Below are 72,089 nucleotides of genomic sequence, written 5' to 3'. Positions count from 1 at the left end.
TTCCACTAAACTTAGGCAAATATTTTTTGAGATCATAAGGCATAATATTTGGAAAACCATGAATACCATTAAAATTCAATGGCATATACCTCCTGGTAGAGATGGATCTAGGAACTTCACTAACAGGCTGCATACTAGATGAGATGAAACTCGACATTCTTCAACTCAAGATTCATTCATCATTAAATACTTTTAGAATTTATAACTTGCAGCAGATCTTTACAACCCTCTACCAAATAAATGCTTCAAATACACTTCACAACTTTAAAAAAACAATTGAAACCAAATCCAGTGAAATGTATAAAACACAAAACTATTCTCCTCTTTTTAGTGCTCGAACTTCACTTGATGGAGAATACATATGTAGAACTCACTTTCATGGGAAAGAAAATTGCATGAAAGTATAAAATACCTCAAGTGTTGCTGTATGAAACCACTGATCTACTGATTGGCCTGGTGCTAACATGAATTCCTCACACCACTGATCATAACCTTATAGAGTCGCCATCTCCTTGAAGAGAGAAATGAAATCACAGCTGTGATTCATCTTTATCATTACAAATTCTCGTGACAATAGATCAAACAACACTTCCAGACTTATTTGTCAGAAACTTATAATAGATCTCTCTTCTTGCTTGCAAATTCATCTAACTTTCAGATCTGCTTGATTCCACTAAAAACTCTTGAAAACAATTTATACATCACTGATCTACAATGATTCAGAGATCCTTTAGATAGAGTCACCACTCACTATTGTGAGAAAGATTTTAAACATGATTCATAACACTACAGATTTGAATTGAAAATTCAACTTGAAAACTTTGCAAAACTTTGCAAAACATTTAAAAGAGAGAAAACATCTTTCACCAATTCTGACTCTGAATTACAATAGTATTATGAAAATAACAACCGGTTAACATGACTGAAGATGAACACTCTTAGCAACACAATATGTATTCAACCTTGAAAAATACTATTGTAAATGGATAAAACTTACTGGGGTGCATGATTTGGAGTAAGAAAACTGGAAAGAACATCAGAGAACTTACTATTGAAACTTTTTAATGCACTTCTCCTGATGTATTGAATCTCTTCTTTTCAAATTCTCAAGATTTGTCTTAAATCTGATTCAATACATTCCCCAACAGAGTTGCCATTTTTTTGGTGTTTGAAAACATTACCCGTTTTCAATTATCCCAATGAGAAACTAATGCATCTAGGGGCAGCTAACTCCCATTATCAACACATCCATTCAGACACCAGGCCAACTGTAAGGCATGACCCTTCTTCTTCTTCAGGCTCTGCAAAACCTAGGTGGGTGAACCTCTTTAGATCTAACTATGTGACCCGTGCAATAACCATATCCAGGATCTATAAAAGTAGATGAAACCCCTAATTCTTCTATGCTTAACCAGGAGATCACAAGCATGAAATAGCTAAGGACATGACTCATGAAACTTGAAAGCTAAGTGTAGGTTATACTTTGAATACCTTTCAACAATAAAAGAGAAAATTGATTTAATATGTTGATATCAACAAGACCCAAATATGAGCAACAAAATCTAGTGATCCTATTTCTGATCAATGCCTTATCTATTGGGAAATTAAATGAATTATAACCATACATCTTTTGGAAATTTGAGACACATTACTAAATCCAGATCCCTGATCTATCCTTCACCTTGTGAATAGACATCTGCTTCAGATTTGAATCTCATACTCAAAATATCCCACCATGAAATCTGCAAACCATGTGGCAAATACCAAGCAATTACATGGCTCTTTGATCCATATGCAAGACATTTTAACCACATACATTCCAAAATGAGATGCAACCTAATCTATGATCCTTGATCACAAACTAGAAAGATTACAGATCCATAGACAGGAGACAAGACTCAAATTGAATTTGGAAACCCTTTGCTGCACTTTATTTGTTTTCCTTGAAATCAAATAGATGAAAGATGTATAGAAAATAACTCATAGATAACCTAACAGAATAGAACTATCTGCATAAAACTTAATTTTCTATTCATACAGAAAAGAAATTGATGAAGAAATATGTGGTATCATAGTATGGGAACATATCAAAACTGGATCCAAAATCTAGTATCTCAGTAGTGACTAGTTTTTCTCCAAAGACTGGAACCCCTACAAAGAATGAAAGATAGAAAGATATAGAAGAGAAATAATTCCCGGATCTATTTTGAAGACGACAAGTGTCCACTTGAAATTCAATAATGTGCAACTGAGTAACCTCTTTTTTTCTTTCATCCCATCTGATCTAATTTTGTTTCATCATTATCTGCAACTGATTTACAAAATATCTCTGCTTAATGATGAAAGCTTTTTGAATCACCAAAATATCTGATTGCCCCATGAAAAAGCCAGTGAAAATGAGTTTTTACTGAGTAAATCTGAAAAAATTTGACCCTAACTACATTTCCATTTCCTTCTACTGATATTCAGGTCATTATCTTGACAAAAAATCAAAACTGAACTTCCTGGTTTGAATATGGTTGCAATTAAGGTACCTAATAGAAAACCTCGTGTAGCTCAAATTGACTGATACTTTTGCAAAAACCAACTCCAGAACTAGAAAGTTCATCTTCTCCCGATTCCAGCGATATATAACATTGCCTATCTGGCCTCTCGAAAACCTCCAGAATCTTATTTCAAAAAATAGTCCTTTGCTAGAAGGCTCAAGCTTGCAACTTTGATTTTTTTATAAAATTAAAAAAATTCCAAAGTATAAAATTTAGAAAATGTTTCTCTTTGAAATTTTTGAACGTGCATACCCACTGCCCAGAAAAAATAAAAAAATATTTTTTATTTTCTTCAAATTTTTCCTTGCCCTTTGAATCCGGGGTCAAACTGACTTTGACCAACTGCCACGTGTTTGCATTTGATTGGCCCACATGGTCTGCATCATCTACCACATCACACTCACTACTTCACTATATTAATCAGTGAGCAAGTTCACCTTAGTGACGTAGCGAGAATCGTCAGAAAACAACAAATTGGGTTCGGATTTGGCTTGGAAAATAGGGCAAATGAGCACATGGGGAAATGAAAATTGAGGCGTTAAAATTCTATCATGAGGTGAGTATGACTTGTTGGAAAATGAGAATGGAGTGACTGAGAGGGGAGGGGTGAATCAGTTACTCCAATAACTTTTCTCACAAGTCCCTTAAGATGTCAAAGGAAATACTTATTGCTGATATTCATATGATCAAACTGAAAACACAAGAAACAAGAAACAAGAGACACCAGTTTTAACATGGAAACCCAATATGGGAAAAACCACCAATGTAACTAGTTACTGTTTTTCACTCTTCTGAAGTGAGCCCTGTTAGGAGCCAACCTTGTTAAAGGTTACAAAACACACTGTTAGGTGCGACCTTGTTAGAGGATTTGATCACCCTGCTAGGAGTGGCCTTGCTAGAGGTCTTTTAGATCAATTCAACTGAATTGCCACCTTGTTAGAGGATTTTACAAAAGGCTGTTAAACCCACTCTGTTAAGAGATTTGAAAACACTGTTACAATTGTTAGAAAGTAACAATGAGTGATCTGAAATAAATACAACTTATCTTTGCTAATACAGATCTCTGTTCTGTTCCTCTGGATCTTCTCTGATCAAATGCAACTCTGCATCTCTGATCCTTCAAAAATTTGCTCTGATCTTCCTTATAATTCGCATATTAGATATTCAATCATATCTGCTAGCTTTTTTTCATTCATTCTTTCATACTTGAATTTGCAACTTGATCCTTCATATATACCTTTCAGATTATCAAGTCGGCTCAAATACAAGTTACAATTATAAATAATTGTGCTATAAGTCGGCTTTATACATTACATAAAGTAATTAATTTTAATTACTTAACCTTCGAGAAATCCTTCGCTGGCCGACTTAACTCGGTAAATACTGCACAGAAATAATTCTTGTGTTAACCGACTGAGCTCGGTTAATACAGAGAATTTCGTGAAATCCTTCAGTCGCCGAGTGAACTCGGTAAACACCGATTTCTCCGACTTTCCTTTGATGACCGAGTGAGCTCGGTTAACACTGTCTGTTACTTTTCTTCGATGACTGAGTGATCTCGGTTAACACTGTCTGCTACTTTTCGTTGTCTGCTACTTTTCTTTGATGACCGAGTCAACTCGGTAAATATTGACAACCTATCTCATATCCTTTGTTTACCGAGTGAGTTCGGTAAACACTGAACTTCCTTTGTTTACCTTGCAAGCTCGGTAAACTCTGTCAACAGCTGTACTTACCTTCAGAGCTCGGTAGACTCTGTCTGATGACTGATATGACATTTTGTGTAACATCAAAGACAATCATGCAATTTTCAATTGTATCCAACAATCTCCCTCTTTGGCATTGATGGCAACACAACATGTCATAGCAGAATGAAATTTGAAATCAAGTCCTTATCAGCACAATGTGTCAACAAAACAATTTTCCTTCTAAGATGATAGACTCTCCCTCTTTCAGTAATCTCCCTCTGTGAAGGAATTTCATAAGAACTTTCTTTTTCACACAAATTTCAGAAAGATATGACAGTAAATCTCTCCCTCTTTGATAACAAATGCCAAAGACAATAGAACTTAAATGAATTGTAATGTACCTATAGTACTGATTCATATGCAAGGCTTCCAGATTTGACTGCATCAATAGATAGATTTTCATTTTGGTATGCGTTGATGCATCACTAAAACTTGTTTTTAGTGAATTTCGGATAGGGGTGTAACCCCTAACTTACCTCTGAGATACAAGAATGCATCCTTAGGTAGTGGCTTTGTGAATATGTCAGCAATTTGTTCCTTTGAATTGACATATTCCAATCTGATCTCCTTGTCTTGTACCAATTCTCTGACAAAATGATATTTGATTGCAATATGCTTGGTCTTAGAATGCATTACTGGATTCTTTGATATATTGATTGCACTAGTATTGTCACAGAACATAACAACTGGTTCTTTGATTTCCATCCTCATTCCTTGCAATAACTGCTTAAACCAAACAATATTTGAACAATTTACTGCTGCAGCAACATACTCTGCCTCTGCTGTAGATTGGGATGTACAATTCTGCTTTTTGCTTGTCCAAGAAACCAATCTCTTTTCAAGAAAGAATGCTCCTCCACTTGTGCTTTTCCTGTCATCAAGGTTTCCTACCCAATCAGCATTAGTAAATACTTTTAAATCCAAATTACCTCCAAATTTATACCATAGCCCATAATCTTCAGTTCCTTTCAAATATCTCATTATTCTTTTGATTGCCATTATATGAGTTTCTCTTGGTTTTGCTGAAAATCTTGCTACAATACCGACTGCAAGGGCAATATCTGGCCTAGTATGTACTACATACTGCAACTTTCCAATCATAGATCTATACAGTGTTTGATCCACTTCTTTGGATTCATCTTCCTTGGTAAGTTTCAATCCAGTACACATAGGGGTTCCAACTGGTTTACAATCCTCCATGCCAAATTTTTTTAATATCTCCTTGATGTATTTTGACTGTGTGACGAAGATGCCATTCTTACTTTGTTGGATTTGAAGACCTACAAAGAATTTAATCTCACCAAACATAGACATCTCAAACTCCTTGTTCATTTGTTCTAAAAATTCTTTGCATAGATCATCATTGCCTGTGAAAACAGTGTCATCTACAAATATTTCTGCCAAAACAATCTTATTATCTGGACCTTCTTTTATATACAAGCTACTGTTATCATTAGTCCTTTGAAAACCAATCTGAGTAAGATAGTTATGCAATCTTTCATACCATGCTCTAGGAGCTTGTTTTAGACCATACAGCGCCTTGTGTAATTTGCAAACCATGTTCTTTTTATCTGGATCAACAAAACCTTCAGGTTGTTCAATGTAAACTTCTTTATCCAGTATTCCATTGAGAAATGCTGACTTGACATCCATCTGATAAACTTTGAATCCTTTGTGAGCAGCATATGCAAGTAAGGTTCTTACACCTTCCAATCTTGCAACAGGAGCAAAGGTTTCTCCATAGTCTATACCTTCTTCTTGAGCATATCCTTTGCATACTAGTCTAGCTTTGTTTCTTGATACCTTGCCATCTTCATTTAGTTTATTTCTAAATACCCATTTTGTTCCAATCACATTCTTATCTTTGGGTCTAGATACAAGAGTCCATGTTTTATTCTTCTCTATCTGTTCTATTTCTTCATTCATAGCCTCAATCCAACTATCATTTGCCAATGCATCTTTGATATTTCTGGGTTCAAAATCAGCAAGTAAACAAGTGCCTTTTAACTTACTTCTTGTCAGAGTTCCTTCAGATTTGTCACCAATGATCTGATCTGGAGCATGACGCCTTCTGACATATTTAGCTAACATAGGTTCTTTACTTCTTGAATGAGTTTCATTGTTGTCCCTTTGTATTTCAGATTCTTGTTGTTCTGGCTCGGTAGATTCAGACTCGGTAGATACTTGCTTGGTAGAGTCTGAAAGTGACTCGGATTCTTTTGGCTTGGTAAAAACTTCCTATGTCTCGGTTTGAACTTCCTGCAACTCGGTCATTGATGACTCGGGAGTTGAGGATTCCTGATAAACTGGAGTACTTGGTATAGTATCAGGTTCAATGTAAATAAATCTTCTGTAGTCTTCAGGAACCTTCTTGCTTTCTTCTTCTGATTTCTCTGCAAACTCGTCAACTTTCACATGTGCACTTTCTATGACCTTGTGAGTAGATAGATTTAAACATCTATATGCTTTGCTTTTACAAGAGTAACCTAGAAATATTCCTTCATCTCCTTTTACATCAAATTTACCTTTTCTAGATTCTTTCAGAATATAACATTTGCTTCCAAATACTTTCAGATAACTTACATTGGGTTTGTAGCCATACCATAATTCATAGGGAGTTTTGAATGAGTCTTTTTTTAGTTGTACTCGGTTCAAGGTATGAACTGCAGTGCTGATAGCTTCCTTCCAGTATTTGATAGCAATGTTCTTTTCAATCATTAGGGTCCTTGCACAATCCATAATGGATCTATTTCTTCTTTCAGCTATCCCATTTTGTTCTAGAGTTCCTGGTGCTGAAACTTGTCTTTTAATTCCTCTTTCAACGCAGAAGTTATTGAACTCATGTGAAATGAATTCACCACCTCTGTCTGACCTTAAGCATTTCAATCTTTTCCCTGTTTCTTTTTCTACTCTTGCCAAGTACCATTTGAATTTCTCAAAAGCTTCTGATTTATTCCTTAGGTACATAACAGTCATCATTCTTGAGTAATCATCAACAAAAAGAATGAAGAACTTTTCTCCAGTATAACTTTCAATTCCAATGGGTCCACATAAATCAGTATGCACAATTTCTAATATATCTTCAGACTGATAGCTTTTACTTTTAAAACTAGTCTTTCCCATTTTTCCAATCTGACAATTCTTGCATAAGTCGACCTCAGGTTTCTTTATATTAGGAATGCCTCTTACCTTTTTGAATTTGCTTATCTTCACCAGATTATCAAAATTGACATGACACAACCTCTTATGCCATAACCAACTTTCTTCTATTTGAGCAATAAAACATGAGCATTCACCAAGTTCTAGGTAGAACAAGTTACCTTTAGTTTGTGTGCCAGATCCTATCAGCTTTCCTTGCTCATTCAACAGTCTTGCCTTTCCATGCATGAATTCCACCTTAAATCCAGTATTGAGTAACTGTGCCACACTTAGCAAGTTATGTTTAAGACCTTCAACCCAATAGGCATTGTTGCATATAAGTTCTTTGGTTAGAGAGATTCTTCCTCTTCCTTTTATGAAATGAGGTTCATTATTACCAAACCTTACACTGCCACCATCATAATCTTCAAACTGATCAAACTTAGTTTTATCACCAGTCATATGATGAGAGCAACCACTGTCTATAATCCATGTATCATTCATACTTATATGAGAGATAAGAGCCACTTTATCTTCCTCATTACTATCAAAATCATCTTTCACAGCAATATAAACAATTTCATCTTCACTGTTATCAGAATCCTTAGAATTTTCAGCCATGAAACATGATTTCTTACCTTTGTTCTTGAATGATTTGTAATCTTTCTTTCTATTCCATTTATGACCCTTCTTTTCATCATTGTTCTGCTTGTTTGGGCACCTAGCTGCAATATGACCAATTTCTTCACATGAAAAACAGATTAGAGGAACTTTACCTTTATATTTTCCTCTGCTTCTGGAGTATTTCTTTGCCACTAGAGCTTCAATTACTTCAAGATCACTGTCTGAACTTTGGTCTGATTCATCATTGCTTTCTGACTCTGATTTCTTTTTGCCTTTATCTTTGAGTGAAAGTTTGGCCTCAAATGCTGATTCAGTGTTTTTGGAAGCTGGAACATAGTTGTCAAAATTGTCTAATTCAAATGCGGTTAGTCTTCCAACTATAGCCTCCAAATTGATATTATGATTTGCTTCACACCTTCTTTCTTGAATTGCAGAAACTCTGATTGCATAGATGGGAAGCAAGGTTCTGAGAACTTTGCTTATAACCATCTCTTCTTTGATATCACCTCCAGATGCCCTGATTGCACTGACACATGCTTTGATTCTATCAACATATTTTGCAATGTTTTCATCCTCTCTCATTCTCATTTGGTCAAATTGTCCTCTTAGACTTTCTGCTTTTGCTCTTTTCACATTGTCATCTCCTCCATAGATTTCTTTCAGCTTGTTCCACATGTCAAAAGTGGTTTGGCAATCCTTGATATCATCAAATTCTTCATAGCTTAGTGCAGATGCAATGTCTATCATCATATTGTTATGAGTCTTCTTTTCAGCAATATCATTGACAGATAATGTGTCGGAAGGTTCTTTGTATTTTTCATCAAGATATTTCAGTCCTGTATCACCAATAGTAGCCAAGTGAAGTTTCATCAATCCTTGCCATGCAGAGAAGTTATTTTTGTTGAGTCTTGGAATTTCTCTCTTGTAAGACATCTTGATCTTTGGCTTAGATCCTTGAAATCTTTTCCTGCAAGCACCAATATGCTCTGATACCAATTGTTGGAAAATGAGAATGGAGTGACTGAGAGGGGAGGGGTGAATCAGTTACTCCAATAACTTTTCTCACAAGTCCCTTAAGATGTCAAAGGAAATACTTATTGCTGATATTCATATGATCAAACTGAAAACACAAGAAACAAGAAACAAGAGACACCAGTTTTAACGTGGAAACCCAATATGGGAAAAACCACCAATGTAACTAGTTACTATTTTTCACTCTTCTGAAGTGAGCCCTGTTAGGAGCCAACCTTGTTAAAGGTTACAAAACACACTATTAGGTGCGACCTTGTTAGAGGATTTGATCACCCTGCTAGGAGTGGCCTTGCTAGAGGTCTTTTAGATCAATTCAACTGAATTGCCACCTTGTTAGAGGATTTTACAAAAGGCTGTTAAACCCACTCTGTTAAGAGATTTGAAAACACTGTTACAATTGTTAGAAAGTAACAATGAGTGATCTGAAATAAATACAACTTATCTTTGCTAATACAGATCTCTGTTCTGTTCCTCTGGATCTTCTCTGATCAAATGCAACTCTGCATCTCTGATCCTTCAAAAATTTGCTCTGATCTTCCTTATAATTCGCATATTAGATATTCAATCATATCTGCTAGCTTTTTTTCATTCATTCTTTCATACTTGAATTCGCAACTTGATCCTTCATATATACCTTTCAGATTATCAAGTCGGCTCAAATACAAGTTACAATTATAAATAATTGTGCTATAAGTCGGCTTTATACATTACATAAAGTAATTAATTTTAATTACTTAACCTTCAAGAAATCCTTCGCTGGCCGACTTAACTCGGTAAATACTGCACAGAAATAATTCTTGTGTTAACCGACTGAGCTCGGTTAATACAGAGAATTTCGTGAAATCCTTCAGTCGCCGAGTGAACTCGGTAAACACTGATTTCTCCGACTTTCCTTTGATGATCGAGTGAGCTCGGTTAACACTGTCTGTTACTTTTCTTCGATGATCGAGTGATCTCGGTTAACACTGTCTGCTACTTTTCGTTGTCTGCTACTTTTCTTTGATGACCAAGTCAACTCGGTAAATATTGACAACCTATCTCATATCCTTTGTTTACCGAGTGAGTTCGGTAAACACTGAACTTCCTTTGTTTACCTTGCAAGCTCGGTAAACTCTGTCAACAGCTGTACTTACCTTCAGAGCTCGGTAGACTATGTCTGATGACTGATATGACATTTTGTGTAACATCAAAGACAATCATGCAATTTTCAATTGTATCCAACATGACTATGCAATTTAGGCTCATGATGAATAACTAGGCGCAAATGGCGAATGTTCAAAGTAGGCTACTTAGAATTTTGCAACTGGACATGTTGATAGAAAGCAGTTTTTGTGAATGGAATTGACCTGGAAAAGCATGCATATGGATTCATCAAGTTCTAAAAACTGGCACACTTGTAGTATTTTCAGTGGACAATACAAGGGAACAAACTGTTCGATCTTTCCAATCACAAATTTCAAGTTATAATGTCACAAACAGGGGTATTGATAAATTTGCAAGTGCCAACACCAGTAAAAATTCATAAATTGCGTTTGGAATCGCGTTTGAAAACTGATCAAACAGATTTTTCAGGACTTAAAAATTTAAACATAGGAAGTCTTTGACGTCTACCATGCAACGCAAAAGGAAATTCAGCATTTTATTCAACTGAGTCAAAGTTATAGCACGTCAAACAAGGCTTCTCAGAATTAGGTGCAAAGTGCAAAAGCATGAAAACATTAACTGACCAACTTTGAGGGATTCAAAACCTAGTTAGATGAACTCAAAACTACTCAAAATATGAAACGTAGGTTCTTTGGTATGGACACTAGATAATCTCAAAGTGGCAAGTCATGACACATTTCTGGGTGCAAGATATTCAATGGAAAACACAGCCTAACGTCGTTGTTTGACACTAGGGCAGAATTGCAAATTTGACAAATGCTTGAAATAGGACTTCGTCAAATGACTCAGAAACTCAATTTAACTTCATGAAACACTTAGATAGGCTGAATATAGGGTGTTAGAAATATTAAACACCTTTTAGGCTTCAGACTGGCAGTCGGGTACATAGGCACCAAAAAGCTTTCATAGGGCTTAATTTCTCAATAGTGCTCAAAATCAAGGCTGCAATTTTGAGCGCCAACAAAACCCTTGGAATTCACCCATTGGCTGCATGCAGTCTCCAATTTTCTGATTGGCTGCATGGGAATTGCATAGGTGGTTGTGAGGATTTGATCTTATCCTTTTATCCTATCATGAGTCATGCATAACTGTTTCACATCATGGTTTGTATTAACATAAACTCTTATGCTAATCCTACATTGCTTGGCATGTGAAGTAATACTGATGCTCGACACCATCTATTCTGGATTGCTCAGCATTCTCTATGTTTCCTACGTTACTCGACACCTGTTAGTTTTCTGCATTGCTCAGCTTTTGCTGATTCTTGAATCACTCAGCTCCTATTAACTTTGCAATGCTTAGCTCCTGTTGGATCCTAAGTTACTTGGTACATATTGATCTCATCTACTCGGCACCTACTCTGACTGGCTTAGCACATACTATCTTTTGGTCTACTCGGCACTATCTGTAACTCGACATGTGTAGTGAAAATGGTTAAGTGTGTTGACACTCATTTGTCAATCTTATTTTATCAACAATAGGGTCAAAAACATTTCTTACATTTTTATTATTTTTGATCAGTTTATAGTGTTTCCACAAAAGAGAAAATGTGATCCCACAGACACAATTCTAGCGGGATCAGTGGGATCATGATCCCATAAGAATGGCTAGCGAAAGGGTAGAAAAAGGCTTGAAAAATATATTTCGTGGGATCATGAATTTGGGGTAGAAATTTTTTGCGGGATTGCGAGTAGGGTAGTGGGATCGTGATCCTACCAGGAAAAATGCAAATATGGCTGTAGGAACGCAATCCTGCATTAGGGATTAGGTCAACATGAGAATGAGATAGGATTTGACCAAGAGGAAAAGTTGCAAATGTGATCCCATGAGAACATTCATTTGTGGGATTGCTAGATTAAGCCTATATAGGAACGTGCTGATGGGAATGCGAGTCAAATAGTCAGAGAGGTCAAAAGTCAATGAGTGATCCTACGAGAACATCTATCTACTAGATCGCGAGTTTGTGAGCATTCATGGGAATGCAGTGGCAAGAACACAAGAAAAAGGGAAAGAGTGCAAACAAAATAGGGGGTTTGATAGGGGAATGGGTGGAAATATAGGGTATGCAAAGTATGTAAATGAATACTGATGTGTGATTGGTTTTAGTGTGTAGTGGTCTCTAGATGCTCTGGTGTCATGCAGGTGACAGGCAACTATACTATGCATGGGAGAGCAGTTGATTCTAGCAGATTGGGCGAGGATTAAGGGTATTGGTTTGGGATATTTGGTGAGGTTGCCCCACACACGCACCTATATGGCCATGGTGACAACATTGTGTGAGTGGTGGCACAGTAAGAAAGGCACATTCCACTTGCCTATAGGGGAGATGATGGTGACATCGAAGGATGTATTCAAGATTTTTAGATTACTGGTATGGGGGATGCCAGTGATAGTGATGAGAGAGATGACTCCAGAGGTGGCACTACAAGGGCTAGTAGGGTTGGGGGTTGCATTTTTGATTTGGTGAGAGTAGTTTTCACTAGATGAGCACTTGGATCGAGTAGCCATAGAGAGGTCAATCTATTTTTATGTGTATAGGTTAGTATTAAGGTATATTGCCCTAGATACAAGTGGGACAAGAGTTACCTTGGTGCTGATACTAGTTATCATGCAAATAGTGGATGCAAGAGTCCCAACAACCTAGGTATTGCTAATGTTAGTAGAGTTATATCAGGATTTACATCAGATTGTGTATCAGGGGGCTGAATGGTAGGGGAAGAGTATAGGGTTCCCTACTTTATTACAGGTTTGGGCATGGGAGCATATTACAACATTCAGGATAATCGGACAAAGGGATAGGTAGGCAAATGAGCCAGTGGCATGCAACTGAGGGAAGCCTTTGACCTACCATCACATAGAGGATGTGGACTACTAGTGAGTCCAGGTTGATGAGATTAGGGTGGTGGTATGGAGACCATATATGGGTTTGGGTCCATGGGTGGAGGAGGGACAATATTTTTCATACACAATATCACCATGTTTCATTTTTGGGTGGTGGGAGTACATCGCAGAGTAGTACCAACTAGATAGGGCCTTGTGTTAGTTTGGATGGATTCGGGTGGCTCCAAGAGAGTTGAATTGGTAACAATGAGTTACTCTAGAGCTAGTGACCATGTATGGGCTAGCGCTTCAGTGAGATGGTTTGTTACAAGCCTAGAGGGAGTTAGAGCCACATCAGTGGGATTGGTTTGGTGAGGCAATAGATACAAACTCCACATAGGAGTACTGAGGTTGATTTTAGTGGCCAAGGCCAATATGTTGAGCACAAGTGACCAGGGAAACTATGGTGGCAAGGGAGTTAGCCTAAGTAGCTAGGTAGGGCAGATATATAACAAGAGGGCTATGATAGTAGGCAGAAGTTGCACTACATGAGGAGGGGCTAGCACAACAGAGGTGAAGGGTAGTGAGGCAAGACAAAAGAGGGGTATAGTTGGAAAGAGGAGAGGAGAGGTGAGCAGAGGAGAGGAGACTGCAGGGGGAGTAGGAGCAAAGGCCATAGAGGCTAATAGGTAGAGGAGATGGAGGTGGCTCTTTATTAGGGGGAGGGGATGATGGATTGGTAGCTTGATATGTGTCCTTGCAATAGACCCATGATGCCGCCAACTAGCTACTATGGGACACCTAGTAGGAGAGAGATCGGCTCAACATAGAGTAGGATCAACTATGATAGGAGCATGATGTGGCATAGGGATAGGTGGACAAGGTAGGGATAGAGGTGGGGACACTATGAGTGGAGGTTGGGTGGCTAGAGGGGAGGCTAGAGTTGGTGAGCCTGGAGAGGCAGACAGTACAAGCAAGGGTGGACACCCTCTAGTAGGAACAAGATAGACTGGTGGTGGAGGTGGTGACCCTGAGAGTGTAGGTGACAATGGGTGGAGGGATGGAGGAGCTTAGGATATTACAAGGAGAAGTGGAGGAGCTAAGAGAGAGAGTAGGATTTTATCAAGGAAGGTACCATGTAGTAGTCCCAGTAGACCAAATAGAGCATTATAGATAACTGACATGGTCAGGGATAATTGGGACCCATACAGGCATGTAGGGAGGAGGAGGAGAGAGTGGGTGGAGCATTGGGGGCTCACAGAGTATAGGCAGATCTCAACACACAAGGCAGAGCCATAAGACAGGGCAGAGCTAGAGGCAAGACAAGGGGATGAGTGGGAGGAGGGATGAGGCAGAGAATTTGGGTATAGGAGGAGGACAGATGAGGCCACCACCAGTAGTGCCAAGGGTAGAGAGGGACACCTATGAGTCTCATGATGAGGAGGAGGCAGAGGAAGGAGATCAATGATATGCTAGTTTTTGATATATTATTGTTTGGATCTACCAATTGATGTATTTTTTCAAGTGTAGATCGATGTATTGATATGAGTTGTTTGTATGATATGGACATTGGATATTTGGACTATGATGGACATTTGACATTTTGCAAGAATGGGTGATTGATTATTTATTCTTTTTGGATGAGATATATATAGAGTGGATCATTCTTTGGGGTGGGATATGGATGTATGGATGTATGATGTCATGCTTATGTTTATGATGTGCATGGTTTTAGATGTGTATGAGAGATTGATGCATTTTTGATATAGGATGTGATGTTTATGAGATATATGATGTGAATAATAGTTTGTGATACAGGATATCTTGTTGATGATGGGATTTGTATGGATATCACTATTTATGTTATGCTGCAGGATATGATGTTTGATGATGATAGGATTTGATTGTATTGATAGTTTATGATGGATGATGTGATGGACATTATGATGTGTTTTGTATGGATAATGTTGATAGGCTATGATTGCAAGATATTATTTAGGATGCAAGATGTGTTCTTTTATGATGTGATTTATGATGGATAGTGTTTGATACATTTATGATGCAAGATGTGTTCTTGTATGATATGATTTATCATGGATAGTGTTTGATACATTTATGATGCAAGATTTGTTCTTTTATGATGTGATTAATGATGGATAGTGTTTGATAAATTTATGGTGCAGGATGTTATCATCCTTATGATGAGATTTTGAAAAAAAATTATTGATGATGCTTTGTTTTTATGATAACTCAAGAAAATAAGTAAATAACAAACCCAAGAAATGAGTGTGAAATGTATGAACTGCGGGAAAAAATAATATGGAAATGAATGTTTTGAGAAAAGAATAATGATAAAAAAACATGACCAAAGAGATGAAACATGAAGGTAGGATAAGAAATGAAAATAAAAGTGGATGTAAACTAAAGTTTTAGGATGATCAAACAGGAGAAATATACCTAACATGTAAGAAATGACATTAATTGATGATGGTGAGACATGAAAAGATAAATCCTAACTATGATAATAGACATGATAAATGAACACAAACTAGGAGGACTCAATATGGTAAACATATTTAACACTATGATGGTGGATAATGCAAATAAACATAAGCAATGAGGATAAAAAATGATAGAGGAATTGAAAAATATTATTCATGAATATGATAAACAACAAAAAATATGAGGGTGAATGATGATAAAGAATGAATCTTTTGAAAAATATGAGAAATGTGATCGCTAAGAATATGATGATGGGAAATGAATTGAAAAAATAACTCTAGCCATAATGAGATGAAACAGGATAAAGGCACCTAGGTTTAGGATAGTATTGATGATAAAGAATGCCTTTCGATGATGCTGAAACCTTAGCTAAGGGATGAGGATTGGGAAATAGTATGATAATGAAGATGGACAAAAATGTATTGAGGAAAAGGAAATGGAATTGATAGATTTTGATGAGTGGTGCCATCACCAGGGATGGTGCATCATATTACTAATAGGTTATGACTTTGGTGTAAGGAGGGAAAGGGTATGCACAACTTGTAAACACACAATGAGTGTTTTGAAGGGAGGGGATTGGGTAGGAGTTTTGAGAAAGACAGGAAAACTGGATAAGAGAAGAGGGTTTTTTTTTTTTTTTTTTTTGAGGGAGCAGAGAGAGAGAGAGGGAAGGTATGTTTGTAGGATGAGATTGGTGTGATGTGTGTGAGGGCAATAGGAACAAAACATTTGGTTGTATGGGAGAAACAGGTGAGAGTGAGGGTATATATTAGAAGCTTGAGAGTGGGGTACTTTGTAAAGAAGTACCACCATGTAGTGTGAGCACTTTATTTGATGTAGGTATATTAGGCATATGCCAAGGTTACTAGGAACATCAGGTCCTTTTCCCCAATATTACATAGGACTGACTTGAACAAAAATGCAAGGATTGCTCCAGCATCACACATGAGTCTCATAGAAATCAGCATGGAAATGATGCTAGGTAATCCACAAGAAAATGATAGTCCCCAACTACATCATGTGATCATGAATGAAAACATGTTTGGATATACAAGGGTGATATCTAATTGACTCACAAGTAGAAAATGACCTTGGGTAGAACTATGCTCTAGAGTTGCCCTATTTGTAGCACACCATGATATAGAAGATCATGGAAACCATGAGGAAGGAACAACTAAATTACCTAGGATGTCCCTTCTGAAAGATAAGAGTACACAAAAACCCAGTGTTCAATAGAAATTCATGATAAATTAACATTTTTCCAAAGAGATCAAGATGACTGGATACTGACAGGCTGATAGGAGAAAGGATACTTCCTAGAGAAACATAGTGACAATATTGTGAAGATAATGATAAAATTAGCAACCATAACCTTTTATGGACAACTAGCTATTGACATGGCATGTACCTCTTTGAGAGCCATCACAACCTCATTTTTCTCTAAACTTCGAGAGGGAGTATCATGATAGCCATGACAATATAGGGTTTGAGCTATAATAGTATAACGGGAAGCTCTGTGAATAAGGTTTTATCATTGGGTTCATGTGATTTTGTAGGTAAGCATGGATTTCATGGTACCATGAGGATTGGGGACCAACCAAGATCCAAACCCATGTTGATTCATCATTCTTGTATGCAAGCATGTGTAGTTGCTCAACTAATAATTCATACTATGTAGCCTCCTGCAAGATCTCTATAAGTGAGCCAATAGTGGCCATGGCATCTGCAACTTTATTTTGCAACCTGGGTATTTGTATGAACTATATTTGAGTAAAATGTTCCCTTAATTGATCAACCAACTCTTTGTAAGGTTTCAACTTATCATCTTTGGTTTGATATTCATCTAAAACTTGATTGATAATGAGTTATGAATCTCCAAAGACCTGTAGCTTTGTGATGTTCCACTCAACTACTATCTTGGGTCCTGCAATAAGGGCCTCATACTTTGAGATTTTGTTGGTACACTAGAATTTTAGTTTAAAAGATTTAGGAATGTAATCTCCCTCAGGTGTGACCAAGATTATGCCGACTCTAGAGCGATGGAATGTGTATGATCCATCAAAGTATAACTTTTAGGATGGTTGTTCTTCTATTAAATAGATGTGTTCATTTGGGAATTCCATAATGAGAGGGTGATCCACAACCAAAGGTGCATCTAAAAAGTGATTTTCTATAGCCTGGCCTTTGATGGCCTTTCTATCAATATATTGGATGTTAAATTTGCTGAGAAGCATAACCCATTTTTCCAGGTGCCCTGTGAGTATTTTGCATGACAACATATACTTTAATGGATCAATTTTGGATATTAGTTGCACAGTGTGAGTTAACATGTAATGGCACAACTTCTAAGTAGCAAATACCATAGCTAAGCAAGCCTTTTCCATTGGTGTGTAATTGAGCTCATATCCAACTAATGTATGACTAAAATAGTAAATGGCCCTTTCCTTTCCTGCATCATTAAGTTGCACTAGAAGCACACCTAGGGGTGTGGGAGTAGCTGTAATGTATAATATGAGTGGGCATCCTATAACTAGAGGAAACAAGATAGGTGGGTTAGCCAAGTATTGCTTGATGAGCTCAAAGTTGCATTGGCAAATGGGATCCCACTTGAAGTTTTGATCCTTTTTGAGTAGATGTTAAAATAGTTGGCACTTATTAGCGAGTTGAGAGATGAATCATCTTACAGAGTGTAGTTTCCCTTGAAGAGAGTGAAGCTTCTTGAATTTCTTAGGAGGAGTCATATCCCTGATGACCTTGACATTCTTAGGATCAATCTCAATACCATATCATGATATAATGAATCTGAGGAGTTTTCTTGAGGTAACACCGAAGACACATTTATTAGGATTGAGCATGAGACAATATTTAGCCAATTGATCAAACACTTCCTTGAGATGAGACAATTGATTAAGGGCATTAAGATATTTGACTAAAATATCATCCACATAGTCCTCAAGAGTTTTATGGATGAGGTCATGGAAGATGACTATCATGGCACATTGATATGTTGCCTCGACATTCTTTAACCCAAATGGCATCATGTTATAATAGAATGTCCCCCAAGGGGTGGTAAATGTTGTCTTATGTTGGTCTTCCTCTACTATCTAAATTTGATTATACCCAGAGAAACCATCCATGAGTGATAAGAGTTTGTAGCCTGTGATGAGATTAAAAATCATGTCTATGTTTGGTAATAGGAAATCATTCTTTGGGCAAGCCTTGTTGAGATCTCTGAAGTTTGTGCAAATTCTAATATCACCAAAAGGTTTTGTGATAGGTACCATGTTGGAGATCTAATCTAAATAGTCAATCAGGTGAATGATCTTTGCCTCTAGCAATTTTTCTAACTCTACTTTAACAAGTAAAGCAACTTTAGGGTGCATCTTACGAAGCTTTTGCTTGATAGGTTTGGCCTTTGGATCCATGGCCAAATGGTGGACTAACAACTTAGGGTCCAACCCCAACATGTCTTGATAGGACCATGCAAAGGGAGCAACATTTTCATGGAGGGCTTTGATGAGAAGATGTGCTCGCTCTGGTGGTAGAGATGTTGTGATACATGTGATTTGTGGTATCTTGATCAGACTAATATTGATCAATCTAGTTTCCTCTGTCAACATTGAAGATATGAGAGGCTTATGATCTTGTGGGAGAAGGATGAAATCTCCATCCTTAGGTGCCTCTAAGAGGTTTTCACCATCAAATACATCCTTTGTTTTATTTTTATTTTTTCCATCATTCAATGGCGCTCCAGAGGAGTTTTCACCAGAGGATGGTTTTCTTTTTCTTTTTTTCTTTTTGGTTTCATTTTTCACTTCAATTTTGTTACTGGAGATTTCTTCCTCCCCAAATTAACCTATTGGATCTAGTTTGTAGACATATGCTAATGGTGGTGGTGACTATTTATGTGGTGTTTCTACCCCCATGAATTTAAGGAGCGCGTGCTCTATAGATGGTTTATCAACATGGACAACACTTGGTTGGTCCCAATCAATGAGTTTGGGGTGAGTAAGTGGTTGGTCTATGTGATTTAAGGATAATTGGTAGAGCATAGAGGCTCCTAGGATAATTTTGTGGAGGAAAATATCATCATAGGACTTCTTTTCTAACTCGTCAATAATGTCTTTGACCTCAACAAGACTATTTTAGATGTTTCTGAAGGCTTGGCCTTCTTTCGTAGTGCCCCTAGTTATAGGAAGTCCATAGCGTAAGCCTTTTTTTTTTTTTTTTCTTGGTATGCTTTGACAAGCTACCTAATGCCTAATTCCAGATACCCCAAACCACCTCCTTGATAATCCCATTGCTCAATGGCAAGGCGATGTGACCAAAGATATTTTGGTTTAAAGTGATTGAGAAGTTCTTCACTTTTAGGAGGTGGCTCCTTGTATAGCCATGTGTTAATGTCTAGCAGGGTTTCCTCTCCATCAAGGATACCTTTAGTAATCAATGTGGTAGGGCCCAGCTATCTAAGTTGAGAGGTGGTATCTGTCATTGGCCCTTGATGTGTCAACTGCCCTTGAGTATGTGGATCAAGTGGTAGAGTGCCAACAAAAAAAGTATCTATGAGACTGTATTCACCACAACCTTGGTAGTTGATCTTAACCATGAAAAGAGTGGAGGATAAAATGGTATCCAGATCATAGTAGGTGCTAGAGGAACTGGTTGTGGTGTGGCCAACTTTGATTCCAGGGAAATGGTTGGTGTATGAAGCTTCGACCATATTGCAATAAGAAAAGGGTTCAAGATCTGAATGGATGGTTACCTTAGTGCCATTATGCAAAAATTTGATGCATTGATGGTATGTGGATAGAACAACTTTCATGGCATGAATCCATGGTCTGCCAAGGAGGATTTTGTAAGGAAGGTTAATATCAACTACGTGACAAACTATTTCTTGAGTGGCTAGGCCAACTCTGAGAGGTAGCAAGATGATGCCTTTAGTGGTGTGTTGTAAGTTGTCATATGCTTTGATGGTAATGACCTCATTAATGATATTTGCCTCAGTGTATCCTACTTTTTTGATGAATTTTAAAGTACATAGATTTAAAGCTGATCCATTATCTATCATGACTATTTGAATACAAAGTCAAAAACCATGATAGCTATGCAAAGAGGAAGGATATGATTGGGTTCAACTACAAGGATGTCTGAGGTCTCGAAGGACAAAGCACATAATGCGAAAGGACGGTCAAACAAGTTGCAAAACTCAGTGGCATTTATGTCAATGGGGACATGTGACTCATGGAGAGTACTGCCAAGGAACTCTTGATAAAGTAGGCTTGTTCATAAGAGATCTAGAATGGAAATTTGAGATGGCATGTTTCCAATGTGTTCCAAGATATTAGACTATGGTCCAAATGAGGGTGGTCCTGATGAAAATGTTCTGGATGGAAGTGGTCTTGATGGTATAGACACAGATGGGCCAGCTATATTAACTCAACCTTAGTGAGTAGTAAGTACACATAGGGTATCTAGGCCTTTCATGTTTATAACATTATTAGATGGCTCAAATTGTGATATGTAGCCAATAATGCTCTCATAGTCCAAATATGTTGAGGTATAGTTTTGAGACTTATCTCAGTTATCACCCTATTTATTTTGAGCATTTTTTGGGTTTGTTGGTAGGAGTGTTTGTAGGTACTTTTTTTGTGTTTATTTTATGACAAGGAAAAGTGTTTTGATATATCATTAACCTTGCATTGGGTGAAGCTTGTTCCCCCACTGTGATCGCTTTCTGATCAATAAGGTCTTGGACATAATCCTTGAGTTACATGCACTTGAGGGTGGTATGTCCTTTAACACAATGGAATTTGCAGAACTCATTATCCTTATACTAAGATGCTCTAGAATGATTGGGTTCCAAGTGTTGTGTTAGTGGATATCGAACAAGATTATCCCTGGCTAGTTTTTAAAATATTGCATCAAGGAGCTCCCTCAATGGGGTGTATATGCATGGTTGTCTCTGAACATGTAGTTTAGGTCCAATTGAAAGTGTGATGGCATTAGTTTGATTTTGATGGGTGAGTACTTGTTGATTGTTCTACATAAGGGTTTGTTGATATACATGTGGTTTTTGTTGATAATGTTGTTGTTGACAAAATGTGGTGGGAATGCTGGTAGTTTCCCCAATGATATGAACATTTCGAGTGTTATTGATGTTATCTATCACCATCTTTTTTTTTTTATTCCAATAACATGTTTTGTCATTGCTTGGGCCTCAATCTTGGGTATTTTCTTTGTAAAGTTTGATGACACCATCCTTGATGAACCCTTGTTCGAGTCCCATCCCTTTTTCCTTAATGTCTTTTTATGTTTGTAAAAAATTCATAACCATGTGATGGGCAAGACTAAGATGTCCATTATTTATGAACATTTTGACAAGGTGACATTCTGGGATGGTACATGAGATCCTAGTTGTGAGGGTTTGCCAACGTTGTAAGTATTCTACAAGGCTTTCTCCTCCTTTTTTCTTGGTATGAACTAAGTCTACTATAAATAACTTATTCTCGACAAGATGAACATCTTGAGCCACAAAGGCTTCAAAAAGATTAGCAAATGTTTTAATCGTGCCCTGGGGTATATGATAGAACCACTCAAGGGCTGGTCCTCCTAAGCTTTTCAGAAAAAGTTGCATGAGGAAGACATCATTATAGGCCACTTCTTGGAAATGCATATACAATTCTTTGACATGCATGACTGGATCACTTTTCCCTCTAAATTTATCAAACTTGGGGATCTCAAAGTGTTTAGGAAATAGTGCCATTGTGATGGTTTTGTTAAATGGTTATGGATAATCATTTTCAAATTTAAAAGGTTTGGAGTCTATCCTATCTTTGAGGATCTTGAGAGAATTTTTCATTTCTTCCCATTCAGAGTTTATAGTTGGGGTAACAGATGCCCCCAGTCTAGGTTTATCAAAAGATGACATAGTTTTTCTACCCCATAAATCATCAAAGGTTTATCAAACATAGGCTTATAAGTGTTAAAACAAGGATAAAAAGAGTATCACAAAGTATCTTAAACATAACAAAATAAAGGCATTTTTTAGACTCATCATCTGCCCCCTGCTAAACTAATGCTTGTCCTCAAGCATTACACTTCTTTGTCAAAGATCTGAGCTCCCCAACTTCTGTCTTTCCCTTTCTGTTGCTCTTGAAGGTGTAATAGAATCCTCTGGTCCTTTCCCATACTTCTTGCCTGTGGTCTTCCTGTAGTTTATCAAGTTTGTCAGCATCAATATCATACAGGGGCCATAAAAGCATTGAGGTTGCATGGTCAAAGGACACCATAGCTCTGGCCTTAGTTTCTTTCCCAGTTCTAAATATTTTGGAACTCTATATAGCACTGTTTCAAAATTAATAGGACTGTGCGGCTCTGATTTCTTGAGACAATCAAGTAACCATGCCCATCTACTTCTTACTCTGGTCATAGCTCTCTGGAATGCAAAGTAGGGAAAGTTTTCATATTCGGCATACATTTTGGCTCTAGCAGTAAATACCTTCTTTCTAACTTCTGGATTAATCTTCCCATAGGTTAATGTAAACTAGTCTCGAAGCATTTCTTCTGGTTGTTTACTTTCTACCCTCAAGGGTAAAGGTTTTGTTCTCTCCTCATCTCTATAATTAACCAGTTGTCTGTCATAATTTGCCTCATTAGACATCCATGACATAAAAGCTTTCAAATGCACATCTCCTATATAGAGCAAAGGATTCCACTTAGTTTTTGCAAGAATGGCAAAATTATGAATATACAACTCACACAATAGATTTTGCTGCCATGGTGGTAAGGTTTGATACAGCCCATAAAACTCTTGTGCGGTTTTGAATTCTGCATTTACATTTCTGAGGGTTAACATCAACTAAAACAAAAGATATTGTTCTTCCAAACAAAAAGCATATACTCGAGGAGGTGGTCTGTAAGCAAGAGCTTGATTAGATAATTTAAGTGCATGTTTCATGCATTGTTTCTATCTTTCTAGTTGTTCTTTCAATTCTTCAATCTCCTCATTTTGTGATGTTATGATCTTGCTCATTCTTTTCTTCTCCTCTTTCCATAGTGCTTCAGCAAATAAATGTTGTCCATATAATTGGAAAAGGAGTTTTTGCAAGGTGACGGCACTGTTATCCTCTTCATAATCCTTTTTCTTTTTTTGTTCCTGCCATAGATGTTCCACCAAACTATTGATCCATGTTGACTTATATGGGACTAAGGCAGTATTCGAATCATGACATTCAGGAACTACTTCATTCTCATGGCTTGAAACACTTGGTAAATCCATTAAGGTTTCATTAATTTCTTGGTCACATGATGTAGGAGGATTACCAGAAGCTTCTATCATCTTAGTGTGAAGGGGAGAATGGTCAAAAATTATCTGCATAGGAGACTTTGGAGCAAGTGCTTTAGAAAATATAGGATCTTTAAAAATCTGCCCTCTCATTCTAGGGTTTCTCCGCAAAGGAGTCTCTTCTTGTACTACTATCTTTTGCCTACTTTTTTGTTTCGGTATCACTACTGCAGGAACCTTCTTTGTTTTCTTTTGTTGCTTAATTTTAGGACTAGGTTTTTGTTGAGCAGCAGTTTCTTCTGGTGATTTCCATTTCCTTTTAGCTTTACTAGTAGTGGGTTTAGGGATGTCTTGTTCAGGTGGAGGCACATTCTCTTGAGTGGAAGAAAATTCTAGTTCAATCCCTTTGCATTTTTTGTTTCAGCTCCCTCAAAATTTTGTTCTGCAAGCTCACTACTAGGAACTACGTTTTCCTCACCCTACCATTCACTAAGGTCAACTTGGGGTTGTAGGGTTTTAAATTTTACAAAGTCATCCCATGTCAAATGGGATACATCCCTAAGAGACCTTTCTATTAACAACTTAATCAAGGCATGGTGAGTGACAGAATTATCTTTCCCTTTTTGAGTCTCTTCCGCACTAATACAAAGCATATTATACAAAAAAATTGGAAGATTCACAGCAATATTGTGCCTTATACAACTAAGCAACTTAAAATGGTGTGCATGTAAGTGACAAAATCTGCCTTCACAAGTAAAATACCTGATGACATGCATTGCTAGCTTAGGGTATGGAGGCGGCAAAGACAATCTCTTGCACCCCTGCTTTGTAACATCCAATTGAGGGTCATGTGGGGTAGTGAACTAGGCCCTTACTGACCTAGCGTCATGCAAGCTCGGATAATGCTCTCCAACAGAAGGTAACCCTGTTACTTCTGCAATTTGTTCTTTTGTTGCAATTACTGTCAAACCACACACAAAAGCTTCACCTTCATCAAATTTCCTGGTGAATTCTACAGCTACTTTTTCATCATATGCTGTTAAATTCAAACAATAACCTAACCACCCGCATGCATTGAATCTTCTTACTACTTCTACGTTAGAGAGCAACAAAATGTGCTCAATCAGATCTTTTCTCTGTAAACCTCCTCCCATTTCTTGATACTTCTTCTGCTACTCTATTTCTCTCTCCCTTTCTGAATGCAAACTTCAAAACTCTGCGTTATTTCTCGGATGCTTCACCACTTCTTTTTGGGAACATTAATTGCCATAACCAATTGTTATGTGCCATAAGTAAACTTTAGGTAAAAGTAAATCATGAATTTACATGGAAATCGTCTGAAAACATGGTTCAAATGCCAAAATTTTAAAAATGGGTCACATCATGGCTTAGCATGAAAAATTTGGCACGAATAAGGAAAAAAAATTCATTCAAAAAGTGGGAGTACAACACTTGACATGGCATACTTATGGTAAAAAGTTCTCATTAATAAGGGGTAATGCCAAGATTTAGAAAATCATCATAGTTAATCAGGCATGTCATTGGATAGTATGACACTCCCCTGCCCCTTGCTAATTTTACAAAAAGTGTCCTCACTTGTCAGACTAGTATGGGTGAGGGATTGGAATACGCCGTAATTATAGAGACTATGTAGTATTATATATAATTAACAAAATCTGCAAACTTATAAATGAATAATAGTTTGAAAACGTTTATACCTGCCAAGTGGATTGTCACATGCTCCAAAAAAAAAAGGCGGCAAAAATAATATAAACAGTAGCATCCATCAGCATGTGCAGATTTGATTGAAAACACAAAAACTTAATTATGTAGAAAGTGAGTGGATGGAAGATTAAGAAATGGAGTGGGGTGGGTGGATGGAAGATTAAGATATGAATGGAAAGAAATATCATGAAAATAAAATGGAATTTATGCGAACATAAAGTTATTATTATGGACATGCAAATTAGAATTAATGTTGAAGTGGAGCAAGCGAAAGGTTTCACCTTCTACGGCAGGAAGAGATACTTGAGTTGTTGTTGGATCCAGTTGTTTGAACTGTTGCATGAATTCTACTTTTGTTTGAGGCTATTTGTAAAGCTTAAGTCGATGACCATTGATCAGCATTTTGAAAGGCACATCATCAATTGTGGTTAGTTGAACTGTTCCATTGTCAAAGACATGGATGATTTGATATGGTCCTAACCATCGTGTCTGTAGCTTCCCTGGCATATCATTAAAGTGGGAATCATACAATAATGCCCAGTCACTAGCTTTGAAATGTTTGTTGAGGATATGAGAATCATGCCAGTGTTTTCTCTATTTTTGCACCAGTTCAGTGTGTTCTAAAGCAGTCTTGCGCATTTCATCCAAAGAATTAAGATGCAGGAGGTGTTCTCTTTGTGCTACAGGAAGATCAATATCTAAGGTCAAGGCTGTTCTTAAAGTCTTGTGTTCAAATTCAATTGGAATCATTGCCACTTTCCCATACAAAATCTCAAATGGTGTGAATCCGGTAGTGGTTTTCCAAGTTGTTCTATAAGCCCAAACAACTTCTTGTAACCAGCTGGTCCAATCCTGACGATGCAAATGGATTGTTTTAGTTAGAATATTTTCTAGCTCATGGTTGGTAACTTCTTCTTGTCCATTGGCTTGTGGATGATAAGGACTGGATCTACGATGCCAGATGTTATATTGTTTCATCAACTCTGAAATCAGGTTGGAAGTAAACTGTGTGCCTTGATCAGTAACCAATTCTTTAGGAACTCCATAACATGTAAAAATCTCTTCATATAGGAATTCGAAAACTTTTTCATCACGGGCATGCTTCATAGCCTTAACCTCGACCCATTTGGTTAGGTAGTCAGTACAAACTAGAATATAAGACTTCCCATAGGATGGAGGATCAATAGGATCAATGAAGTCCATTCCCCATTTGTCAAATGGTGTTAACACCACTTGAGGATTCAGAGGCATTTCATCTGTTTTGGTTGGGCTAAGATTTTGAAAGCTATTCTTTTGGCTACAAAATGTCCTCCGCAGGGTTCATTATGACATGCATGCAAAATATCATATGTCTCATCTTCTCTTACACATCTGCGCATAACTTGATCAGGTCTAGTATAGAATAGAAAATTGTCTATCCATGAGAAATGGAAGCTTTTCTATATGAACAGCTTTCTCTCCTTATAAGAAAAATGCACTGGTGTCTTATTAGCTACAATTTAGTTAGCAATATCTGCATACCATGGAACTTTAATAGCAATATGAAACAAATGTTCATCTGGAAATGCATCATCTACTAGAGTAGTATCAGTATCATGATGATTGATTCTTGACAAATAATCAGCTATGACATTTGTTTTTCCAGGCTTATCCACTATGGTTATGTCAAATTCTTGTAGCAATAGTAACCATCTTGCTAACCTACCAGTTATAGCAGGTTTGTTCATGAGATATTTGATTACTGCATGATCAGTATGAACATAGATAGGATAACCTGTGATGTAATGCCAAAATTTGTTTAGAGCATAGACTACTGCTAACAATTCTTTTTTAGTCACTATGTAATTCAGTTCTGGGCCATGAAGACTCTTACTGATATAATAAATGGCATTTTCAAGATTTGAGTGTTTCTGTGCTAAAACTGCACCTATGGCATAATTAGAAGCATCTATATATATGTGAAAAGGTAGGTTCCAATCAGGGCCTTGTAAAATTGGGGTTGTGGTCAAAATTTTCTTAAGCTGCAGGAAAGCTTTATCACACTCAGGTGTCCAATTGAATTCAACTTCTTTGGTGAGAAACTTGTACAAGGGACTGGCTATTTTACTGAAGTCTTTTATAAAATGCCTGTAATATCCAGCATGTCCCAGAAAAGATCTAATATCTTTTAATTTAGTGGGTATGGGTAATGTTTGAAATACCTCAATTTTAGCTGGGTCTACTTGTATACCTGCAGTAGATATGAAATGACTGAGTACCACACCCTCTTGCATGAGCATGAAACACTTTTCACTATTTAGTGCCAAATTATGTTCTTGACATCTTACCAAAACTTTTTCAAGATTTATCATTGCTTCTTCAAAAGTAACTCCAAATGTTGTAAAGTCATCCATATAGATTTCCATACAATCATGTAATATATCAGCAAAAATACTAATTACAGCCCGTTGAAACGTTGCAGGAGTGTTACAAAGACCAAATGGTAAAAAAAAGTATGCAAAAGTACCCCATGGATAGGTAAATGTAGTTTTGTCTTGGTCTTTAGGAGCAATACTGATTTGATTATAGCCACTGTATCCATCTAAAAAGGAGAAGTACTTCTTTCCAGCTAGTGTATCCAAAACTTGATCTATGAAGGGTAAAAAAAAATGATCCTTTTTAGTAGCCTTATTCAACTTCCTATAATCTACACAAATTCTCCATTTTCCTCCTTTCTTAGGTACTATAACTAGTGGTGATACCCATTTACTATCAGATATAAGATAGATAAAGCCAGCATCAAGCATTTTCTACAATTCTATTTTGACTATTTCTCTGAGGCTTGGATTTATCCTCATTTGAAGTTGATGAAGTGGTAGACAACCTTCATTAATGTATATCCTATGGGTACACAGTGTAGGGCTAAATCCTTTCATATCACCATAATCCCAAGAAAAAGTCTTCTCATGCTTTTGAAGCAATTATTTTAATTGTTCCATCTGTACAAATGTCAGTTTGGGGTTAACATACAGTTTATGGCCTTTACTCAGTTCAACAAGAATAGTGGATTCTACCATAGCAATTCTAGAGATTGAGCTTCCTTCTAATTCATAGGGAAGTAGTGAACAAAGATTTTTATATTCCTTAAGTAAAGTACAACTTGTATCACACTCCTCATACATAATCAATTCTAATACAAAGCTTTCAAACACATCTTTTCCTATCACACAAGTATTGGTAAGGATGCTCTAGATTACTGAATCTTCTTCTTGCAACTTTAGAAAAGATTGCCTATGTAACATCATAAGTTGTACTATGCAATTTATCTCTTCTTCTTCATCTCCTAAATCTAGCCAAAAAGATGTACTCAAATCTAGTAATGATTGTGCAGGAGGATATAGATCAAATTGCTTGGTTGCTTGGCCATTTGATATGGTCATATTCCCTAATCTGCAATTTATGTTTGCATCAGCTGTGGCCAACCATGGTCTACCTAGAATGATAGGATAGCCAGATAAGTTTACTTTAGGGGACAAAATCATGAAGTCCATAGGATATTCTAGGGAATCTAAGGTCACAACAATATTTTCTATCATTCCATCAGGAATGATAGTGGAACTATCTACAAGCTGCAGAATAGTTGGTGTGGACCTTAATCCTTCTATTTGTAACTTCTTCATGGTTTCTTTAGTCATAACATTTATAGCAGCTCCCAAATCTATTAAGGCATTTTTAAAAAATTGACCATTTATGCTGACACTTACTACTGGACTCCCTGGGTCAGAATATTTTGGTAAAATCACTCTTCCTAACATGATATCAGCTAAGTGTCCAACAACATGAACTGTGGTAGGATCCTTCTTCTTCCTTCCAATTTTCTTTAGACAAGCTTCCCTTATAGATTTTCCATAAGTAGGAATGTCCTTAATAGCTTGAAACAAAGGTATTTGGACATGCATATTCTTCAAATGATTAACAATGTCAAAGGGTTGTTCCTTGCTTTGTTCAAGTTCCTTTTGTATTAGTTGGTCTGGAAAAGGAGAATCTACTACTGGTTGAACTGGTATTGGTATGGTAACATTAGTTGGGTCAACAAATTCATCAACCAAAGGTTCTGATGCTGTAGGAGAGTTTGATACTTCAGTTATAAGAGGTGGCTTCAATGCTAGTAAGGTTGTTCCAGATCTCAAATGTATATCTGCGACATCTAGGGCATAAGCAGGGTACTGCTAGATATCAGCACTATACATGGGCTACTGTGGTTGACTATTTGGATTTGGCTAAGGCTGTGCAGGTAGCTATGTTTGCTTTTGAGGTCCACTATTTGCAGGTGGTGGCATTAAAGCAGGTTGTTGAGCTAGAAGGGGTAATTGTGGAGCACCAGTATTTTGGTTAGACCATTGTTGAGATCCCTTCCATTGGTTTGGAGATTGCCAATTCCCTTGGGGTGGTTGCCATTGGTTCTGCTGGTTCTGGGGTCATTGGTTATTCTGCTAGTTAGGCCAAGGTTGTTGGGAATTTTGAAACCATTGAGACTATTGTGGGTTATTTTGCCTAGCATTATTCCAATTGGGTTGGTTTTGTTGGAGGACCTTGGGTATTGCAGTTTTGCCATTGATTACCATATGAATTTGAATTTTGCAAGGGGTCTTGAGGCATACCTTGACGTTGAGCCCATGGTCGGCGTTGAGCAACAAAGAATACTTGCTCATCATCCCCATCTATTTTTACATATCCAATTGGAAGATGCTGGTTCTCCATGCTTGCAACCAATTTATAGTGACAATCCTTCTTTTGCTTTCGACAATGAGGACAGTACTCAGCTAGTTGTAACTCAGCCTCTGCTTGCTTCTTCTTTGTAGTCATTGTATCCAACTATGTAGAGACATCATTAATGATGTCTTGTTTGAAATTTGACAACAAATTGGATATTTCAAGTTTTGAAATGCCTTGACTAATTCCTTTTGTAACCGTAGAATGGGGTCCTCGACCTTTCTTCATGGTTGATCTTGAGTAGTTCTGACATATCTTTTTGAGGTCATCCCATTGAGCTTGATATAGATCTCCACTGGCCATCAGATCCAATGCTTCCAAATAGTCTTCATTCACTCCTCTTAGAAAGACTAGTTTTTGGGAATCTTTAGACAATGTGTGCTAAGGATTCTTTTGTAGTGTGTATAAAAATCGAGAAACATAGTCTTCTAATGTCTCTTCCTCCTTCTGTGATATCCTAAAGATATCATCTCCTCTTGTGCCAAATGCTTTGTAATATTCTTTATATTTTTCCAAAAACAAGGCTTGCATTTCATCCCAATTCGTAGTTGCATTGGCTCCTAAGCCCATGAACCATCGTAAAGCTGATTCTTTCAATGTGGTTGGAAATAATTTAAGCTTATGGGCATCAGTGTTGTAGTTGAAACTATGACAAAGGATGTCAAACTCAAATAAGAAGGTGTCAGGGTCTTCAGTTGCAAGGCCATAGAACTTCGAAAGAGCAGTGGGAGGTATATTCTTGAGATTGGCATTGGTTATGAAACTTGGAAGTGGAAATGGAAAAGTAGGTTGTGCCATGACTGGTGGGACTGGATTATGAGGTTGCTACTGAAAAGGAATGTTAGGCACTGGATGATTAACAACTAGTGGATTCAAGGTAGTGTTATCAAGAAGACTGGTCACTATTTCAATGAAAGGTTGGAGACCAAATATATCTAGGGATTCAGCTCTTGATGATGATACTGTGGGGAAAACAGGACTTGCATCTTCAAAGGTCAACTCAACTTCTTCTTTAACTTCTTCACTCAAATTAATAGATCCTTGTGGAAGAAATATTCCATATTCATCTCGTCATCTTCCTCTTCGATGCATGCAACTAAAATTTTCACACTGGTAAAAAGAACTTAATCTAAAAACTATGACTCAAAAATGCTCCTAGCTTGACACCATCCTCGGCAATGGCGCCAAAAATGAATCGCCTCACAATAGGTGTTCCATAGTCATGCGCTAGGCCTAGCTTAGGAATAATCTATTCAAGCTAAGGACTACTTTTCCCCTACCATGAGGTGCATTTAGATTGTCAACCCAAAGACATATACTTGAAATGGTCAGCACAATATGTGCACTAGGTACCTTGATGTGTCATTATGCTTGTGCTGCAGGAAAGTAAAAATGCAAAGGAAGGAAACTACACTACTGCTGTGAAAAGGAAAATACCGAATCTATGAATGTTGAAAACACAATGACAAGATAATAGAGATTCCATCTTGACTCATCCACTAGACTATTCTGGCAGATGTTGCAGGAACGTTCATGAAGTGTGATGCTACAGGAAGGAATTAACTAGCTACGTCTTACTTAAAATACTGCTAATGCTGGTAAAATGAATCTATTCTATCCTAATCTAATCCACCTTCCGAGTGGGCCCCCTTGGTTGGCTTCTCTAATCTACCAACATAGGATAGAAGCTAAAGAGAACTAATTCATTTCATTAATCAGTCATTACATGATTCAAAATTGTAAAACACAACTGCAACAAACTGTGAATCAGTGTTCTCTCTTACTCGATAAAACTTATTAAAAACCAAAAACTCCACACACAAGAGTCGATCTCGACATATATAGGGAATCTACTCTTTATTACATAACAGAAAAGTAACTGTCCTAAGTTAAGTCTGCAGGAGAGAATATAGGAGAACAACTGAAAGTGAAAAGGAAGGATAACAAAATTGAGGAGGGAGCAATGAAGTCTCGGCATCCGCTTGTTACAACGTAAATGCAGAGAAGGCAATGGCTCATAAAAGCTCCTCCTTATTCATTGCCATGTTTCTTGGAGTGGTTATAACTTCCTTTTCATGGTTGTTCCTTAATGCTCATTTCTCCTTGAATATTGTCGGCAACCAACTTCTAGATTCTTTCGCTCATCCTTTAACCCTTATCATCAGGTTAGTTATGATATAAGACATATTTGCAAATAAACATCCATCAAACTAAATTCAAGCATAAGAACGCACATTTGGATATTTATATGAAATATTGCATATTAGACATAATTTAGGCAAAAGATGACATAGTTTTTCTACCCCATAAATCATCAAAGGTTTATCAAACATAGGCTTATAAGTGCTAGAACAAGGATAAATAGAGTATCACAAAGTATCTTAAACATAACAAAATAAAGGAATTTTTTAGACTCATCATGCCCTACTAGATAATTTTGTGTGGATACTTGGGCATACTGATGGTGTGATGATTGCAATTGAAAAGATGGTAGTCTTGGCAATGCATGGGCCATGCTTTGGGAATGTATACTTTGCCTAATATATGTTGGTTGTGTTCTTGCTTGAGAGAGAAACTAAGTATTAATGGGGGCATGGTAATTAAAATGAGGAAAAGTGTTCATAGTAGGATATTGCAATGGAGGGGTGATTTGACTATTGCCCAAGGGTGGCATTGAAAAATAGTAGGTCATGGGTGGTAATGAATAGACTTGAGAAGAGGAAGATGATAGTGATTGAGGAATGGACATAGTGACAGGCCCTTGTGCCATACCAACACTCCAAGGCCCTAAAGGGAATGAGGTCAAAGTACTTTGGCTAGTAACAAATGGATTGATAGTGATGTTGGGTGGGGTGGAAGATGAGGTATTTGACCCTAGTTGATGCATCCTGGTAGTAAATGAATTGGATGTGCTTTGAGATGAAAGGGAAAATGCAATGTTGCTAGATGTAAAAGGGGAATTTTGTGAAGTAGGGAGATGGTTGGTGGAAGTAGATGCAGATGATACACTTGGGGTTGGTTGACATGTGGTATGTACTAAGGGTTGAGTGAGGATGGGGTGCGTTTTTTGTGGAATGGGAGAAATCACCTAGGTTGAGGGTATATTTAGGTCTACAGGTTCTATCTATGGTGGTTGGTACGCACTATTGGGTGAGGAGAAAGGATCATGAGGGCTAGATGACCCTATGGATGGTGGTTTCCACCTAAACAGAGGATGTGTAGGATCCATAATCTTACTCAAAGGCACCAACATTGTCCCTTAAGAAATTTTCCATGATGGTTTCCTTATTTCGATCTATGATGGTATTAACAATGGTTGCATGGCTAGGTTGGTTCATGAAAGCAACAATATATGTTGAAGAACCTATTTCTTCAAGGATTTGTGGTGGTGGATCTAGTGGTATTATAGAAATGATAGGGTAGGGTTGAGCTCGAGCTGTGCTACTACTATGACTAGGATCCATATCCTTCTTTCTTTGTGTGTTCTTACCAAAATGTGTGGTGGGTGGCATGAAAGGATAATTTCCCTAAGGATGAAATGAAAGAAGGATGATGCTAAGTGATTTGCCTAAGTGTGACTAGGGTGGACTGGTTTCTTAAGATGCAAAGAAAAGTAGGTGCAAGTGTGTTTAATGATACTTCAGGAACCTAAATGGTATGGTACTAAATGAAGGAGATTGTGTTTCCCTTAAGCATGATCCTAAAAAATGTGATGGTGATATCAAAACCTAAGGTAGCCTAATGTCTTTTTTTGGAAGATAGAGAAGGATCAAGTGTGTAACCCAACCTTTGGCTCAAGGTGATGTGGGACACAAGAGACAGCCTATCCTAGACAATGTAATGTTTCAAAGATGACTATGATGGTGAGATGGAGGGAAACTATTTTTTAGGGAAACAAAGCTTAATGAAGTGATGATAAATGCTTCTAAGTAGGTGAGTAAATTGGTGGAGGGTGCTAGGTCTTAATGATGCATGTGGAGGATATTTTGAAAACCTAAGGTTGATGTAAAAATGGGAAGAGGTGATCCTATTTTAAATGCTTGTATGGGGTAGTGGTTCTTACACGAAAGACTAAACCTATGAGGAGATAAGTGCATAAGTGTGTGTGGAAAAAGAAAGACCTAATCAAAGTAACACTAGAGTTAGTGATAAGGCTATGGTTGACACCTCGTTAGAGAGTTAGGTGCTAAATTTTGTAATCCCACTCAGTTTGTAATGCAATGTTTGTGTCATCTTTCTCAATTTGGTCTAGCTTGGAAATCCTTGGGTTGGGGGTGTGTTTTTTATGTTGTGCTTATATTTCTTTGTAAATTGGTACTTGTGAAAGTTTAGCTTTTTTGAACTTGGTCTTGGTTTGGCCTGACATGAGATAACTCTAAGGGATTTGATCAAAACTATGGGGTTTGATAGGCAATGACTATGCTAAGTATACCTTTTAACCTTGGGTTAGAAACATAAATCAAGTTGAGGAATAGCCAAGTTTTTAAGAATGGTAAAGTAGTGAAGTGGGGAAAACTAGACTTTAGGATTTGTTGCAAATGAACTTGCTAAAAATCTTTTGGTCAAGAGTAAGGAGCACCTATTTTGAAGACAAATGTGTTGTTTTTGGTCAAGTAGGATAAGTAAAAAGGATATTTTGAAAGGGGAAACTTTGGACTAAGGAAAAAGGGTTTGTTTGCAAGTAGATTTTGCGCAGTAGTGTATTTTTGAGATAACAAGTATAGTTTTGGAAAAGGTAACAGTAAACCAAGAAGACAAAAGTTGTTGCAAATGGACTTGCTAACAACTATTTTCTTTAAAATATCAAAAGATGGGGTCTTTCAAAGACAAAATGTGTTATTTTTGGTCAAGTAGGATAAGTAACATGGATACTTTGAAAAGGAAAAACTTTGGACTAAGGAAAAAGAGGATTTGTAGCTAGGTATTGCTTAGTGGTTTGTTATTTTGAGGGAACAAGTATAATTTTGGACAAGGGAAAGTTGAACCAATGAGACAAAAGTTGTTGCAAATGGACTTGCTAACAACTGCTTTTTGAAATAACAAAGATGGGATTTTTCTAATATGAGGAATTTAAGGGCAAATAGTTTCTCAAAGGACAAAGCAACTTTGAGAAAGACAAACATATGATCTCTTTAGCAAAAGGATTTGATAACAACCATAGAATTATGTATGTTTTTACAAATTTCTTTCATGAGTCTTAAACACAAGTAAGACAATTCAAACACATGCTTTATCCCTAAGGTCAAATTTTTTGGTTGCAATACACTATTCAACAGCCCACAACTTGGTGTCTCCTAATTCTAGTGCAGTATGTCACTCTAATTGAAGAGATGAGTCGATACTAGAGTCAATCAACAAATGATACACATCAAAGAATCTTTAAGGCATGGCAAATAGAAGTTCCCCTTCTGTAGGAAAAAAAATCCTTGGAGATGAAACCCAAGTGGCCTTATGCCTCTACCAAGGGAGCACAATAGTGAGTAATCTTCAGGGATGTGGTTTCCCTTGCACTGTGAATGAACATACCATGGAAAAAATCAAGAATTTTGACTAAAAAAGGGTTTGTAAATGGGTCTATAGTATCTCACAAAATGGTTGTTACGTATATGATCCACTTAAGAATCCATTTAGACATGGTGAAATTGTGGGAAAGTATTCCCACCTCAGGCTATCCTCGAAAACACACCACCTGAACTTGGGTGATAGAGTGAGAAAGTTTACCTTTCCCATCATTTATATATTAGCTAGACTTTTTACTAGTTTGAGCTTCTCACCAAAGAGGAAGTGCTTCCAAGAGGTGGATGAACTCACTATAAGCACTCCTAAGTTGTTGCAGATGATCTTGCTAACAACTTTTAGTATATGTGTGATGTATTTTAAGGTCTTAAGATGCAGGAAATAGAGAAGAAAAAGATGTGCTAGAGGGCACAATCTTAGAACATGCAAGACACTTTATTTATTTCTAATTGAACACTTTAGTGTATCCTTAAAAGCTAGTTTTTGAAGACACACGTGAGCTTAACATTCAGTTGCTCATTCCAACCTTACAATGATGGTCAACAAAAGGAGATTGAGTGAACAAAATGTAAATTGCGTGTGAAAGCTTTGAAAAGGAGGGAATAAGAGTGAGTTTATCCTTAAGGCTTTCAAGATTTGATGGATTTATTTTAAGCCCTAAAATTGAGGTGTTTGCACATAATATTCGTTTGTGTCTTTAAAATGAAGTGTTTATTGCATTGGTTCAATTTTTAGAACTTGATATTCAAGAGTAGATTATTTACTTAAACTATCCAAGCATTCCAATCAAAAAAATTCTCTAAAGACTTAGCCATTCATTCCATGAAAAAGTGAGATTTGTTTAGTTTTAAGCCTTAAAACATAGTTATAATGATAGAAACCTACAAGAAATCTGTTAGTGTTCTGCTCTAAAAAGTACCTGCAACAGAGAAATGTCAAAATTTACCACAAGTTGGTCAAACTTGCAAACCCACGGGTTTAGGTCACAATCCTGCAGGCATGAGAACGTGGTTAAAAGTTGTAGGATTGATGTACAAGGACTAGAGAAAAAAAATAGGAAAATAGGCTATAGGTTAAAAGGTTACAAAGTGATCCCATGAAATAGTGATCCCATAGGTTCTTGGGAGAGTGTTCTTGTAGATAGATGGGTCGGCAAGTTCACTTGAGGAGGGAGAAACTGGGTTTTAGGGGTTGACCAACCAAGTAAAGCATTCCCACCAGTCTTTTCTAGCAATCTTACTGGTGAAAAATGACATTCCCATGGGAATAGAGTCGACGGGGATGCAGGGGATGTGATTAATGATACATGGTTAACTATGGTTAGGAAAATAGTGATCTTGCCTTTGTGGGTTCATGTTCCCATTGGTTTATGATAGTGATCCTGTAGTTGTGGGTTCGTGATTCTAAGGTGGTGGGATCATGAAAAAAGCGCATTTGGAAGTGTTTTAAAGTAAAAACCAATTATATGGTTAGGAGCATGATTTCCAATGAGAGATCTATATACCTAAAAAAAATTAGCAAACCACCTACACACAATAGCACAAAATGTTGGTTTGGTCAGTCTAACATATAACAAGGAAAAAATAAGATTATAGTGACCTAAATGCGGGGTCCCACTGGGCATGCCAAAATGTATGCCCTATTCTAGTAGTGTAAAATGAACACTAACTAATAAGGAAAGCATTAACACAACTAAAGTAGTTAACACTTATGATAGGACCAAGGAAGACACTATGGAGGAAAGTATACCAAGAATGGTAAGCTCTTCAAGTGTTTCCCACGATGACAAAGCTATGTCCCTGATGGATAGCAAATGTGTGCTCATGGTGTCCCCAAGCTTCCAATGGATGGGGGTTTTATCAAGTGTGTAGATGGGTGAGGGTTTTAGCAATGGAGGCATGCATGTATTTCAGCATGGTGATAGTGTAAAAATGGCTTTGATGTTGTAATAAGTGGGGCATTATAAGGTTGCATGAAGATTGGATCATATTTGTAAAGGAAGAGGGTTTCATTTATAGGAAAAGGGGTAGAGAGATGGATGGTCAAGATGCAAGGATGAAAAATTGGTGAGGGAGGGTCAAGATGCATTCAAAGGGGAGCACATGGATTGGGCTTGTTTGGAGCCAATTAGAAGGTGACACATGTTAAAGGGTGATTGGATGGAGGGAAGGGCAAGTTGAATGGTCCAAAAAGGAGGTTCAAGAGATAAGGGCTTCATAAATGCTCATAAATTATTTGTAAGAGCCATAAATGTTTATGTAAGAACCATAAATACTTGAGGGTGAGGGTGAGGATGAGATTTTTGACTTTGGCTTAGGTTAGCAAGTCTTAACCCTTGCTTAAGTTGTGCACATGTTTAGGAGGGGGATTAGGCTTAGTTTAGAAAGGGGATAAGGGGGGGTGTGGCTTAGCTTTGATGTGATGGGTTAGTTAGGTGGCTAAGTGAGGTTAGTATGGGTGAATGGGTTGGATTAGGGGTAAAGGTTGGGTTTAGGGATGTTTTAAAGGTTTGGGATAATTTATTAAATGATTTATTTAATAAATACAGGATGTGTGATTAAATTAAATAAATTTAAATATTTATTTAATTTAATAGAGGAATAGGGTTTTAATTGATAAGTTGATTTTGGATTATCATTTGATTTTATCAATTGGGCTATAGTTAATTTAATTAATTAATTAACTAGGGGGTGATGATTAATTAATTAATTAATTAATATTTAATCAATAATGTCCTCGGAGATAACTAAATAAGATTACCCAGTGATGTAATCAAATTTAGGTGTCTACATAAGGTAGTAGGGTTAAGATTGATGGGCAATCTGGATGATGATAAGAGGAGGACCCTTGTGACCATGGGATTTGAATAGTTGTTATGGTTGCCCCATATCTGGGAAAACCACTACCTCTTGATTGCATTACTAGAGAGATAACATAGTGAGCATAACACTTTTCATTTTCCAATGGGAGAGGCCAAGATCACACTGGAGGATGTATATCACATTCTATGAGTAGCTTGTTATGGGGACCTAATAAGTGTAATGAATATATCTATTTGTCTTTATTTCATCTCTTGGTCATGAGTACTGACATGAGCTTTGTGTGTCACAAGTGTATTATGATCAGGCCCTAATAGAAGAGTGGGAAGAACTGTAGGCACTATTTGAAGATGTGACCATCTTGGATAGGCATTTGATGTAGGAGAGAATAATAGTAGATTATGAGGAGTGGTGCCAAGTGGTGTGCATCATATTCTCCTTAGTAGCTTAGGTGTTACTCATAGAAATAAGCCACAAGGGTTTCCTATGTGGATGGGGGAGATTGGTGATGGATTTGATTGGGAGACCGCAACATATGGCATGGGGACCAACCATCCTAGTCGATATGTACCATGAGCTTCATGAGATTGTATACTACACTAGGAGGGCATGGGTGTGTGATGTAGTGCTAGCACAAATTTGGGCATGGGATCATATAGTAGTGACCCAACCATGATTATAGCTCTAAGAGAGACTGTACCCCTATATCTATAGGTACTATAGTTTTGTCTCACAACTTGTCATGCCCTAAAATTTATGAGACAAAACACAACCAAAATTTTCTTTTGAAAGGTGAACTAAAGATAATAGGTGTAGTTCTAGAGTTATTTTCCTTGAGGGGAAGACATTACGTATGTAATTATGAAACATAATTTTTGTTTTGATGTTGTTATAATGGTTCCATAATTTATTTTTATTTTTGTGGAGTATTCTTGTGATTGTCCTAGGTAAAGGACCACATCTCATTACATTCGATATCCCATTTGATCCTTAATTATCCTAGTAGGACTATTTTGATGAAAATCTTGCACTCTATTCTTTCACCACTTTAGCCAGCTAGATGTTTGCAACTAGGTATTTTAAATTATTTATCATTGATTCATTATCCAAATTCTATAATGTATTACAATTTAATAGTCCTTTATTGTTTATCCTCCACGTTTCTATATAATGATACCTTCTAAATGAATATCCCTATTTTTTTTTATTATTATTAGTTTATTTTTATATATATATATATATATATATATATATATATATATATATATATTTTATATTTATTTATTTTAAATTTTTTTATTTGTATTACTTTGATTTATTATTTTTATTATTCTCATATAATAACTTGACCTTCAATTTAGTATTACTAATACTAACCATGATTCTAACATCCTTTTTAGATAATACTAAGTTTATCTACAATCTAAATTCTTAACCCCATACATTATTGTTTGCCTCATTAAATCAGCAAAAGAACCTACATAAAAATTTAAATCCTATATAAATATTTAATTTCAACTTACTTATTTAAAATTAACACCCTAAGTTGTATCTTGATAACCATATCCCATCTTAAATCATCCTATAATTATAAAAGAATAACACAACCTACTCACCTCCTAACCCCTTTAGTTATATATAATTAAGTATCTAGTCTAATCCAAAATACAATTAAGATTATTTAGTTTCTAACTTCTTCACAACTATTTTAAAAGGCTCTTGACCTAAGAACAATTTGACATCCCAACCATTAATACAATTTTCTTAAGTCAAATGACTTCCTCCTTTTTGTGAAAAGTCTCCCTCCCTCAAAACTCACATACCTTATTGTTCTTCCCAAGGCGAGGTGACCAAATAAGCAATCATGTCAAGTGGTAGTTTGAATCTCAAGGCAAATCGACTTAGGCATCAAATTTTAGACTTGGAACACTTCCCAAGTCCTTGCTTACTCCTCCCTAGGCATGGGTTGGTGGGGAAGGGAATTAACTTAAAACATTTCACCTTTCTTGAGTGGTAGATGCCTAGAGGAGGGATGCTGACATATGCTAGAACAAGGTGCCATAATCATTACTTTTTTTCTAAGTCTAAGGTGCTCACTAAAGCAAGGATTCCTAGGCTTATGAGTTTTCATAAAGTTTTAGTTTTGAAAACAAAAAAAGGATAATATTCTTCATTTTTTTAGGACAAGGGTGTGGAATTTATAGTTTCTTTTATTTGAGTTTAATTTTAAATGAGGAACACACCTTAACTCACATGGCTTCACTTGAGATGGAGTATTTTGTGACATCCCAAGGTGAGATGACTTAGCCTAGGTGCCTAAGTAGATTCCTAGGTTAGTTAATTATTATTATGTTTCCTTTTGTTCTAAGGTGTTTATTTTTTTTAATTATAGTTTTCATAAAGGGATTCAAGGTATATATTATTGTAATATTTTATTACTCTGTATTTTGGGGGAGGTATTATTTTCTTCCCCCATACATTTTCTAGAGAGGTGAAATGGACACCTACAACCTACCTTTCTTCAAAGATTTGGAACTATATATTATTATTTTTCTCCTTCATGGTAATTCTTTTTAATCCTATCATAGAAATTTAGTGAGTATCTTGATGATGTGATGGTGTTATCTTAGGATTTGAAACCCAAATGATCAAATTTTCAAACTCTCCAAAATGAACTATTATTAAAGTATAGCAACTTTCTTCCATTTCATAACATATATATATATTTACAATGCAACATCTATATTTTGAATTGATCAACTATATCTAAATTATTCTTCCACACAATATTTATGAATATTTCTACCAAATGAATTATCGATAACATAAGAAGAAGGATCTTATTACATAACTTCATCCTAATACATCAAATATCATAATGTATGTTTTCTTACAAGTAAAATATACATACATACATACATACATACATACCATATATCAATCTTTCCTCTCACAATTTCAAACAATAACAATGATAACAATTCTTTTTTACACCACAATGAAATCACAATGGGAGCTTGATATCACAATACATTTGAGATGTCATAACACATTTGTCTCTTTTTACACATTTGATTTTTTTTTTGAACTTTTTCAAAGGTGAAACCATAATATCTTTAAGGAACCCATCTTCACAAAACCTACATACACACAAAAACTAGGAACCATGGAGGCTCACCTCCCATCCTAGGCTTCTATGAAGCCACCCACCAAGTAGGGGCACCAAGATCCAAATGGATTACACACACATACACCACATTTGATAATACATGAGAAACATAAAAGACAATACATAACACACCCTCCCAAGGTTACCACATTGATTCACCATTGGAATCATTATCACATTGGGTGAAGGTGGGCTCTTCAAAGAGGAGATGCCATAACCAAACATAAACATCATATTGCAATTGCATTTTTCCTATCAAGGCCATCATAACAATCTCTTCCTTCTTACACTCAAAACCCCTTGTATCTCCCAAAACAATAAAGGTATATGGCTTCAATGGAGCCGATACTCCATGAAGAAAAATAACTCCTCATCATGAGGTAAATTTTCTCAACTAAAATGTTGAGCCCAACTAATCCCTTTACCCAAGGCTTCTCTTCCCTCCCAAGGGTGAGTGAAGCCTTCACACCCATGATCACATTCAACATCCAAAGCAAACAAGAAAATTCAATAAAGATAACCAAGAGATTTACAAGAACATAATACACATTTACAACATCACAACACAATGCCAAATCCTTCAATACAAGATTCACAACAACATTGCATGAACCCACAACCATTTCTCCATACTTGTAGATTCTTTATGCAATACTAAAAGAAAAAGAAAAGAACATGGTTTGAATCACCAACCTTGGTCCAAGATAAAGGCAATGATAGTTGTAGTAGAGCTCCCTTAATCTCCCCCCAAAGCCCTAACTATCTCCAAACTTAGAGAGTGGGTGAACAACCCACCAATTTGACCAAGGCTCTCTAATAAGGCCTTCCCACTAACTATTTTAGCAAAGACACCAAACCACTTCCTCTTACAAAATTGTCTCCCTATAAATTTTCTATAATTTACTTAGTTGGAACATGGGAGAAAACACATGTGACAGCTCCAAATTCGAATTGATGGAAGAATGCATGGGTAAAGGGGCCTCCTAGGCTGTCTAGGCACTCACATGGTCAAAATTAGGTCCCTAACTTGATATACTATCATATGGGTAACTTATTTTAACATTAAAGACACCTTGGGACCACCTAATGACACCTCAAAACCCTAGCCAACTCCAAATTCGAATTTCCTTGATTGTGACCCATCCTACCCCTTGTCAAGTGGGTTTAATTACTCATTAACAAGGTAATTAGTTTTAGGGCAGATTACCACCATGATCAAAACCCTAAATGACATGTCAATTACACACAAAGTTCACAAGTTCCAAGTGACACATTAAAGCACATTCCACATCACCGTGACATGCCCCTAATGCATCTTAATGATTAAACATTTCCACATGCAAGAAAACTCACATTTACAAAGAAAAAAATACTTTCACAATGAGGCTTTTGAATCTTCCAAAGATTTACCTTGGTTAAACTATGTTCACAAAGGTTTGGAACTTGTTTCCCCCAAGAATTTCCATGGTTCCACTTCTTGCACATTAAACTCAAGCATCAGTAGTCCAAGGAGGTCATATAAAATGTATATCATAAATGCATAATTTTGAATTTTATGAAATCCATATTAACATAATTCAAATTAAATTATCTTTCCTAATCATTTCAATTGATTCATTCAAGATGTTAGAATCTCAAATCTACATATCATAAACCATCATAATAAATTTAACATTTATTTGCATATCATAAATCATCACAATCAATTTAACATTTATCTGCATATCATAAATCATCATAATCAATTTAACATTTGCATCGCATTATAATCTAATACTATCATGCCATAAAATTGCATCCATATGTGTTCAATCATTTCATACATAATATCAAGTTCTTAGTGCATATCACAAATGTAAAAGACTACTGAAGCATCAAAATCAATAGATAAAACAATACACTGTCATCTAAGTCTTTAATAATGAATATATCTATTTTTATTTATTTCATCTCTTGTTCATGAGTACTAACATGAGCTTTGTTTGTCACAAGTGTATTATGATCAGGCCCTAATAGAGGGGTGGGAAGAACTCTACACACTATTTAAAGATGTGACCTTCTTGGATAGGCATTTGACCTGGGAGAGACTAATAGCAGAGTATAAGGAGTGGTGCCAAGTGGTGTACATTGTATGCTCCTTAGTAGCTCAGGCATTAGTCATAGACATAAGCCACAAGGGCTTCCTATGTGGATGGGGGAGATTGGTGATGGATTTGATAGGGAGGCCACAACATATGGCATGGGGACCAACCATCCTAGTTGATATGCACCATTAGATTCATGTGATTGTATACCATAGTGAGAGGGCATGGGTGTGTGATGTAGTGCTAGCATAGATTTGGGCATGGGATCATATGGTAGTGATCCAACCATGATTATAGCTCTGAGAGAGAGTGTAGCCCTATATCTATAGGTATTATATTTTTGTCTCACAACCACACACGAAGATGTCATGTACTATCAATAGCTATTTGAAGAGATGTTGGCTTTTGAGTGGAGAGCATACAAAGGGTGTGAGGGATAGCAGGAGATGTAAGATGAGTTAGTGTACATGTTTAGGAGTTGGCCACTAGTAGGCCATCATGCAGGGATTGTGGAGCATTTTTTGATTATACAATCATGGTGATAGTTTGGCTAATATTAGAGATTCCCAATGGAGACCACTACATATGTCAGGTTCTGTGGGGAGGAGGGTTTGGGATGGCCATTGATGTTAGATTATGGAGTGACATTGTAGGAGACATAGAGTTTATAGATGGAGATGTGGGACTATCTCCTAGGAGTCCTAGATGCAACTATATCACTAGAGTATGCCTAGGAGATGAGGAGGCATCCATTCCCTTGGTTTAATATCCAAGATACATAGATAAATGATTTAGGGAGAGGAGGAGATGGTGGTGGTGATGGAGGTGATGAGGAGATGGAGGGGATGGAGTAGATGGAGGAGGTAGAGGGAGAGGTGGTAGAGTGAGAGAGAGGGGGAGTGGGTCTAGGGGTGTGTCCAATAGCTAGACATGCTCAAGGAGCTGAGAAAATATGGAGGCAGATGAGGCAAAGGAGGAGGAGAGACTAGTTTAGCAAGCTCAGGTGGAGAGGTAGCAACCCAATCAGGAGAAAAGATAGATGCCACCTATACTAGTTGGAGGGGGAGAGGATTCTTGAGATCAAATCAAGGAGTTGGAGGTGAAGCTACAATAGGCATGAAAAACCATAGTTTTCAAAGATTAATAGTTGATGGATGCATGGACAGAAGTGGATATGTGAGATTGGGTGCTATGAGAGGACTTAGTAGTAGCAAGGAGAGAGGCAAAGCTACAAGGGGACCAAGAGGACTATTATCATGGAGTATATAGTTGCAACATCAATAAGTTAGTAGGTGCCTCTCTATTTAGAGAGAGTGGGGATATTAAAGGGAGTAGTGCAATGCCCAAATAGGACACATACACCCCCTCTACAACCACCACATGCTACCCATAAAGAGAGAGTCAATCATAGGTCTAGGAATAGATCTAAGCTTTGATGTCCTTATGAAATTTGATGTATCATTTGAGAGACATGTATCTAGATTTTTTATCTAGGGGATAAGAATTAGTGAAAAAATGTCTCCAATGCTCCAAGAATCAACATCGGTACAAAGTGTTTAATATTCTAACTCCAACATAACTTGAATGGGAAAAATCAAACTTCAAATGCCAAATTTATGGTCAAAGTTTCATCAAAATAGGTACAAAGGTCATCAAAGATGTCAAAATTTTCATCATTCCAAAAGTGGTCAACACTGGGCTTCAAAGTAAAGAGCTCATCGAGAGCTTTTCGATCGCTTTTGTTTCATCAAAAACAAAGATTGTATGTGGAAATTATGGTCATTTGAAGTTGAAGGGGAAAGGAAACTATTTATGACATCAATGTAGTGATGTGGCACCTTGGAAATTAGGTGGAAAAATATCTTTATGGGTTTCAAACCCACAACCATTTCATCCCCAATTTTCCACTTTAACCATTGCACCACACACCCCATTTACTAATTTAAGGAGGAACATTTTTTTTAATTACATCAAAACTATCAAATGGAATAGTTGGAGGCCTGACCACCAGCCTCCTAAAATCAAGTCCCACCACTACACTATTGAACACTAATATGTGGTATAATTACTATTTGAATAGTGGTTATTATGCCAACCTTATTTAGATAAGGTCATATGGTTAAAACTAACCCCTAAAATTGAAACAAGGCCAAATTCATAAAATAGAAAGGGATTATTACAATTACTAAATTAGTTGAAGGGTTTTTTTTTAAATTAGTGGTTATATCCCATATTTGGCTAATTTTATGTATTTAAGAGGGGGTTGTAGGCATTTGGAAGGCATCCAAGTGATGAGAAGGAGATTATGAGCTTGAAGGCTTATTGATAATTCTTGCACATTAGAAAATTATTCTTCTATTGTGATTGAAGGGAAGATATTGTAAACACTTTTAATTGATATTTTGGAGCTAATTGGATTGGTCATGTTATTGGAGAGGGACCTAGAGAGGTAGTTTGATCAGCAAATGAACTATGTTATCAATTGTGTTTTGTCTTCTATCTCTCTACTCTCTTTGTTTTAGATCATTGCTTTATTATGATTTGTTTATTTAATCATTTTAATTATATTAATTCACTTAATTACACATTTGAATTGAATTTATGTAATTATGTTAAGCATTCCTCTATAATCATCCTAGATCCTAATCATTTCAAGTTTGGTATTAGAGCTCTTGCATGACTACTACTGCATATTTGAATGCTGACAAGATCCAAGATTCAACAAGGTGAAGGAAATCTTGTGGAATATAATCCTAAGATTGGGAAATAGAGAACTAATCTATCATAAACAAATGGAAGACAAAGGGGGTGGAAAAGCTTTTGAAGAAAAGAGTATCCAGAAGACTCTTCAAAATTTGTAGACAATGTTAGAAGTTTTAATACAGGAAAGAGAAGCAAAGATGTGAAGATGTGCAGCTCATAAAGACAAATGGAAAAAGAAAGGAGGTGATCATGATCCTCCAAATACACCTCCCTCTTCTCCTTCCTCTCCCTCTTTTCCTTCTTGTACCCATTTCGAGTCTTCTAATATTTTTATGAGTGGACATAAGCCTTGAATCAAATTAGATGTAAAGTTTGAATTGCCAAAGTACTATGGGGAGTTAAATGTAGAGAAATTAGATAAGTAGATTCAAAAATTTGAAGTATACTATAGATTTCAAAACCTCATAGATGATGTTGATGGAATTCAGTTAGCTACTCTTCAGTTAGGAGGTATAGCTCTAACCTAGTGGGAGAATCAGACTTAGGATGAAACTTTACAACATGGTAAGTTTAATTTGTCTTGGTTAGAACTTTTTAGTACTCTTAAGAATCAATTCTATCCCCTAGGCCATATGCAATAGTTAATCATGAACTGATGACATTTTAGAATAGATAAAGGCCAGTCTATCCATATCTTTGGCTTAAGTCCCTTTAACATTTCTTCTTCAAGTACTTGGCTCTGATGCTAATTGTTAGATAACTGAGAGGGGGGGTGAATAATTTATCCTCAACCAATTTTATCAACTTAACAACTTAAACTTCTAATAAAAAATTGATTAACTAGATCCAAACTTCACAATAATGTCTAATTCAGCCTTTACTAGTAAATTGTTAAGTTATATCAACTTTCAAAAAAATTGACTGTTAACTATAAAATTCATATACCAACTTGCAACATTAAGCAACAAACATCAAATAACCATTCAAAATAACATGTAAAATAATCATCCATACATTTTGACACAAATTGTGGGAACTTTATTAAGGGAAAAACCATCTGGGACTGTACTAGTACATTATAGGTCAAATTTTGACCTTCATTTTCAACATAGCTCTTAATATGTTTCATGAATACATTGTATTTTTATGCCTAAGTTGGTAAAAAATTTGACCAAATTAGGTTTTCTCAGTTTGGTAGAAATGTTGACCAACTCGAGTATAACAACAAAAAAAAGTTTGTTTTTATTTCACACTAGTTGTAGGAGGTTTTGTCTGCATGTGCACTACGGGAGCTATTTGAGCTGGTTAGGTAAGTTCTTTAATGACTATGACAAGCTATTAATTGTTTTTGGGCATATCTCATGTTCTTTAGATTGTGAATAATCCTTGCCTCTTTTTAGTTGATAATCCATGCTTGATATACATTAATGAAACTTGGAGAATAGTGTACAAAATAACCATTTTAATCAGCCATGTTGTCAATGTTGCCTTAGTTTTTGAGATATGCAATATAATGGCCTGCCCAGAGATCCTTGGAACAAAGATAAATAAAAGACAAGATATTATTTTATTAAGGCATGGAACCAAAATTACATCAACATGAAACCAAACATAAGATCACAATGGAAGACTCAACAACCAATTTAGGCTTCCAACGAATCTCCAAGCAACACAAAAAACAAAACATCAAAGCTACCAAGGTCAAGAATCACCTTTGAATCTAAAAGCCTTCAAATTCAAAAAGTCAAACACTAGAGCTCAGGAACTCCATAAAGGGTAGCCAAGTCAACTCTCAAAAAGTTTCAATCAAGTGAAAATATTCCCGTTGGTCGCTCAAGTAGATCTTCTCATAGACCTATACAATATTTCTCCTTATAGTTAGGTGATATTTCAATATGATCATCCAATACTTGTCTAGTATCATATGACATTTATCACAAGGTTGTGTGATACTTTTAGGGGACATACAATAGAGTTTTTTTATAGTCATACAATACTCTTCCAAAATTGTATGATAGATCTCCTTAAGGCATGCAATACTTTCTGGTATCATATGATAGAACTCCTTAAGGAAGGAGATACTTTAACAATATTGCCCAATGCTAAAGCATTTTTGCCTAGGGATGCAAGGAAACATTCTAACGAACGATTAGAGGAAAAGGGAAGAGTTAGAATCTCCACACTAGGGAGTACTAGATCCACAAATCAAGGCTTGGACACTGAAACTCAAGAATAACATAATGGAAACAAAACTAACCATCTAATCTATAACAATAAATGAAAACCATGCAGAAAGCAACATAGCAATGTACAAAAACAATGAAACATGCGTGTGGGTCCTCCTAATTGTAATAACATTATGAGACCTCAAAGTCCCTAGCCATCCCTCGTTCATAACATCCCAAACTACCAACTACATAGTTGGAGTTGTCTTATGAGGGCGTCACTACTACAACATAATAACATCATAAGAACAAGAAGATCTAACATGCTAATCCAGCAAAGAATAGATACTCCAACTAATAGTCAATCACATCATCTAACCATATGCTAACAACATAATAAGGAATGCATCAATAAAACTAATATCATCTAAACACTAATACATTTGTACTTATTTTTCGACCAAAATTTTTGACCAAAGGCATGAATTCCTTTTTTTTTTTTTCCATCCCCATATTGGTCAAAAATTTCCTAAGTATTCTCAAGTTGGTCAAAATTTAGACCAACTTGGGTCATAACCGTAAAATGTTAAAAGCATAAGATAATAGTATTGGTCAAAAAGTATGTTAAAATTTAATCTTTATTCATGTGGGCTTATTGTCATATCATTATTTAATTCTTGTGTATAAGGGTATCATGGAAATTTGCAGGTATTGGGGTTTCGCGGGTAACAAACAATTGATTCCTATAGGTGGTCCTACTACTGATTCAATGAGGTCTCCCTTGAGTCCCTCTACTAGAGAAATGATGAGTCAAGATATTCTCTGAGTAGAAGAAAAATTATGAGCACTCAAGCAAGAAAGAAATCATGGTGAGTGGAACCCCTGCTTTGGTTTCTTTGCTTGCATAATGCATGCACTTTTACAATGATACAACATTAATATAATCATGTTATTTTTATGTACTTGCATAGATTCTTAAAAGAAAAAGGCTTAAATCATTATTTTTCAAGTAGGGGAGATTCAGGAACTTTTATGAATTGCTTGGTATATCTAGCGATGTGGGGTTAGATGATATCAAACAGGCATATCAACAACTGGCTAGAAAGTATCATCCTGACATGTGTCCTCCTAAAAATGTAGAGGAGTAGCAAGAAGGTTTATTGAAGTGCAAGAGGCTTATGAGACTCTCTCTGATCCTAGGAGGAATAATTTATATGATAGTCATCTTGCAATGGGGTTTGCCTCTGGAGCTTTTGGAAACAAGTTGATTTTTAAAACAAATTTCCTTGGAGAATTCCCACAAGAGATAAGGGCATTGAGCAAAAAAAAATTGTTTTGTTTGATGAATTTTTCATTTTTAAAACCTTCATGTTGTTGCTAGAGTATTTTCTATGGTATGTGTTGATGTATATTCAATGGGTATGTCTAAATTTGTGTGATCTATGGGTAACATTCTAGTTTTGTGATGTGTTGGTGTATATTCAATGATTATAGGCACACTAGCTTATTTTTTGGTTTTGTGATGCATTGATATATATGCAAAGTGGCATTTGTATGCCTAAAATGTTGTATTATAGGCTATAGTTAACATTTTGATTCAATGAGTGTTTACAAATCAGTTTTATGCCTCAATTTGTGTGTTGTATACTTTGAATTCTAGTTTTGTGATGTGTTGATATATATTCAATGAGTATATATGAAAAGTAGCACTTTTCATGTCTAGATTTGTGTGTTATGCAGCTAAAATTTGTGGTCTTGTGATGTGCTAATAAATATTCAATGGATATATGCAAGTTATCATTTTTATTTGCAGTTTCTAGATTAGATTGTGTGTATTTTTAACATCAAAGTTTTAGAAAGAGATGTGTAACATAAGAGATCCATCATTTTAATGTCTAGTAGTCTGGCTTTGTGATGTGTTGCTATTTATTTAATGGGTATAAGCGCATTAGCATTTTTATGTTTCAATTTTTGTGATCTATAGTATCCACAAGAGGTAAGGGTATTGAGCAAATGAATTTTGTTTTGTTTGATGACTTTTTTATTTTTTAAACGTACTTAAGCTAAAGATATTTTTGTATCTTTGGTTTAAAAATCCATTCAAGAAGAGCCAATGGACTAGTTGATTACTTCTACCCTTGTGTTCCTACTAGTTTTGTGTGACAATTATCTATCAATCTTGATTGCATATTTCAAGAAAATTCAATGTACGTACTGGTTTCGGTTGCTTTAGACACCTAAATTCTCATTCAAGTAGATTTGATGAATATCAATTCTCTTTTGTTGTTTTTCACTCCTAAAATCTCAATCAAGCAGATTCAATAAAAACTCTCTCTCTATGGAGTGGTCACAAGAGTGAAAATAGATTTTGTCTTTTTGATCATTTGGATCCACTCAATCAAGGATGATGATTTCTTGATTGTTTATTTTCTTTAAAATCTATATGAGTCGAGTTGATGATGACAGGATTATTACCATTTGATGCATTGAAGTTACAATTTTTGGTTATTAAGATTTCAACTTTGTGAAGGAAATGCTTATGGTAGGGATTGAGATCTGGGGATCAAATTTGTAAAAGAATGCATGTTTTGGGGTTCAAGATCTATGTTGTTCTATGTTTTGTTTGGTTAAGTAATCAAAATTGATGTTTTGTTTTGATCTCCAACCATAACTATGTCAAAGGAGTTAACTTGTGTTAGTGTTTGATTATTTGATATTTGAAGCTCTGAGTTTATAAATCAACTCGATACCTACTTGCAACGAGTGATCGGGAAATAATGCTTTAGATTTGTGTAGTCCATAGGTGTCTAGGCGTGGAAAGTTTTATATTTCAAGTTATGATGTGGAATATTTTGCCCATCTCTTCTATCTATCTGATCTCCAAAGTTTATCTGGGCATCTAATTTCTTTCAACTAACCTTGTTAAATCTTCTACTTTTCTTATGGTTGAAGGTTTGAGAACTTTGAATGTATATCTGATGCAATGAAAACATCTTAGTTTTTGGTTGCTCATGATTTGTAGTTTGTCTTTGCCCGTAAATGTTTTATGCTTTTATGCTATCTAAATCTGATGGTTGAGGATTTGGACTTTATTGTTTTTGTTTTTGATTTTTCAAATTCTATTTTTGTTTTCCAACTTTGATTGGATAAACTAATTTATTTTTTAAGTTCTTAAAGTTTAATCTTTAGTTTCCTTGTCTTTCTAACAATGCCTCAGCAAAGAGGTTGTTTATCCCCCTGAATATCCACTGTAGTAAAATAACTCAATCTTTGTTTTCATATATTTATATTTTGTTCATTACTAAATTTGGATCTACGCCCTTCTTTGATTGAATCCTAATAAAATTCCTCTATCCTTATGTGTCTGTTCAAATATCAAAAGTTCAATTGTAACAAAATTTGTATTAAAATTAGTAAATTTATCAAGTTTTGAAAGTTGGAGATTTAGGAACTATGTCTATTTTGCTTCAATTATTATTTGGTAATCTGACATATTATCACAAGGAAAAATTTAATCTAGTTGTTCAAGGTGACCATCTTTTTAAATTTCTATTTCTATTTTGATATCTTACTCTTCATTAACAACTTGTTGACTCATATTTCTGCCATTATTTGTCTTCGGAGATTTGGCTCTATGGATTTCTCTGCTTAAATATCCAACATATATAATATTTCTTGGCTTTCTGTGTAACTTTTGGCATTTTATTTCGGTATAAACAACCTATAATATTTTTCCCATGCTTTAATGGTTGATGGTGGGTGAAGGTTGATTTTGTGGCTATGCCTTTTTACATCTAAATTTGCAATAATAAAAATTGGTTCTTCTAGTTGTTGAAGTTTTGGGTTCTGCATCTTTGTTTGCTTTAATTCTCACTTTATCAACTCATCATCTTGTTGTTGAATAAGATCTTCCCATAATTTATCAGTTCTTAACTACGGTAATATATCTCAATTTATTTTTAATTGAACTTTTTTTCTAAATTAATACTCCTTATACGACCTCTTTAGTGAAACCAGTCAAATCAACTCTTTGCCAAATTTTTTGCAACTTTCAAAGTGTACTCTTATTCAAACTTTTAACCCTCTAAGTCCAAGTCATATCACTTTGCTGCCAGTTAATACCACTTTGCCTGATGGACCTCAAAATATATAATATATTTTTATATTGATGATGTTTGCATGGAATGAGAACTATAACTTTCTTGATTAAAAGTAAATACATTTGAGCTTTGAAGTGCAAATTCCTCTTCCCATATTCAAGGACTACATATGCTGAGTACCAATAATGACATTATTGATCCCAGCTTGATTGATAGGATTCGTGTACCTCTTAGTTTTAAAGGGTTCTTGCATTAAATATTTTATTTCTTCCATAATCATGTTTTGGTGTTCCGTACATGATAAAGATGTGGTATATGCTCTATAATAGTGACATTTACTAATTTACCATTCCATACTAAGTTTATGATGCAGAATTAGTGGTCAACCATTGATTTCATGCATGAAATAACTAATTATCCCTTTGTTTTGAAACAATACCCTTATATCTTCCTCAAGTGCAATTGAAGCAATGACCTTACCCACTCAATCTTCTAGGTTAACACACTAATCTCCACACCTTTGAATTCACAAGACAAACTCCACTTGCAAACTTCTTCAAGCATGTAAGTTTTCCAAGTTGCCGAAAACACCTACAAACCCCATATGACTCCAAATGACTCCAAATATCCAAGGGACTCAACCAAGGGTTAAATAATAATTTTATGAGTTATATAATGTGTATTAAACTATATTAACCATCCAATTGGATAGACCACACTCCCAAAGCTCAATTCTTCCAACGCACCTTAGGAGACCTAATTGACAAAGTAGTAGCCCTATTTAGCATAAAAACCTAAACAACATAAACTTTCTCGAAATAACTTGACAAGATAATTAAATTTATGGATACCCCAAAGTACTAAAACATACCAAAATCTTTCATATGGTCATTTTGGACCAACACCCCTTTTTCTGATCGATGCCCTATTTTTTAGCATGAAAATGGCTAATTTAACAAAGCAACTCCTAGTAACATTGACTCCCAAACCTTGTAACTTTCAATAGTCATTATTGATGGCATGAAACCACAAAATCCCCTAGCAATTTTTTCCATACTTCTTGGAACCCAAAAATCCCAAATTATCTTCTTTCAAACCCTCAAATCTAAGATATCACTAATATCACCATTCCCCAAACTTCTAGATCAATTTAGTTGATCATGCACCTTCACACTAATCATATAAGATGATACAAATCAAAAAATACCACCTTCATGTGGCTACAACTCCCCCTACTATACCTAGCCACCATTTCCATTGAAATTTCCTCACAAAACCCTCATTGTTCCGTAACAGTAAATCAATGTTGCATTATTTCTTCATTTTAGGAGTTAGTAAGCTATTATACAAGTTAGAATAACACATACCATGAAGCTAGGGCCCTTGGATTTTCATGGGATGGTCATATTATGAAAAACCTTTTAATCATGAATACTATCTAAGAGAGAAAGATCCAATGACCTGCACCAAATCTAAACCAGTGTGTAGAGCTCTCCAAGAGCTTTCCGTTGACTACTCGAAGTCCAAAATCTGACTCCGTATGCCCAAGTTATGCCCTAATCCATGCTCAAAATAAATAACATCTAACTTTAGGGCTCTTAAAACCTGAAAATGTCAAAATCACAGAACCCAACCTACACCAAGTTGTAGTGCTCTGAATTAGCTTTCCAACGCCTGTAAGAACTTTGAAATATGATATTTTAAGAGAAAGTTATGGCCATTTTACTAAAACAGTCTTTTTACCATTTTTAGTATGATTTTTCATTTTTTATTTTTTAAGTGACGAAAATTTTGACGGGATTAAATTTGACGGCCATCATGGGCTGAAACCAAAAAACTCTTTCATTTCCTCTGAACATGGCCAAACTAGGGCATATTATATATCAAAATTTATGGAAATGTTGACCCGGATCCAATGGTGAGGTTTGTTTTTACCCAGGAGGTCATTTCTGCAAGCTACCCCCCAAAACCCTCATTTTAAATGAAACATCCGAAAAAATATTTTTGTCCAACAATTTCACATGCCCAAATATTTTAACATCCCATTATAACAGCAAATCCAAAACCCTCAGATCTGCAATAAATCATTCATATATCTTGCCCTTTTCTTTTATCCTCTCATGCATTCCCATGGATTCAATCTAGGGTTACAATAATAAAACCATAGCTCTGATACCACTTGTAAGGAAACTTGACAAAAAAGAATATAAACGTTTCCACATAACCCATAATAAATCTGAAATAAACACGGAATTAAAATCCACATGCAAGAGAATAGACAACATACCCACAAAATTGTGACACAAGATATACCCTGGGAAACCCTCATTGAGGGAAAAAACCCAGCCTCCAAAAGCATCCATCATCATGTATTATTCAGCAAAAAATACCATTTCCATACAACCATGGAAGCCTTCATGGCCATAGCCACAACCGAGCAAACTATGTGAACAAGCATGAATCCACACATCCCATGCCATGCTTTCAACCTTCACAAACGCTCCCTTGGCTAACCTGTCAAGCCTTGTCCCACTCGACTCTTGCCTTTTGTCTTCTCCTTGTCACTCTCTCTCTACAACAACTACCCTTGTGGCTTCTTATATAGTAGCAAGTCCCACAAAACCACTAAGTGGTATTACATAAACCATGTGCTACCTAACCCACTGATCCCACATTTAATATTGGGCATTTAATTCTTTTCTCCAATATTAAATAATTACATAAAATATTTTCACAATGTTACAATACAACTCATCAAGAATATTCCATGGGAATCTTTACATGTTGCACGTCCATCTAGGCACAACATTACATAATAAAATAAAATAATAAAATAACAATATTGTGCAATGTGTGCAACACCCATTATCTCAACAGTAATAAATCTACAAGACTTGTGAAATAGACTCTCGTAATGCTACTTTAGCAAAAGGTAAATTTGTTCTATGCTTCCAAACTAGAGCACAAAAGCCAAGAAATGTTGTAGCACTTAGTATCTATAATGCCCAAGGAATTAGAGTGATCATGCTCAGATCAGAACCAAGACTATAGTTTCTTCCCCTATTATTCTATGTGTACAAGTGGATTCTAAAGTGGGCACTAGTATTATTTCCTACATATAGACATCAAGGTAATCAATTGGTAGTTTCTACAAAGGAAACAAGGTAGCTATCACCCTGCATTTGCAACTTCAAGAATTTTTTAATAACACTTTGACTAAAAATGTCCTGATATTGATACTTTGTAGATCTCCTCTTCTGAGACTAGCCACTACAGAGATAGCTATCAAGAAGACACTTGATCCACAAATTGCATTTTTCTCCTCTAGAGGACCTAGCTCTTTGTCTCCAACAATATTAAAGGTAAGCAATTGCAATCTTCTTTCTCTTTTTCAATATGATTTATTTACTATGGATCCAATTTGACTAGTGTTCATTATATCAAATGATAATGTCTCCTTTCAATAGTGAAACAATGCTGCAAAACAAGAAATTTTTGAATGCCACTAAAACTTAACCTCAGAGATTCTTTAGTACACATATTGTTCTTCTTGTTAAATATAATTATAAAAGCATCATAAAATTTGAGTGAAATAATTATTTGCAATTTTGGGGTCATTATAAGACAACATTATAACCAAAAAGCAATGGAAATCTTCATATTGATGAAAGCTACTATGATTGTAGTCCCCTACTTTGTTATTGAATTGAACAATCATGTAAAAAAATTCTTATATATGTTGCTCATCTATGTTTTATGGTATGCCATTTACACATGCTTTCAATTGCATATGTTTGACTTTCATAAGAAGGCTTCTTGAAACACACCTCTCATGGATGTCCTTTCAGCATAGGAGCCAGGTCTTGAAATGTCTATAGTACATTTAGTTTATCCTTTGCCTTAGATGTATTGCCTAGAAACCAGGGCTCTCCTCTTGTATTCAAATTTAAAATTTCACAAGAAATTTGGGTAATAAAAACACCAAACACTAATCACACTATTTAAAATTTGTTTCTCATCCCATAGCTTCTATATTTTTAGTTCATGTGCTATTGAATTGCTCTAAGGGTGAAGCTTTTTTTGAGGTAAGTCAATCATATGCTTGTACTCATTTTCATCTTTAGTTTTACCTTGAGATGTTTTATGTGCTACTGCCATGTCACTATTGATATAATTAATACTATGGGACCCATCTTTATTAGGATTTATTTTCATAAAGGATTGTCTTCCTAATGCTGGGTGTTTCAAAATTCCATCACATATATTATACTCTTGAATGGATTTAGAATTGATTATTTAATAATCATTTTTTTAGAAGTAAAATCATTTACTTATTGGCAACATTTTGATTTGTCTTTATTCCTGACTGTCAGTGCTTATTGTTTGGTGCATATGAGAAAGCTTTGTATTAAAAAATGGAGTGTAATGTATAATGGATGTATTTGAGACAACGTTGACCTTGTCTAGGCTTTTGTGTTGAATATTTCCTATTTTAAGAATGGGTTGTGATAAAGTTTAATGAAGGAAAAAAAATGTGTATTGGTGGGAATATAAACTACTACAAATTTCAAAAATATTACTCTTTATTTTTGCTATCATAGGCCATGCACTATTTAGTCAAGGGTGAATGTGTCGTTATTTTATAAAGAGAGTCGTATCAATTCTTGGAGAATGCGTGAGGAGCTCAAGATTTGGCTAACTATGATTCTTCTTATCATGTGTGTACTGAGTGAGTATCCTTTTGGGTACAAGTCTTCTATATATCCAGCTCTTGGAGAATGTAGCTACTATTTTATTCCTGTGAATGAGTCAAGTCAAGCATATGATGTAGTAAGAGCAGATATATAGAGATAAGAAGTTTATTGTAGACTGGGAGGTGAAAATATACATTAAAGGAGAAATGAATGAGCTATGTGATAGATATTATTTGATGTTGTGCATTTCATTGCAATTGAGATGTTGTCATTGAAGATGATGCTTGCAGTGCAACATTCATTTTTCTATTATTGCTGATAAAAAGGGATGTTATCTAAAATGTTGAGAATGTTCTAAAAAGTGGTATTAAGTTTTGCATTTGGGTTGGCGCTCGCATTTGTATTCTGGGTTGTTGGTGCCCATTTTTCATTTTGGTTAATAAAAAGCTCTTGTATGCTATGGTTTTTTACCCATAAAGGTTTTACATGAATAAATTAATGTATGCATCTTTATGCTTACTCTCTTTAGTCTTTAATACTTTATGTTGTTTAATGTGCATTCAAAAGTTCTAATAGTTTTGAAATATTGATTCACGCCCATAACAAAGATGAAGACTCACATAGGGGATAGGAGCCCACAACAAAGATGAAGACTTTAATTTTTTGACTCACATAGGGGATAGGAGCCCATAACAAAGATGAAGACCGTAGGTCTATGGTGCAAATTAATTAGTGATGAAGCGGACAATGAAGAAGTGCCCTCTCCACAACCCTTACAACCACAATGTTGACCTTGTAAAGATTAGAAACCTAATATTAATTGGTGGCTTTGACCCTAAAAAATTTGGCTACATCACTCACATAATTGATGGTGCTCTATGAATAAATGTCCATTTGTTCCATGTTGTATCAAGAAATTATTTCTTATCCAAGCCATTTAATTTGCAACCTTTTAAATCTTTGCAAAGATAAATTTGGAGCAAAAGAATTTTTCTTCTCAAAGGTGTCCTCTGATTGTAAAGCATCCATTCCATTATATTTTCAACAAACAAGACATATCTAATTCAACAAATAATGGAATGGATGCTTTACAATTAGAGGACACCTTTGAGAAGAAAATTTGTCTTGCTCCAACTTTATCCCAGAGATTTAAAAGGTTGCAAATTAAATAGCTTGGATAAGAAAGAATTGCTTGATACAACATTTATAAAAAAATTGACCAAACATTGGTGAAAATTTTGACCAATTCTTGATAGTTTTCTACCAAGACTTAATCAAAATTTCTACCAATTATTAAAAAAATTGACCAAACATTGGTGGAAATTTTGACCAATTCTTGATACTTTTCTACCAAGACTTGGTCAAAATTTCCACCAATTATTAAAAAAATTGAACAAACATTGGTGGAAATTTTGACCGATTCTTGGTAGTTTTCTACCAAGAATTGGTCAAAATCTCCACCAATTCAAAAAAAAATCGACCAAACATTGATGGAAATGTTGGCCACCACTGAAAAATCAAAGCTAGAAAATATTAAAAAAAATTGATGAATATATTGGTCGAAATTTTGACCAAACATTGGTTGGTCAAAATTTCAATAACCACAAACTGCTTGGTCAAAATTTTGACCAACCTGCATCAAAATTTTGACCAATATTTGTTGAATATTGAGTTCAAATTTACTAGTGAAACATGATATCCAAGTATTCTAATTAAAGCATAAATAATAAGGGAACATACTCTAGAACCCTAGATATACCAATTAAAGTCAAGCATCAATCACAACTAGAAATAGATCATCTCTATACACCGGTCCCTAGTAGTGGTATAGGTAGCTATGCCTCACAACCATGTAGAACCCATAGGCCTACTCTTGTCATGCTTATGGAGATAATGATCCAACCACAAACATACAACAAAGAGGATTGCAACCAAGATCACGAGACAATGCAAGTACAACAGGTCTTGGTTAGACACTATAAGGGTCAACTACATAGGGACTCGATGGAGGGTAAGTCACTCGGCATCAAGTAGCCCAAGCTAGTATCATATGGCATCAACTCCCTAGGTAGGCACACATACTATGTCCTTAGATTAAACCAAGTGCTCACATAGCAAGTGTCCTCAAACCAAACTGGGTGCTCACTTAACTTTTTAATAATCTTAGATTTATTACCTAGTAATTTATTTAGTTATCACTTATTTAGAAACTTCTTCATGCCAACCTGGGAAATAGTCACCAAGGTTGTGAGAGAAGCCCCTCCATGGCGCTACCCTACATACCCATGCTCATCACATGATGAGTGCCTATAGGCAATACATATTCTCAACCCAACACCAATGAACATAACTCCATCAATAACAACTGAGAGATCAAGCCTCACAAGCACCTAACAAATACACATGCATGTGCTCGTGTGTGGGCACACCAATGTCATGAAGATCATAAAATAAGGATTGGATGAGAACACAAGAAAAATAACACCCAACCAAAAATAAGCTCAGGAGTATGGATGTGACACACATCCCAATGCAACATAAAAGTGCAACAGTGGTCAGATTGACATCCTATAGATAATCCAAATCCATGACCAACATCATACCAAGAAAACTTGAGAAAAATGGGTGGCACACAAATCAAAGCAAAAACCTTAGAAAAATAGCATTGATAAAATTCAACAAAATAAAACCCATTCAACTCAAGGATGAGTACGCCACAAAAAACCAAAAAAAATTGGGTATGGACATCATATGCAAAAATGGCCAACATAATAGTGCAAAACCCCAAACCCTCATCCTGAAAATGAGGGAAATACTCATACCCAATCAACTGTGTAGAACTAGCAATAAAAACGTAGGGGAACACTAGTTCTCAACCTCTTAGCATATAGCTACTAGAAACAGAAGCTGAAATGAAGCTGAAATGGGAAAATGGGATAGTGCTACCAAGTAGCCAAAAGGAAAAGAATGATATTCTGATCAATAAAATAAATATCCCATGGAAGCTACCAAAAATCATGGCAATCCAAGGCCCTAAGATGGATTCCACAAGACTGATCTCCTAATGATCCCATGCCCATAGCTCCTACAGTGAACAAAAAAAAAAATCTATAGAAGAGGATTTGGAAAAGCTCTCAATTTTCTTATTTCAAAAAGTGAAAAGTGAGGAATATAATTCATTTTTGGATACTTATTCACTTTTTGAGTGAATAATGGATTAGGGAAAATAACTAGGTCACCTAGTTAAACCCTAATTCAACCCAAATGAAAATAGGTTATTCCAAGAAATTGGAATTCAACTACAGCAAAGCTGCCAAGAATTTAAATTAAATTAAATAAAGCTTGAAAGTCCCTTAAACCAAAATCACAAAATTTCTTAATAACTTTCGTGACAAATGCAAACCTCTAAATGCACAAACATGCTCACGAATCTAATCACATAATGTAAATGAGTTCAAATTTATTAAATCACTAGAGGGTTTAATTTAAATGATTAAATGGATATGTTGACCATATAGGGACAACAATGGTTAAATATGAAAAATTGAATCACTAACTCCATGCACCATTGCCAAGGATATAAATCTTGCACACTAAAACACACAATTAAGTGCAATTGTATAAAATAACATAACCGAAGAAATAAATGCATTAAATAACCTATTTTAACCATTTATTTAATTATATTGAAATAATCCATTTACAGCACTCACTTTCACATAAAGCATCACAAAGCAAGAATGAAGTAAATAACCATACCATCAAATCCAACATATAAATATAATCAAGGATATGTCCAAAATTGGATAACTAGATACCATCATAAAACATATTGTCATCTCAAAAAGGCATCATCATGTAGATATGATGAACTAAAAAACATAGTAATTTGACATCTATGATACTGAAAATCAAAGTATAACATCTAACCATTAGGTCATCTCAAACATAAAAGTAACATGAGTCACAAGTATCTCTTAGATCAAAAAATATAACAAGGTATAGACTGCAAAAACGAGAGGCACTACATCTTCCCCCACTAGGCATAGGCTTACTCCTCAAAGCCTACAAAATGATAGGGATACAAATCCTTCAATCTCATAGCATCTTCCCAAGTAGCAGAAGTCTCATCACTTAGGTCCCACTAGACCCTAACCTACTCTATGTCCTAACCTCTCAAAGTCAACCTCCAATGTTGAAGGATATGAATGGGCTCCAAAGAAAGCTTCCCATCCTCCACTTGTAAAGCATCCCAATCAAGAACATGTTTCACATAAGAAATATACTGCTTTAAAATAGAGACATGAAAAACATCATGGATGCATGATAGGCTAGGTGGCAATTCTAGTTGATAATCAACATGACTAAACCTCTCAAGGATCTCAAATTGTTTGATAAAATGTGGCACCTATATGCACCCTAAAATGGTTGCCTCGACTATGGGCCCCAATTCTTCAATTTATCAATTTCCTGAATCAATGCATCGCAATATTTTTTTGAATCAATTCAAATCATTTTCCTTGATCAAATTGCAATTAATTTATCTATTTCAATATTTCTTAAGGTTTGATTATTTCATCAATAATCTTATTTAATTAAAATAAAATCTCTCTTTTAAATAAATAGTTTTATCTTTTTAATTAAATATTTATTTTTATTAAATAATCTTACCTTATTTAATTAAAAGAAAACATTTTAGATATTGAGGAAAGTGCAAAAAGTGATGGTGCCTACACAGACTGGGTCTGCATCAAGCTAGGGCACCCGAGCTTTGGCTCCCTCCTTGTCCTATGCTGATCGTGTGTATGTGAGGGAAGTTTTTAGCTGTCGGGAGGAGGGTTTTGATTCCTTTGGTCTTTTTTCTACTCACTTCTACCCTATGCCTAGAGTTTTTCTTTGTCTCCTACCTGGTCTAGGTTGCACACTGGAGATCTTTCCTGCATGTCACAGCTTTCTCCAAATTGATGCTCAAATATTCTTTTGTGTGTGAGGAGGGTGGTGTGTTGGAGGTGTGCAGCCTCATATGGATCTACATGGGGCTCTCTAGGGAATGGCTCAATAGTTTTAGATCCTTTGGTGGGAGGCTCTTCCTCTGTCAATTTGCATGTTATTATGGAAACTAAAGGAAATAGTAGGGGTGTTAGAGGTTCCCCTTCTCAATCTAAGAACTTTTAGCCCTTAAAAGTTAATGGATGTTTGGCCCAAAGTGATCAAAGACTAGTTCTTGTTATTCCTCTAGAGACTATTGAAGAGGATGTTAACTACCTAACTAATCATGGTTTGATTTGCAAGTTCACGGGGTTTTGAGTTTCACTATCTTTTTCGAAGTCATGGGCTCAGAGGACCTAGAATCTAAAGGGTGATATGGAGGTAATATTGTCTGTGAATAGTTATTTTCTAGTTGTTTTTTCTAGCATCTCCGATAGGAATATGACTTTTGAAGGTGGGTTATATTTTTATAATCAAGTGGGGTTTTTTATCAAGCCATGGCATGTGGGTTTCAATCTGATGGAGGAGCTCACCTCCAAAGTTCCCATCTAGATTAGATTACCTTGGTTCTAGCTTGAATTTTGGAGGCATGACATATTTCACTTTGTTGCCTTGCTACTTGGTAAACCAATAGGCCCTTCATCACACACAATAGACAAAAGGGTAATCACTTATGCTCATCTTTGTATTGAGATGGACTTAAGTAAACCCTTACCAGACTCTATGGAGATTCATCTAGGCTCTTTTTATTGGATGCAATAGATTGACTATGAAACCTTGCCATTTTTCTATCATGTCTACCATGAATATGGACACCTATAGAGGATGTGTCCCAAATCTAATTCCTCTAGTCCATCTAAAAGTGGTCCAAATCACTCTACATCTAAGCCAAATAAAGGGAAAGCTCCTTTAGTAGAGGACAGAAAAGAACTTGGAAAGGAAGATAGACTGATGAAATTTTTAATAGTTTTGAGGCTCTAAATGAATTGGATTAGGTTGATGAGGCTTCTGCAGGACTTCCTACAAGTCAAGAACCTATGACCATAGAACAAGTTGGTGGAAGTAGGAGGGTAATCCACCCATATTAGACCCACTTATGGATACAAATACTACCTTGTAGGATTTGGGGGTTCTTAGGTTAGCTGAAAGCAATTTGGCTATGGATGGTACAAGTTGGAGTAGCTCTTTGGCTAGAGAAAAAAAGGAATCCCTAGAGGTTGGTATGAGGAAAGGATCTCCCTTGGCTTTAGGAGTTCAATAGAAAATGATCAAGAAACGTATTCTAGATCAGCCCCCTAAAGTGGGTTGGAAGAAGGATCAATAGAAAGTGAAAATGATGGGTGAGACTCTAGTGGAATCCAAGCAAATGAAGATTATTGATTCTCTCTTTTTACCACCCTAGAAATGATTGTGCTCTCATGGAATGTGAGGGAGTTGAATAACACCTCTAGACAAAAGGCTATTTGGGAGCTAATTCAATTTCATTCTCCTGATGTAGTTTTTATTTAGGAGACTAAGTTGTTGGTGGAAGGTATGTTGAACTTGGCTTTTAAGATTTGGGACAGAGGATAGTGTCAGAGCATCGGGGCTCAAGGTAATCATGGTGGACTGGCTTGCCTTTGGAATCCTTATAAATTTTTTCCTCAGTGGTGGATGTCTAGTTGTCACTCTTTGTCTATGGCTACCACTAGTCTGGACTTAGGAGAAGCCATCCTTTTCTCAAATGTCTATGCTCCTACTGACCTTCCTAGGAAGGTTAAACTCTGGCAGCATATTCAATTCATGCAGTCCTTGGCCCCTTATCATCCCTAGATTTTTGGGGGGGATTTCAATGCTATTGTGAGTTTGAGTGAGAAAAATGGTGGTGTTGGTAGATTGGAGTAGTCTTCTGGCCTCCTTAGGGATAATATAGACCTTCTTAGGTTAATTAACATTAGGCCATCCAATGGTCTATTTACTTGGACTAACAGAAGGTGGGGAGAAGATAATATTCTGGAAAGGCTTGACAGATTTTTTGTGTCCTATTTTTGGGTGGGGGATAGTTGGAATACTAGTTCTAAGATTCTTAATTGGAGAGGCTCTGATCATTTGCATATTCTTCTCTCAGCTTCTCCTTTTGGAACCACTAAAAATCCTTCTTTCAAATTTCAACTTATGTGGTTAGAGGACTCTTCCCTTCATGAATATATTGTTGATTGGTGGATAAGAGGCAAGTGAAATTTTGGGACTGCAATGTTTTCTTTTTCCAAGAGGCCCCAATTTGTGAAGTGTATGTTGAAGAGATGGAATAGATAGTGCTTTGGTAATGTGTTCAGGGCTAAGATAGCAACTCAATCTCACTTGCAAGATTAGGGATTATGGGTTAACTGAGGAATACTTTCAATTTGAAACTAAAGCTATCAAGGACTTGGAGAAATGGGAACTTCATGAAGAAATCTTTTGGAAATAGAAATCCCACATTAACTGACTCTAGGAGGGGGATAGGAACACACCTTTTTTTCGTAACTCTAGAAAGGTTAGGAGACAAAGTAACTCCATTAACTCTTTGAAATACTTGGAAGGGCACACATTATCTTCTTTTACCTTGATCTCTAGAGAGATTGTGCAATACTTCTCAAAAAAAATTTATTGAGGATACTCCAGTGGCTAGAATGGAGGAGGATTTGATTATGGGTTACATTCCTTCCTTGGTTACTAATTTGATGAATGACTCTTTCACTAAGCCTATTACTTTGGAGGATTTTGAGGGCATTGTTCTCTAGATGAAGAAAGGTAAAGCTCCTAGACCTTATGGATTTCCTATCGAGTTCTATTAGGAATTTTGGGACATTGTGAAGATGGACCTCTTGGAGGTGGTTCTAGAATCCCAAAGAAATAAGCAAATGCTGAAAGCTATGAATACCACTTTTCTTACCCTTATCCCAAAGTGTGAAGGGGTTGATTCTATGAATCTATTTAGATTGATTTCTCTGTGTAATGTTGTCTATAAAATCATTACCAAGGTGATTACTAAGAGGCTCAAGCCTTGGCTTAGATTCTCAATTTCTTAGGAGCAAGGAGGTTTTGTTGCTAGGAGGTAAATTTTGGATGGGATCATCATTGCTACTAAAGCTATTCCTTCTATGCACTTGTCTAAAGAGAAAGCCATGTTTCCTAAGCTGGACATGGCTAAGGCTTATGATAGAGTGTAGTGCCTACCCTCGTTCACATCTTCTCTGGACATATTATTGCTATTGTTATCAGACTTTGATGGACTAGTTTCATGTAGATGGATTAGTGGTATTGTTTTGACACTATCAGACATTATATTATGGATTCAGTTATCATGTGATGAGATCATTTAGACTTCACATTTCATGTATGTATGATGATCACTATATTGTTTTCAGTTACTACTAATGATTAGTTAGATGGTTGATTATCTTATGTGCTTTATTATGGATACTTACCCCATACTTGCATGTGTATGGTGTGCGTTTTTTCTTATTGTATGGCATTTCTGATGTGGTTAAGGAAGGGAGTCGTAGTCACCTGCTTAGTCGAGATATACACGATGCACCACTTCCTGCCATTGCCTGTTTAGCTTAGCACTATATATTTTGTATGTACATGCATGGCTTTTATGCAGGTTGCAGGTACCAGGTATCGACTTCCCTGAATTGCCAGGATGAGCGTACCCTATTATACTATCTCAATGATAAGAGAGGGGAGATAAATTCTCAAGTCCAAATCCCAAACCCTAAAACCATTTTTCCTAGTAAGTTAGGACAAGTATCTAAGTTGAGTACCCACTGAATGTGTCGGATGACATATTTTGTGATTTTTAATCTCTTAGACTGATTTGGTATGAATTGTCCTATGATGGGTTTTCATATTTTATCATGAAGGTCCATGGTGAATTTTCTATTAACTAAGTTTTAATAAATAGATTTAATTAACAAATTAATTATTTGAGAGATTAAATATCATGATTTTGATATTTTGATTATAATTAATTAAAGGAGAATTAATTGAGAGAAAAGAATTAAATTAAAAGAAAATTAGAAATTAAAATAAATAATAATTATAAAATATTAATTAATTAATAAACAAATATTAATAATAAAAGTTATAAAAAATTAAAATTAAAGTTATGAAGATTAAAGTGGGAGTTATAAATATTTAAATGAAGATTAATTTAAAAGTTATTGGAGTTATAAGTTTGCATAGGAAATAATGCAGTTCCCTATTTTTCATGTGTCAACAACACGGGGGTTAGTGCATCAATTAAGCACATGGTGTCTACAACCCTAGGGCTTATCTAAAAGGTTGGAAATAGGTCCATGCTTAGTTGGCGATATCTTCTAGCCGATTCTAGAAGCATTCTAGGGTTATCTGAAAGCTCTTTATATTCGGGCATTCCTTAATAGCTTGGAGATAGCGGGGACATAGCGTGGATAGTATGGTTAGTGTGGAGAATAGTTGAGGCATTGGAGGATTCGGGAAAATTCTGAAGAAGGGGAGCTTGCTCTGCGGGTTGTTTGAGGATAAGCGAGTTTAGCATCAGAATCCGGGTAGATTCTTGTGATTTCATTATGATACTTCTGCATCTTGCTTTCCCCTGTCTTCTTCGTATTTTCCATATGTCTTCATTGTGCATTTTCAATTTGGGAAATTAAGTTTTATTTAAGGATTCTATATGTTTAGATCTGAAAATAATACGGACTAGGGTTGCAATTTCATGGACAAACCCATTAGAATTAGTCATCAGAGAATTTTAAAAGAACAATTTTCATAGAGAGGTTCTGAAAATGAACGCTTGTATTTTTATAAATATACTGTGATTCTGTATATTATACATATATATATACATATATATATATATACATAACCCTTATTTATATATATATATATATATATACATACATACATATATATATATAATATATATTTATATATATTCATAACCTTACTGCGGCAGAAATGTTTTAATAAACGAATTCCGCAACTTATGAAATCGTGTTGCAATTTTATGTTAAAATATATTAATGCATGCTTGGGTGGGGGCAGAATCACACCCCGTACCCGTGCTTTAAAGGGGCGCGCGGTACCTATTGCGCAGTGTACCCGTGACTGTATTGGTCGCAGGGTACCCGCGGCAATAGTCACCACAGTGACAGCCGACGGCATAATTGATTCGGCTTTGTTCTAAGGAAAATTTGTTATTCGATTTCCTTTATGAATCGAAATTAATAAAATTTGGTTCCATTTTTTATAAAATGCAAAAAAAATAATAAATATTATATTATATATGTACGTATGTATATGTTTAATATAAATATATATACATGTATATATGCAATATATATTTATTAAAAGATTTAAGGTTGTTAATAAAAGATTTATAAATTCATCTCTTTTTAATGATGAATAGTTTTGTAATTTTATAGTTTTAACTATTATGAATTAATAGTTTAAGATTATAAGATATATGAAGCATATGAAAATTAAGTTAGTGGAAATGTCTTTTAAATGTTATAATTGGAAACTGAAGTTTAGAGGGAATTTTTAATCCATCCAAAAAATTAATACATGGAAAAACGTAGGAAAATGTTCTTTCTCTAAACTTGGGATACAAAAACTGAGATTTTGCATATGAATTCAAATTTGAAAACTTAGCAAAACCAAAACATGTGTTTACATTGTGTATTCATTATGCTAATGTTTTGGGTTTTGGGTTGACTAGTGTTGACCAGTATAGGACGTCTACCAGAGGCTTGGGGGTTATGTGAATGTGATGTCTTGATGATGTTTTAATCTCGATCTTTATAATCCCAACCATGATTATGTGATGGAATGCTCTATGAATTGGTTGTGAATACTGATTGTTATAGTTAAGATTCTTATGTCTGGAACCCTTGACTTAACCATTATTTTGGTCATCGATCAGTTATCCTTGGATATATTCTAGTCGCCATGATGGAACTAATATGTGGATTTATTATTGATGATGTCATGATGTGACATGTTTGACTCAACCATTTTGGAGTCTTCGATCAGTATGATTTTCAGATATATTTTGGTTATTGAGAACCAATGGATATTTTGATTATCAGTGATACTTCAGTTGCCAATAGAGAGCTGTTGTGTTCATGATTTTCTATGGATGTTGCTCATGGTGATTTGATTCTTTTATGCATATTTAATGATTTTTAATCATGGATATTTGTTGATCCTTATTATGGTGATTTTGTGGACTTTCTTTATGTTTATGATACCATGAGCATTAGGGTAGGATATCTACATGTAGTGACGGGAAGTGGATTGCAATGGGGGTCGGGGCCCTAAGAGGCTGCCAGGGTAACTCATTGTAAGTTGGTTAATAAGTGATAACATTCACACACTTAATACTAACTGAATGAACCTAAAAAGATAAGAGTTTTTGGTTCTCGCCCATGCCTTGAGTGCTTGTATAGGCTAGGATGGGAGTAGAGAGAACGCATGGTTGCGACCTTGCATTCCATAGTATGCCTTGTCAGTATGAAAGGATACTAGTGGCCACATGAGATCCGTATGGACCCGTGGAGTTTAGCTAACTGCCAGGGTAACTTGTACGAGATAAATGCGATGACACTTTCCCGCTTGCATAGTAGGTTCCTACATGTCATTGTGTGCCTCTGGGAAGTAGATGTCTGTTTTGTGATTGGAACCTTTGAGTTAGTATAGTTTTAGGTTTCCTGGACTTTAGAGTCATGTGCTATGTGGTTTTGATAACCTATTTTGGGACTTGAGATTATCTCCTCAGCACGGTGAGAGTGGACCACTTAGGTACCACGCGGTCGGGTGGTAGTGTATTTTCCACTCTTATCATTTGAGATTCATTGAGACTTTGTGGTTAATGCGTCCTTCGTGATGGTGGATATGTATCCTTTCATTGATGATTAGCATATGTTAGATGATGATATCTTATGCTTTACTTTTTATGTTAGTAGGATGTTTAGGAGTGACATTCCTACTATGATAATACCGATGATCTCTTTGGTGCTGGAATGTTACACACGGAGGGATGGCTAGGATCCACGATGGTCTAATGATGCTATTAACGGTTGGGAGGAACTGTGCACTTAGTTTATTTATTTGATCTTTCTGATAGATGTAAATGGCTTTTATGATGATGTATCATGAGCATCATGTGATTATCTTTACTTTGATGTATCATGGATTAGAATAGGATGATGTACCTTATTCTACATATGTATATTCTTTTAAGCCTTCATACCCTGCGACATGTACAGTGGATGAATGAGCAGTTGGATATGTAATAATTGAACATTGAACTTATCATATTATTTCACGTGGATGTTGTACTAGATGGATTCATGTAAGTAATTCACGTTAAGGGGATCTTAAAGAATGCAATCTGTTGTATATGTTAAGTTTACTCTTTAGATGGACATTGCTATTACTTCTGTTATTGTGCATAAGTTGTAAGTGGTAATTACTTTTTTCTTTTTTTTAAATGCTACCAAACTTAGTGAAATACTACGTTAATTCTTTGGATCCCTTGACGGGGCATTACGTAGAGTCAAGTGGTCCTTTTTGCTGAAGATTTTAAAAGTCATTGGGTTTAGTTCTAAGTGGATTGAATGGGTTAGGAGTTGCATTACCTCTATGTCCTTTTATGTTCTTATTAACAATGAACCTTCTAAACTCATTGGAGCTTATTGTGGTCTTTGATAGGGGGATCCCCTCTCTCGCCATCTCTTTATTCTTATTGCTAAAGGCTTGGGGAGATTTATCAAGGCTAGAATGATTCAAGGGTTGATTTAGGGATGGAGTTGAGGAGATAGACTTCCCCCTCATTCTCACCTATAGTTTGTTGATGACACTGCTCTAATGGATCTTGCTAGAATTAGTGAGGCTAAAAACTTTAGGAAGGCCTTGGGTATTTACTTGGTGGCTTCTAGGTAGAGAACCAATGAAGATAAGTCTTACATCCTTTTCTTTAATACTCATAAGCGTATACAATTTAGAATTGCTAGAATTTTACACTTTTAGATTGGGGCTCTGCCTCTAATGTATCTTGGTATTCCCATTGTTGTTGGATCACTAGCAAGTTGGTTCTGGCATGAAATTCTAGATAAGCTTCATAAAAAGGTTTCCCATTGGACTTATAGGTGGTTATCTTCAACTGGGAGAGTGACCCTTTTGAAGTTTTTTTATTCAATCTCTTTCTATTCACAGGTGTCTTGTGTAAGCTATCCCATCTAGCTTTGTTTAGGAATTTGACTCCATGTCTCCTAAATTTTTATGGGCCGATAATTTATTGACTAAGAAATGGAGTCTAGTAAAGTGGGATTCAATTTGCAAAACTCAGTAGGAAGGGGGCCTTGGTCTTAGGTAGACTAGACTCATGGGTCAAGCCTTGGCGGCCAAGTTGTATTCGACATGGTGCTATCATTAAGATTAGGACTAGCCTAGAATTATCATAGCTAAGTACTTTGGGGGGGGGGGGGGGGTGGGTGTGTGGGGGGGCTAGGGGGTTGAGAACTATGATATCCCCCAGTACAAGCTTGAGGGTAAAGGATCTATTATCTGGTGCACCCTCAAAAGAGGGGCCAAGCTTATCAAATTGGGATTATTTTGGATTTGCAATAAAGGATCTAAGGCTTTATGTTGGACTAATTCATGGGATGGGTTCCCAACTCTTCTTTTGGAGTACCCTCATCTTCACCCTTTGAGTAACATTTTTTCTCAAAGCTGGATGGACTAAAGTGGAAGACTACAAAGTCTTACGGCAGTTGGGACAAATTAATGTTTTTAGCTAGAAAGAACTATAGGAATGGCCACCAAGAGGCTATGAGGAGGAGCATCAAGAGATGGAAAAAAACCTTGCTAGAAGAGTGTGTCTCTCTTTAAGGGATAGGGATAAGCTTTCTTGGGGACCTAACCCAAAAGGTAAATTCTCTGTTGCCTCTGGATATTGTGAGCTTGTTAAGGTGCTTTTTGGGGATGTTGGGGTGCCTTGGTGGAAGCAGGTTTGGAGAAACTTGTCTTGGCGTAAGTGCAAATTTTTTATGTGGTTGGTGGTCTAGAATAGATGTCTCACTTGTAATAACTTATGCAAGTGGGGATTTCAAGGCCCTTCTATGTGTGTTTTATATAAGGGCAATGAATAAACCTCTTCTCATATTTTTTTCTTGTGCCCATTCTCAAGAGAACTTTGGCATTATTGGTGGGGAATTTGGAGAAGGCCTTGTTTTCATGTTTCTACCTTGCTAGAGTTTTGGGACCAATTGGGATATCCCCCTTTTTAGGCTTCTTTTTTGCACATAGCTTGGGATTTTGGGCCTACTTTTATTCTTTGGAAGATTTGGCTAGAATGGAATAGAAGAGTTTTTCACGATAAGAGTATGACGAGTCATCAAATATGGATGTGAGTTACGATGGACTTCAGGAAACCCTTTTAGCTAAGTGTGATATACCTTGTGAAGTGGATCTTGGTGACCTACCTATTATTCAAAAGCTAGGACTG

The sequence above is a fragment of the Cupressus sempervirens genome, chromosome 6 (genome assembly GCF_028749045.1).
Source record: "Cupressus sempervirens isolate cs-2001-9-10 chromosome 6, ASM2874904v1, whole genome shotgun sequence".
Taxonomy (NCBI): domain Eukaryota; kingdom Viridiplantae; phylum Streptophyta; class Pinopsida; order Cupressales; family Cupressaceae; genus Cupressus; species Cupressus sempervirens.
The sequence above is the reverse complement of the archived record's forward strand: the minus strand, read 5'-3'. Positions refer to the sequence as shown.